The sequence below is a fragment of the Suricata suricatta genome, chromosome X (genome assembly GCF_006229205.1).
Source record: "Suricata suricatta isolate VVHF042 chromosome X, meerkat_22Aug2017_6uvM2_HiC, whole genome shotgun sequence".
Taxonomy (NCBI): Eukaryota; Metazoa; Chordata; class Mammalia; order Carnivora; family Herpestidae; genus Suricata; species Suricata suricatta.
In genome coordinates this window covers 92086403-92148193 of record NC_043717.1, presented here as the reverse complement: position 1 = coordinate 92148193, position 61791 = coordinate 92086403, and the positions used below count along the sequence as shown (strand labels likewise).

Here is a 61791-nt window from a genome sequence, read left to right as displayed (position 1 = left end):
AATGAACTGTGGGTTGAAGGGGAAGGGGGAGGGGGGAAAAGAGGTGGTGGTGATGGTGGAGGGCACTTAAGGGGAAGAGCACTGGGTGTTATATGGAAAACAATTTGACAATAAAATATTATGGGGAAAAAAAACAAAGAGGAAGGGGCACTGTTTGAGGGAAATGAGTACTATTCCAACTACTTCCCATTGTCTCTGAGCACTGACCCTTTATACGGAGGTTTCCAAATGTCTCAGTGTGATCCCAAGAAATTCCCCTTCCCTAAGGCCCTCTTGGGAAGTTTCCAATAATGGCTGACGCCAGAGATCCACCTGGACCCTCTTCTCTGTTTTGTATCACTTTTGTTTTTCTCTATGTTTGCTTTAACCTCCCCAGCATGTACACACATGCACACATACACACGTGCACACGTGCGCGTGCACACACACACACACACACACGTTTTCCATGCACTTCTCATTTAGCAACACTAACATCTATTTTACAACCTCAAGCATCACTTAGAAGACATGGTTTCCAAGAAAACATTAAGAGGAGAGGTAGAATCTCCACTCTGGAGGCCTACTGATAGGCTTTTTCACTGCCAAGCTGATTATCTGACTCATCTGACTTTTTGCTGATTGTCCCTCTCACTTGCTGAGTTTTTTGCCATTGTAAAATTATAGTTAAAGGCATGATCCATTAAGATAGTCAGCATTCTTTATTGAGTAACACTGAAATTTCTGCTTGCATTCAGCTCCAGGAAAACATTAGTCACTGTATACATGAATGCATACATTTTCCAGTGTCAGACACAAAAAAAGAAGCCATCATGTTTCCCTTAATGCCAAAGTCCTTACCATAGTCTAAATGATCCAATATGAGCTGCCCACCATCTCACTGCCCAACCCTAATTACCTCTATGGAACTCTTTTACTCCTCTGTCCACTCACTATTGATCCTCCAGAAATACGGGCCTCCTACTGCTCCCCTAAAATGCCAAGCATGCTTTCACCTCAGGGCCTTTTCACTTGCTCTCCCATTGCCAGGAACACTCTATCCCCAGATAGCCATGTCTTGCTCCCCCATTTCCTTTCAGTCTTTGCTGAAAAGTCACCATCTTTGTGAGGCCTTCCCTGACCAACCCCATGTAAAATGGACACACACACACACACACACACACACACACACACACACACACTATCCTCCCCTATCTTGCTTTGGTTTTCATCATAACACTTAAGTCATTATTCAATCATTCACTTATTTAACATTTTTTTATCAGGTGCCTATTATGTGCAAGGCACTGGAGATTCAGCAGTAAACAAAGCAGACAAACATTCCTGCCCTAATCGTCTGGTAGACTATTCACTTGAATATAAGCTTCATGATGGCAAGGGCTGTTTTGTTCATAACTGTACGCCCAGCTCCTAACAAAGGACTGAAATATAGTAGATGCCCTACAGACATTTGTTGAAAGAACAGCCTCGGCCATCAGAGCCAAAATTTTTTTCATAGTTTATTGTCAAATTGGTTTCCATATAACACCCAGTGCTCTTCCCCACAAGTGCCCTCCTCCATCACCACCACCTCCTTTCTCCCTCCCCCCTCCCCCCTCCCCCTTCAACCCTTGGTTCGTTTTCAGTATTCAATAGTCTCTCAGGTTTTGCATCCCTCTCTCTCCCCAACTCTCTTTCCCCCTTCCCCTCCCCATGGTCCTCCATTAGGTTTCTCCTGTTCTCCTGTTAGACCTATGAGTGCACACATATGGTATCTGTCAGAGCCAAATTTAATCTCTGTTAGGAGCTCCCTAGCCATCTCCCCATTAGTCTGATGTACAGCCATATTTGGAAACTACTACACAGAGCAGAGGTTCTCAACCGTGGCTACACCTAGAATCGCTTGGAAAACTTTAAAACTGATTCCCAGGCCTCAACCCCAGACATTCTGATAAGTCAGGGTTGCAGCTGGGGCCTTGGGTGTTCTAAAGGCTGCCCAGGTGATTTTAATGTGTAGCCAGCACTGTAAACCATTGAGTTCACCTACTCATGTCAGGCCATTTAGGAGCATCTGCCCCACCCGACCCCACCTTCCTGTAGATCAGAAGGGCTCAGCCTGCCTGTGCATAGAGTCAACTGGGCAACTTAGAAAACAAAGAAATGCTTGCTCCACCCTCAGGGGTTCCTGTTCAACTGGGGTGGGGCTCAAGCATGCCTACTTTTAATATTTCTCCAGATGGTTCTACTGGACTGTTAGTGCTGAGAACCATTTCTTTAGATTGTCCCTGTCCCAGATTATCCCTTTAAATATCCTCTTTTGGGGCTCCTGGGTGGCTCAGTCAGTTAAGCGTCCAGCTTTGGCTCAGATCATGATCTCACAGTTCATGGGTTCGAGCCCAGCGTCGGACTCTGTGCTGACAGCTCAGAGCCTGGAGCCTGCTTCTGATTCTGTGACTCCCTCTCTCTGACCCAGCCCTGCTCAGCTATCTCTGTCTCTCAAAAATAAATTAAAACAGGGCACCTGGGTGGCTCAGTCGGTTAAGCGTCCGACTTTGGCTCAGGTCATGATCTCCCAGTTCGTGGGTTCAAGCCCCGCGTCCGGCTCTGTGCTGACAGCTCAGAGCCTGGAGCCTGATTTTGTGTCTCCCTCTCTCTCTGACCCTCCCCTGCTCACACTGTCTCTCTCTGTCTTTCAAAAATAAATTAAAAACATTTTTAAAAAATTTAAATATCCTCTTTTGCAATGTCTTAATTCATAAATAGCCTCAAATCTTTTTAGAAGAATTAGAGTCAAGCTTCTATGATAATACCCTTCCCTCCACACCATCAACACCAAACACATTTTTGTCATCTTGCATGCGTTTATGCCTTAGTTCATTGATTTTACCACTTTCTTTTTAACTGCCACCATCACAGAGTGACTACCCTGTGGCCTGGCCACCTCCCCCAGTCTATTTCGTGCCCTTCTGAGATCATGCTGCTTCTGCATTCCGCGAAGTGATACAAGTCCACAGAGCAAAGCCAGCATCTGAGCCACTACCCCTGCCCTGCCACCTCCATGCTCCAGCAACCCACACTGTCACTTACTCGCTCCAGACCTCCCAACTGTTATGAGTTATTTAAAGGGAGATTGGAGTAGTAAAATGGTTATCCCTTTTCCCCTTTCTCCCCTTAAGATCCCCCATGATTATCTTCTCTCAGAGAAGACTCTAAACATGTTATTTATTCCAAGCTCCAGGAGGGAGAGGGCATGCATGGCTGATATTATCTGCAATTTGGGACACTTGAGCCCTTGAAATTTTCCTACAGGGGAAGCCCATTGCCTGCAGCCAATTCTGGGTGTCACAACTGGCAAGAATTATGAGAAATCATGCCTAGGAATGGCCAAAATCCCAGAGAATAATTCTTTGAGACTGCAGAGCACCAAGATTATGGTATATAAGGCCACATGGTTGTACTGTGTCCCTTGAGGGTTTCTATGTATTTCTGGGATTCACTGTCCAACAAAGGACAGAGGCTTAAGCTAGTATTTCACCTCTGTCTTGTCACTTTATCATCCTCTATCAACATGAAAGTGGTCTGGCAAGCCTTTATTCTTCAAATGATGGCATTTCAGGTACAGCAGATTTATCATTTTATAATGAAGCTCTCAATTATGTCATTCTAAATATAGAAGTTTTGATTATTCATCCCCCCCTGCAGTGAATAGTTCCTGTCTTGCAGAAGCATTACATACCACCAATATGGGGCTGAAATAACATTATTAAGTGTATCTAGATTGTGATTTGCAAGTTATAATGCAGTTCTCCGAGTTGAACCTCACAGCAAAGGGGTGACATTTACTGGAAGTAACATTTATTAGGTATCGGCTATGCACCAGGCATTCTGCTAAGTGCCTTTCTCACATTCACCCTGGGAAGCATCATATTCATTGTATTGGTGTGGAAACAGAGTCACTGAAGTGAAATAACTTACCACGCCATGTTGTCTCTGAAAGTCTTAGAGTCCTGTTATACAGAAGAGAAAATGGAAGCAAATGACCTGCCTGAGGTTGCAAAGCCAGCAAGTGGTAGAGGTAGGGCTCTAATTTCACAGTTCCTGTGGCTTTTATTCCATTCTTTCTTCCTACCAGCCAGGGGCTACATCTAGTTGCTCCTACATCTCAGAATGGGTAGTGACCAAGGACAGACTGCAGCATTGAGTGGCAAGTAGGAAAGATCCCACCTAGGTTTTTGACTGCATATCCAATCAAATCCCAAAATCACATTCTTCTGGATCTTTAGTTTGACCGGGACACCTTCCCCCAACCCCTGCATTCTGCACGTTACAGGAACTCACTGGCAGCAGCTTTGATTGCAAATAACACATTTTTGCTCTGATAAGAGCTTTTGGAGGAAGAAATGCATAAATGGCCAAACTTGTGCTCAAAATAGTAAAAAGGCCCACCGAGGAGAATTTATTAGAAATTATAGTGATGCCTGTTTATGAAAACCCATAAGAAAAAGAGGGCTTCTGGGCCAACACATGCCTATTATGGCTTATAATATTTTTGTTTTGTTTTGTTTTTACAAAATATGGTTTTATTGGGAATCTAAATCAGTTCATAGTGTGAAGTGACATTCTATTGCACTTGGAGTGCATTGTGGAAATTTCAGTTTGGCCATAAACACATCCGTTTCTTCCTAGCGACCAGTGCCAACCAAGTGAACCCCACTACACTGCTTACAAGCTGATCAAAGCAGCATCAGGGTAGAGCTGGTCTCACTATGCTGGCTCCATTTTGACATAATACCTAACTCCTACTCCCAGCACGCTACGTCACACTCACTGATTTCTCTTTACAGCAGTTTTGCTTTGAAAGGAGTAGAAATTGTCAGCCAGAGGCTTCCCTAGGGATGAGCTTTGTGTATGCTCTTATTCTAGCCAGCGCCAGTCTTGAATAATACTCAGCATCCAGTAGGGCAGTGGCCCAAAGTGTGCTCCAGTGACAGCTTGCATCAGGATCACCCAGGATGCTTATTAACAGTGTAGAATCCTGGCCCCTCCCCAGAGCGGATCAGTTAGTCTCTCTGGGAAATGGGGTCCAGGCATCTGCTTTCTTAACGAGATCCTCAAATTGCAAAAATAAAGTTTCATTTTTCCCCTTCAGTGAGATTTTCAGAATATGGCCTTGTAGCATATGCCTCCATCCTGTAACTAAAAGTCTTTGTCTTGCTTTTTCAGACTATAGGTCTCTCCATTCAAGCCTTTGTCTTTGCCTCTGCAGATGACTTTTTCCTTATTAATTTCTAGGCTGCTCTTATTTTATCTACTAGCACATTCCAGGACTGCATTATTAATTTGAAAACCTGAACTTCTCCCCGTTATTTGGGAGTAAATTTGCTATCTGCTACTTTACATTTAAGCATAGATTCTTGAGACTGCCAAGATTATATTGCTGGAGAAGATCAAAAGCTAGGTAACTGCAAAAGCTATAGAACACTGTCATTTATTGCCCTGTTGTCTGTTCATGACATGCTGTCATGATGCATCAGCAACACAGATAAATGCTCATTTCTGTCCTTAAAGATACAATAATCATTCTGTTAACATAAACTATGATGTGCTTTAAGAGCCCTTTGCACAAAACAACTGGTGCAGAAAAAATGGGTCCAAATGGAGACTCTTATTGGCCACACGAGTCCATTATAGCTCACACAACAAACAGATCACTTGGCATCAGTCAACTGAAAATTTACCCAAAGTGAGTGAGAAATGATGACCTTTTTTTAATGCACTGCTGCTTTTATCTGGACATTCGGAAATGGACGGAAGTAACCTTCTCGTGTGGAATCAGCTCCTCAGGCTGTTTTGGATAGTTACCTGATGGCATGAGGGAGACACGTACTGCTGAGTTGGCCAAAGAAGCATCAGGGTGCAGGCAATATAGCACTGGCCTGCACATCAAAGCCTGGGATCTAGTGCCAGCTTGGCCACCTTTCTACCTCACTGAAGGTGATTAAGGTCATCTCAGATCAGGCATCTGACCTTACTGAATGTCTCTGGTTCACTTCCCAGGAGTGCCAGAAGGAGCAAAGTAAGATTCTTTGTGTTATCATAATGAGCACTGAGAAATGTATAGACTTTTCGAATCACTATATTATACACCTAAACTAATATACCACTGTCTGTTACTTATACTGGAATGAAAATTCCAAACTTTAAAATAAGACTCTTTGTGAAAGTACTTTCAAACTTAAAAGCTTGGGGCGCCTGGGTGGCTCAGTCTGTTAAGCATCTGACTTCAGCTCAAATCATGATATCACAGTTTGTGAGTTCGAGCCCTGCATAAGGCTCTGTGCTGACATCTGTGCTGACAGCTTGGAACCTGGAGCCTGCTTCAGATTTTGTGTCTCCCTTTCTCTCTCCTGTTCTCCCACTTGCTCGCTCTCGCTCTCTCTCTCTCTCTCTCTCAAAAAATGAACATTAAAAAAATTAAAAACTTCAAAAGTTATTATATAAATGTTTTTTTCTGAATCCTAAATTATCAATCCCCTAGCCTGACAGCCTCAATTGGAAAGCCCAATAAATGACCAAATTTCTCTTTCAGTTTGCTGACAGATCGTGATAAGCCCAGTACTTCCAAACAGGGGTCTGAAATGATGAAGAAGGTATCGTCAGTTTTGTCCAAAGTATTTTCAAGATCCAATGCCAATGTTTCCAGATCTTCCTCACCTTCACCCCCTTGCCAGGACAGAAGCTGAGGTTGCTGCTACACCTAACATCATTAATGGTGCTGGCCTTCCTCAAAAAATAAACGGTTTTTGAAACATCACATTGTGTAGTACACACTGATTCGTACAAATACTTTAAAATTTTATAAACAAATAGGCGCAAAGAATGTACCAAAAGGCAGCTGGAGGAAAGAAGGGGTTGAAAATGCTTCTGATAGGCATTTTGGCATGAAAAGAGGGACTGTGCCTTTCATAGGGATGCATCTGCCAGGCAGTGTGGGATTCAGTCTCTGCTCTTGAAGGCCCTGAAGCCTTGCTGGCAAGGTAAGACTAACTTAAAAGTTAAAGTGTGACACACCGCTAAAAGTGAGTCATCACGTGTTTTGTGTGCTTTAGGAGTTCAAAGAAGGGAGTCATGGCTGTGAGGTGGAGCAGTCAGGGTAAGCTTCCTGGAGGAACTGGAATTGAGGCAATCCCCAAAGGACAGGTAGGATCAAGTAGGCCTGGAAAGTATCTGGAAGCCTTTAACCTCCATCCCAGAGCTGCATACAATGCCACCATACCTGAATGATCTAATTCAGTGCTTTCCAGTGTCTATTTAGTCATTAGTATTAGTGAACAACTAAATTTTTCACTTTATTTCAATTTAAATAGCCATGTGGCACTAGCGGTGCCCTTACTGGATGGTGCCCTTACTAGTTAGTACATGGCTTCATAGACAGTAACCGAATTCAGATTAGGTTGAAGAACTCCCTGAAAGTTCATTTTCTTTGTTTTTCTTTTTTTAATGTTTTTTTATTTTTGAGAGAAAGAGAGACAGAGTATGAGCCGGGGAGGGGCAGAGAGAGAGGGAGATACAGAATCTGAAGAAGGCTCCAGGCTCTCAGCACAGAGTCTGATTCAGGGCCCGAACCCACAAACCGTGAAATCATGACCAGAGCTGAAGTCAGACACCCAATCAACTGAGCCAGCCAGGCGCCCCTCTGAAAGTTCATTTTTGAAGTCTATCCTCAAATACCAGTGCAAGTACCTGACTCCTCAGAGGGGCTCTGAAGCCCTCAGGCATCGTCTTGGCTCCTTTAAGACACATGACCCACCAATGTGGCCAGAGGGAACTTTCCAGTCATATCTGTGCTCCTATACTTGCCAAAACTCAATTGACGGACAAAAGATAGGCCCCTGCTAGAACACCGAAGTCAAGGCATCACAAAGAGCAAATCAGAACCTATGCCTGCCAACTGGCCTCAAACACAGTGCTTGGCTAGAAACTGCTTCCACAAGACAGAAACACCAGTCTGGTACTGAAACAACCACTCCGGCCTCCCTCTATCCACTCAATAAACAGGAAGGTGATCACTCAGCTAGTCATTCTCATACCCTGGCTTTATCCAAAAAGGTCAGAGGAAGGTACCAACCTTATCCAAAACTCCCCAGGGAAATATTTCTGAGCAAGTGAATTTCCTTTGTGCTGTACTGATAGTCCATAAATGTGAACTGAATTTTTCAAAATAAAATGGCAGACAGTTTCTGCCCAAATACCACCGATCTCCAAATCTGGCTGCCTTTATCTGTTCAGTCACTCCTGCCTTTACATACTGAAATTCACCACATGCAGCAGCCTAAGTTTTAAAGTCATTTTTTAAAGGTTTGTAATAATGACAAATACTGATCTTACATATGGATTTAACTTGCTTTTATTAGTAAGTAATATATATCCGGTTTGGAATTTAAAAGTACACAAATGGTGTGGTGAAAAGTAAGCCTCTTCACTTCTCCTCTCCCAGATGCTACCTGGTTCTCCTCTCCAGAAGCAATCTCTTTTACCACTGGATTGAGTGTCCTTCCCTCAAAATTGAACATCTTCCCTCAAAAAGGCAGAGAACAGAGAGGAAGAGATGGAGGGAGGGGAGAATGGAAGGAGAGACAGACAATGCAAGCATGCTATTTGACAGATACCATTTCCTGTAGCCAGTGACTTGGTCAGGGTCTATGGTCGCATTTGTAGCTTCAAATAGACTCAGTCCTCGTTTTAAGCAATGATTTTTGTCAAATGAACGTCAATGGTAAATGTCAAAAAGTGAGCACCACAGTGGGAGGAAAGATGCCTACCACAGTGGTTCAAAATCTGCTGACCAAAATACATTAAGAATGCTTGAGCTAGTAGCTACAGTCCTTGGAGATGGAACCATCTAAATATAAGGAAATGGATGAAAGTACTAAAAGTAAAAATGCACCACCTCACTTGCAATGAAAGAAAATGCAAATTAGAATAACCTGAAGGTATGACAATATACCTTCCAGAGAAGAAACAAGGACTAAAATGATAAAAGCCAGTGTTGTCCAGAATGTAGGGGAAAAATTACCTTTGCACTCTACAGTGCTGATGGGTCCACAAATTTGATCTTTCTGAAAAGCAATCTAACAATCAGTAAGACAAGTGATGTTTTTTGTCTGTACTTTTGGATCTGATCATTCCATTTTGGGGAAGGTGGCCAAGGTGATTATACAAAAGGAAAAATTTAAAAAGGACGCTGTATAAAAATGTTCATAACAGTACTATTGATTATGATGAAATATTAAAACAATCCAAGTGGGGGAAACAGTACAGTGTGTTAACAAGAAAGAATACCATACAGACACTGAAAATGACAAGGATAATGATAACATAAACAAATAGAAGTGTGCATTTGAAAAAAACAAAATCAGCCTGCAAAATAAGATGTGTACTCTTCTAACAGCCATAGAGTACACTTTACAATTTGGCAGGCAGATGACATACTAATAAAAAACCCAGAGAAGTTAGAGGTTTAATTTAATAATCATGAGGGGTTTTTTTGCTATTATTAGCTACTTGCTAATAAATGCCTTTCTCTCAAAGAAACGTCATCATAATCACCATCACGTCTTAAGTCAATCATAACCCTAACCTAAGCCAAATGAAATGATATCTAATACCTCAGTTTCTTGTGAGGCATGAGAAAAAAGAAAACATCAGTTCAGACTTTTTAAAATGGCTTCTTTAAAGAGGCTAGTTCATCTCCAATTATCCCCAAAGTACTTTTCTAAACACTAATCTGGCAAAAGGTGTTCAAATTTTTGACTGAAGTTCATTGTAGAGAGTATATTGGCCTTAAATATAAAATTACCACAGCCATATATTTGTGTGATACACACATACGTTAGAATAACTTAATCAACATATGTCATACGGCTTTGCCCCTTTATAGGACACAACACATAAGTTCACTATTTTTAATGATTTGTCTAGGGACCAATGTATCTTTGATGACATATTATTGGTCATACTTAACTTATAGAATACCAAATGTTTATTGCAAATCTAATTGTAAATGATTTCCTAGTGAAAAATATGACCTGCTCTTATCTATTTTGTGACGCACTTTCCAGTAACACTTGCAGAAATCAGGAGCCACTTATTTAGTAAAGGAAAAACGCTAGGATAAATCCTGGTGCAAATAATTATACCCAAAATATGTCATGTAAGTTGACATCTTCAGATAAAAGACATCAGGAAATGTTTAACTTTATTCTTTAGTCCTGACAGCACAGCACAGAGCACTTTACACTTCACTCGAATACCACTTAGACAATAACCAGGTTATTTCTTTCAAAGAGCTTCAAAACATGTTTACAGAAGGTATGTCCTATACCAGATAAGGATGATTTCCATTTTAGGATTCCATGAGTTCATAAATTGCTGAAATAGATATTTATCAGGCACATGGCCCAAAAGGTTAGAAGAAGCGAAAAGGGACTGACAGAGTAGGGTGTTAATTAGGCCACACGAAAGAAATATTGATACAGTAAAAAAAAAAAATTCTTAATGAGCACTTCATTTAATGTGGCTATTTAGCCTTGAGATCACTGGGAATTTGTCCACCTATGAATTCCAACTTTCTTCTGTGAAATGAATTCATGAAAGGAACAAGTAAACATTCACTGTTCCCAAAGATCAACTAACTCCTATTGCTAGCAGGGTGTATCCGTGCCTCTCAGATTTCTGACTACAGGGAACATAAGTGACAAATGGCCACAGCTGTTGAGCTCTGAAATCCAGTGCTGTGGTAGCTGAAATCCATTATCCCTGCATGTTCGCCAAGGCCGAACTTTCCACAAACTGCTCTCTGCTAATGACTTAATGTGGCAGAGATATTAAGAAAGGCCATTCCTGTGAGACCCAGGACTCCTTTAAACAGGTGACTTGGGAGTCAAGGATGCTGCCAGGGAAGAACTCCAGCCTGACAAAGGATAGCAAGATCTGGCTATGACACTACTTCACAGGTGTAGAAAGTAGACAGGGAGACTTAATGATTAGAACAAGACAGTTTATTATAGCGCAGCAAACAGCAGCAGCGTGAGTGTCAGCAAAGCTTTGTCAGCTCCCATCCCAAGGCCCACACGACAATGCAATGGGCTTAGATAGGACACTATCCATGCAGTGGGCTGCATCACAGCTGAAAAACACTAGGTCAAGGGCCCAGGACTTTTTGCGCAATGAGCAAACGAGTTCCCTTCCCCTGGGAAGCAAGCAGTTCAATGGTAAGTCACATTGTCGTCACCTTGACCTGTACAAGTGCCTCAGTATTAGGGAGACCAATGAGTCTTGCTTTCAAAACCTTCACCAAAAATGTGCAAGGATGCTCACAACCCACAGTGGACTGGCTCTCCCAACAGACACACTTGTTTTGCCAAAATGGTCTTAGAATTGCACCATAGTCCAAGATCTTTCCTACCCACCATCCCTCCTTCCTTCCCTCTCTCCTCCACAGAATTTAGACCTGCATCTAGGCTGTCCAACAGTTCTCCTGGACTCCTCTGGCCCCCAGTCATTTTCCCTCAGAGGCGTTTTCCCTAGTAAATCTCTTTCTTATATGCCTAATCCCATATTGGCATCTGCTTCTAGAGAACGCAAACTAGCACAAATAGTGCCAGCGGTGGTCCAAGAAAACAGGCTATGGTAAGATGGGGTTCTGGGGCTGCATCAGTCATTGGCTGGTGAACAAAATGGGCACTGGCCTGATGTGACACAGGTGTGAGGCACAGACAGTCCCAGCACTAGATGGCAGTCCAAGTGCTAAACAGATCTCTGCTAAAACTGGGAGAACGGCCTTGCCGATGTGGTGATTCAGACGTTTGAAATATGTGAGAGGAGTAAGGCCGACAGAGACAGTGGAGATGGCTGAATACTGTTAAGGTGTACTGATGCCCTTCAGCAGGGTAATGAGAAATGGATGAGAGTTAATAAGTAGCTAAGATTAAATGTGAGAGCCAGACACTTTCTGTAGAGCTTAGAATGATGTCTTTTTCTCCCGCAAGACCAAGGGAGAACATAACGGAGTAGCAAAACTCAAGGGAGATTAAACACTCAATATTTAATATGTGGCAGGTCTGCTCTGCTTAAGTCAGGGCCACATGACTCCATGTGGTTGGAAAATCCTGGGAGCCTGAGACATGGAGTGGGAACATCTAGCCAGACACTCCTCAAGGTGTTGGCTCTGCAGACACCTTCACCCAGACTTTACCTTGCAGAGGGGACCACTCTTTCCCAACAAGAGCTAGCATTTTCCCTGCGCTGGAAGATGCTGGAGAGCATGCTCCCTCCAGGCAACTCATGTCCCCTTCCGAGGAGCTATGTCCAGCCCCTCTCCTGGTTCCTAAGCTGAAAACTAGAATTAAATCCCAGCATATCCTGGCTAGGTTAGTCCTGTGCCTAGTAAAAATAATACCAAAGAGTTGCAAGAATTAGCTAACAGGTACTGACAGGAGCCAAAGAAGCAGAGTTTGGATTTTGTGGATGCTATATTGAGAAGCAGAAAAGTAAAAAATCACTGACTTGAGAGCAGAAAGCATTTAATCCCCTGACAAGGACCCACAGGAGATACAAAATCTTGACTCAGGTATCACTTAGAGGCCTGGAAAAAGTGATGGCTACCACTGAACAAAGTCGAAACACCCTAGCTGTCCTGACAAATGGCAAAAGAGAGAGTTAAAAGGCAGAGGGAAGTGGACATGCTATAGCGGATAGATCACAAGAGGTCAAAAAACCCCATGAGAGGGTAGTGTTCCAAGGGGTGGGGGCAGGGAGGTGCAGAGAACACCTCATTTACCAAAGCCATCAGGAAGGCACTGGTAAAAGGGGCACTGGCATCACCAAGTTCAGAGGCGACCTCCTCTACAGGCCAGGGATGACAGTAAGAGACCATCCCAGAGCTGCAGCCCTCGAGTAATAGTGACCAGGTAGAGGTGCTACCTTCCAGAAGCCAGGCTGCAAATACCAAAACAAACCACAAGGCCTGAGGGACAGCCAAGAGAGCTTTACCTACAGGGAGTTGTAGAGATGGTAGATGGACTATGGACACGTCCCTAGGAATAATACAGATGGACAGCCAGCAAGGGTATCAAAATCTACAAGCTGAAAAAGACAACAGTGGTGGATCAGGAGTCTGAGGGAGGTTTCCCCAATAAAAGCTCTGAATTCCTTGCTCAGTTTCCAGACCTGGAAGACATAGCTTGTCTCTAGAAGGAAGGACAAGGATGAATATCCCTCCAGTACTTCCCTTAAAGGGACCTATGGCCACTTGCTTCAGTGTATGAACACTGGGGAAAGAATAGCCAAACATTCGAGGAATACTGGATTCAAGATCCAGTTGACATTGGTACCTAGAGACCTGAAGCATGATCACGGCCCTGTCAGACTGGGGGTTTCAGGGCTGAGTAATAACTGAAGGCCTGGCCTAAAACAAGATTCATAGGGGGCTTGCAGACCTACCTAGTGATCATTTCCCACTCCTCAAGTGTGTAATTGGAACCAAGCTGTTGCTTGAGAATAATCCCCACGTGGGTCCTTGGCCTAATAGGTAAGAGCTATCACAGTGAGGAAAGTCAAGTGGAAACCTCTGAAATTGCTCCTCTCCACCATGGACAATAATAAATTGGGATGGTTGCTTTTCTGTGCCAACTTGGCTCAGGCTATAGGGGGCTAGTCAGTCAACTAATCAAACATCAATCTAAGTGTTGCAGTGAAAGTATTTTATAGATGTGATTAACATATACAATCAGTTGGTTTTAAGTAAAGGAGATTATCCTCAAAAATCAGGGTGGGCCTTATCCAATCAGTTGAAGAACTTAATAGCAAAACTGAGATTTCCCTGAAGAAATTCTGCCTGTGGCCTGCAGTGTCAGCTCCTGCCCAAGCATTTGCAACCTGATAAATTTCAGACTTGCCTAGCCAGCCCTGACAACTGCATAATTCAATTCTTGCCACACACAAACACACACACACACACACACACACACACACACACACACTCCTCAGAGCTACCAGGGGTTTAGTTGTAGACCACAATAAAGTGAGTATCACAATAACGTAAATTATATGTATCTTTTTCCTTCCCAGTGCAAATAAAACTTATATTTACACTATACTGTAGTCTATTAAATGTGCAGTAAATAGCACTATGCATAAAAAACAAAATACATACCTTAATTTAAAAATACTTTATTGCTAAAAAAATGCTAACCATTATCTGAGCTTTCAGTGAGTCATAACCACTGGTCACAGATCACTATAACAAATGTAATAATAATGAAAAAGTTTGAAATATGGCAATTACCAAAATATGACAGACACACGAAGTAAGCAAATGCTGTGGGGGAAATGACACCAAGACTTCTGGACACAGGGTTGTCACAGACCCTTAATTTGTAAAAAAAAAAAAAAAAAACAAAAAAAAACAAAAACAAAAACAAAACAAAGTTATCTGTAAAGCACAATTAAGCGAAGTACAGTAAGACAAGGCATGCCTGTATGCTTTCTCCTTAGGACTGGGCTTACAGCAGGATACATATATCCTACTTGTTGTTTCCCTGGCAGAACCCCAACCAACACATAAAATAATACATCTCAGGGGAGACAGAGTAGATCAGTGCTACTACTAAAAACCTAAAAGATGCAGAGAATGGTAGCCCCTGTATCTTTGCACCTATAGCAAAATGGGGATTCCACAATGACCGGCTGGAGCAGAAAACATATTGAGCTTGGTGGGTCTGCTCAGTATGTGGGTACAAAATGACGATGTTTCTGCATTACAGCCACATTCAGGGGCGGAGAAAGAAAATTTTTCCAATGGACAGAACCTCAAGCAGTGCACTTGACTTGGTGTAAAAGAAGTGGCCTAAATAGAGAATATTTATTGCATATATACTGAATCCTAGGCAGTGGCCAATGGCCTGACCATCTAGTTGGGAGACTGGAAGGAAAAGGGCTGAAGATCAGAAACAAGGTGTGGTATAAATGCTGTGAACTGACATGCGGGAGTAGGCAAAGTGTGAATATTTCTGTATCACATGTTAACATCCATCAGAGCATCCATCATGGAAGAGGCACTGAACTGCCAAGCACACAAAAGGACTCAGCCAGGTGCACTGGCCTTTGTCAATGGCTACCACACAGCTGGCACAATGGATACGTAAGCAAATGGCTCCAAGGGCCAACAGAGGTACCACAGCAAGGACTCCTGCTTACCCAGGCTGATCTAATACGAACTCTGACAGGCGACTTTGGTCAAGAACTCACTATTGGTCTTGCTGAAACATTCTCAGAATGCCAAAGCAGTAGAAGACTTTTCCTACCCAACCTTCCTTCTTTCCTCCCCTCTTCTCCAGAGGTTAGACCTCTACCAGAATCTGACTGCTTTCCCAGACTCTGGCCGTCTCCTTCCCCATTTTCTTTCATGGGCATGATCCCCTAAAAAACCTCTTGCACATCTAATCTTGGACCCAAAATAACATACAAGGTAAACTAAATGCGCTCACTATTAAAAATGTATTCCTCTGTTTTACAGGGTCAGAAATTACATTTTAATAATTCAGCGGAGATATTAAGGTCCTGGGAACTAACTCCTACCAAACTCATAAGGGACTGATTGATAAAATAAAAGGGCAAGATTCTCAAGATGAGAAAAAACTGCCAAGGAGACCAGATGGATATGCAATGGAGTTGCCGGTGTTCCCATCTCAGTGAGAACAAATAATTTGAAAGGAAACTAGGCCCACAAGTAGCCTGGCATGTCTGAAATGTGGAAAAGTGGCTGGCTAGCCAAGAGTAGAAACCCAAATGTCCATTCACTGATGAATGGATAAACAAAATGTGGTATATCCATATAATCGGATACTATTTAAAAGGAACAAAGTACTGATCTATGGTACAACATAGATGAACCTCAAAATCATACTAAGCGAAAGACACTAGACACAAAAGGCCACAAATTGTACAATTCCGCTTATATGGAATGTCCAGAAAAGGTATTCCACAGAAATGGAATGCAGACTGGTAGTTGACAGGGATGAGGGGAAGGGAATGGAGAGTAACTGCCTAATGGGGGCAGGGTTTCATTCTGGAGTGATGAAAATGTTTTAGGACTAGACAGTGGGGGTGGTTTTACAAAACTGTGACTGTACCAAATGCTACTGAATTATCCCTTTAAAATGGTTAATTTCATTTTATGTGAATTTCAACTCGATATAAATTAAATATGTACATACATAAATAGGTAAATAAATAAACAGCAAGGAAAAAAATGTGTAGACACATTAACAAAAAAACCACAAAAAAAGACGTTTATAAAATTTTTTTTAAAAGGAGGATGGGGTGCAGAGGGAGCGGGCTGCTGTTAGGAATCACTACCACGTTCACATCAAGCTGTCCAAACCTGGTTAAACCACACTTCTCTGTTCTATGGCTATACCTGCCATCTGGAAAGGTCACCCAAACATCTAGCACAAAGACCAGAATCCTAGAATTGCCTGATATTTCCCCTTTCCAGGTAATTTCATCATAAACTAAGGTCATAAAATCGAGGGCCATGTTTGTGAAACTAAATTTAGGATACCTTCTCCAATAGGTACTGAAGATATTCCCAGGAACAATGGATTTCAATTTAAAATCCAGGATATTTGGCTGTTAAAACTATAGCTCTCTATGACTCTCATACTCAACGGATTAAAAGAATTCATCCTCAGAGATTTTACTTATAGTAATAGAAAGCATAACTGAATATGATTGCATTTGAAAGGCCTAATTCATTTGCAATTCTACCAGGCAGTCACAGGCTGCAGCTTCAACGATGCCTGTGGTCCCTGGGGTTAGAGGACTCCCGGTCCCGGTCCCGGGAACGCCACGCCCTTTTCTGCCTGTGGGACTTGTCTCGGCTCCTACTTCTACTTCTCCGACTCCGCCCTTCAGAACGCCCACTGTGCCGGCTGGAATGTGTGTCTGAGCTTCGACACCTATCTCTATCCCTGTTCTTTTCTTCTCTTTCTTCCCTCCTGGTTGAAGACCTATGTTCATGCTTAGGCTTCTCCTTCTTCAGCTCCCTCTCTCTGTCTTCTGCTCCACCGCGGCAGATGGTCCTGACCTCGGGAGAGCTGGTGTGGTGCCTCCGCACCTCTCTGGACTCTGACTTCTGACCCCTCTCTGAGTTCTTGCTGCTTTGCTTTTTAGAGCCAGGGTCATCCTTTTCCTTTACCACCTTGCTTCTGGGTGATGAAGAGGAGGCTGGCTGCTCTGCCTGTACCTCCCGGTCAGTCTTCTCTTTTTCTTTCTTTCTTCTCTTTTTTTCCTTTTTGTCTGGAGGAAAAAAGGGGCGCAACCAATAAGGAAAGGAAGATGGAGGAGAGGGAGGGTATGCAATAGGAAAGCATCGTTGGCAGCACTGTGAAGCAGTCATAATCTATACTTCCAGAAAAGTGTCTGTGAGAAGCCAAGTTGGATACCTGTCACCCTTGATATGTCAAGTTGCTGTATAAGGTAGTTCTCCCCCTTAATTACCTTTCTAAACACCCTAACTCCAATACAGTCACATTCTGAGGTACTGGGGAATTAGCGCTTTAACGTATGAATTTTAGGAGACAGAACTCAACCCATAACATTAGTCTTCTACTGATACTTCTCCTTTCCCAATTAAAGTAAGGTTCCCCAAACACATTTCCCCTTTACACTAAAGAACTGATTATCAACTCTCAGTGAACACTAGGAAGAATAAACACGCTACCCAGAATCTTCTCTTGGGTCTTAACGCTTTACCTTTTCTGTGTTTTTTTGCGGGTTTCTCATCTTCAGAACCCTCAGATGAACTCACTGAGGGGGTGTAAGCCCCACAGCCCTTCTCATGGAGTTGTTTGGTTATATCATCCATTTCTTCTGAGTCCTTAGGAGCCCGATAGTTAGACACATGATCCACTCGGATAGTTCTTCCTTTGATCTAAGACAGACAGGCAATGCTTCAGCAAAGATGGCCCTCCTATCAAACTATTTGAACCCAGCTGCAGAAAGCCATACTTTGAACCACATCCTTTACCTTCCTGCTAATTCTATTTCTGGGGAAATCTCTAAAGCGGACTTGTCCAACTGGTGTGATACAGCACATATACGCAGATAATAACTGGCTCACCACTCGGGACAGCCAGGTGGGGCCAGGGGCAGCTGGGGTCCCTGAGGCAGTCATACTAGGCAGCCTCAGCAGCTTACCCCAGTGTGCCACACAGTGACCTTCATGTTCTACATTTGCATTAAGTGGAAAAAGACTGGGTGGTACTGTCCAAAGCACAAGTAGCAGGGGAAACTGAGAATTCACATGCAGGATCAATCAATTACCCTTAACCTGTAACATGAATTTACAGTAAAACATACCGTGGCCTGAAAGCTAGAAACAATTCCTGAAATCAAGTGCAATGCTACAGCTGTTTTCTTGGTACAGCAATTAGGATGAGGCCAAGTCAGACCAACAGATGAGAAGGGGTAAGGAATCTTTTTTCTTAAGCCCTCATACCTTGTTCTACCCCCACCATACTGGAACAAATGGCTCGCACAGATATTTTTACTTTCAGTGACAACTCGCTGGGTGAACAACAAAAAATTAACCCCTCACTTAAAAACATTCTGGCAGATGCAGACTTATCCTAGAGGCAAAACCATCCAAAATTTGAAAAGTCTGGCTTTTGTCATTCCCACATAAGAGCATATTTTTCTTCTTGTCTTTAAGTCTCAGTAGCTTCTGTCATCTATCCTATCCCCCTTTTCAAAACATTTTTGAAAACCTCCCTTTTATGATGACTCCATTTGCCTGCTGACTCATGAAAATCAAGCCTAGAATCTTCTTCCATCCTCTCCTATAGTCTCCAGCTGCTCCATACTGGTGCAATCAGTGACAAACTCTCCAAGTCAAAAGTCACTCCCCAACCTATGACAAGGTTCATCCAACTGCTAAATAAGCACAGGAACTGGGTGGAGTACGATAAACCTGACTTGCCAAATCCCCTTCCCTCAGCCCAAGGGTGAACTGAGAAGGAATAGAGGAGAAAAAACTAAAGAATGAGTTATTTTTGTAGAATTTGTCACCAGGCTTTAACTAGAGAATTTCCAGGGCCCAGTAATGCTAAGTGACTGGAGACATATGACAGATACACAAAGCTATGTCTCAGAGCGTGAAGCCATGACAGAGCCCCAAATCCCCTGAGAGAGGATAGCATGGAAAAGCAATATTTGCTAGTCTCCCTGTTGCCCAATACATCAGAGATGAGAGTGGGGTGTGAGGATGCAAAGATGAGAAACAAGAGGCTTGGTTTAAGGGAGTGGTGCAGGGTACCTACGCTTCTGGGAAGAAGAACACAAGGAAAAGGAAAAAGTATTAGTAGGGTCATAAGCCAATGAAATTATTCCCTGGGATCATTTCCTGATCGGTGTGTCCCCACACCTCTGCAACCATCTCACACACCCAGCTGACCAGTACTTTTCTTGAACCCATGCAGTCAGGTGGGAGATCAAACCAAACCCCCACTACATACAGGAAAAGTCCAGCCAAGTCCTTCTTAGTGAACACACTCACCTTGATCCCATTAAAATTGTCAACAGCGAGAATTGTGCTCCTCTGGTCTTCATAGCAGAGGAAACAGAATCCTTTGGATTTCCCAGTCTTCTTGTCCCGCACCAGATTAATGTTAACAATCTCCCCATATCTATTTATTTTATAAAAGAGTAAGACACTATTGATTTAAAATGCAAAAACTTTCAGACTAAATGACAAAACAAAACTCAAATAATATAGTCTGTACAGGAGACATATCTAGAACAAGATGATACAGGAAGGTTAAAAACAAAAATTTGACAAGGATATAGCATGAATACTCAATTAAAACATGGGTGGTGATATTAAGACTGAAGATGAATTCAAGGCCAAAAAATATTTAAATGGGACTAAAAGAGCTCTTGTACACAGAGAAAGATCCTAATATATTACAAAGATATACCATAAAACTTTATGCATAAATTAACAAATAAAAAATTTTAATTAATAGAACTATTAGAAACACAAAGAGAAACAAATAACAAAAGTTAAGAGAGATTTTAACACACCACTCTAAGTTTATAATAATGTTGACAAAAATAAGGTCAGAGGAATTCATCTCAATATATAATTAAATAACAAATACAAATAAATATAACAATTATATCGTTAAATATTAATGTCAAACTATTGGATATATAGATACATTTAAATCTTACAAAAAGAGGGCAATTTCTTTTAAAGAGTCTAAAATTGACTATAACCTCCAAAAACCCTCAATAACCTCCAAAAACAGAACAGACTAGGTTCTCTAATCACAATGTTATATAGCTGGAAATAGTATTTTAAGTAAAAAAAAATACCCTATGGGAGCCTGGGTGGCTCAGTCAGTTAAGCATCCGACTTCGGCTCAGGTCATGATCTCTGGCATCAGGCTCTGTGCAGACAGCTCATAGCCTGGAGCCTGCTTCAGATTCTGTGTCTCCCTCTCTCTCTGTCCCTCCCCTGCTCACGCTCTGTCTCCCTCTCTCAAAAATAAACATTAAACCTATGAATGCAAACATATGGTATCTTAGCATGACACCCTCAGCAGGGGACCATGGGGAGAGGAAGGGGGAAAGAGAGCAGGGGAGAGTGAGGGACACAGATCAAGGGAGACTACTGAATACTGGAGACGAACCATGGGCTGAAGGGGGAGGGGGAGGGAGGGAGGGGGTGATGGTCATGGTGGGGGGCACTTGTGGGGAGAAGCACTGGGTGTTATATGGAAACCAATTTGACAATAAACTATTAAAAAATAAATAAACATTAAAAAAATAATAATAATAAATAAACATTAAAAAAATTGGATGTGGGGGCACCTGGGTGGCTCAGTTGCTTAAGTGTCCGACTTCAGCTCAAGTCATTATCTCGCAGTTTGAGTTTGAGCCCCACATAGGGCTTAGTGCTGACACCTCAGAGCCTGGACCCTGCTTTGGATTCTGTCTCCCTTTCTCTCTGCCCCTCCCCCACACATGCTCTGTCTCTCTCTGTCTCCGAAAAGTGAGTGTTATTCCCTACTAACTAAAACTTGAAACCTACTCTCCTAGCTAACAACTATATGAAAGAGAAAGTGAAATAAAATGAAGAAAAAGATAACTGGCAGACTACTTTAAAAAAAAAGAGAGAGAGAAAGAGAGAGAAAAGAATATAAACCAAAACTTACTGGATGGGGCAAAAACCATACTCAGAAAAATCTGTAACCTTAAGAGTTTTATTGTTAAAAAGACAGAATAAATATAAAAGAAAACAAACCTAAAGAAAGGAGATGGGGAAAAAAAGAAAGCAGATGGGAATTAATACAGATAAAAGCAAAAACTGATTAAATAGAAAATTCTACCTATTCCTGTACAAAGTTAAATTCCAGATAAGTTAAAGATTCCTAAATTTAAAAGTAAAGTCATAAAAATAAAACAGGAATTGAGCGCCTGGGAGGCTCAGTCAGTTTAGGGTCTGACTTCGGCTCAGGTCAGGATCTCACGGTTCATGAGTTTGAGTCCCACATCAGGCTCTCTGCTGTCAACGCAGAGCCCTCTTCGGATCCTGTGCCCTCACTGACCCTCCCCAGCTCCTGTTCTCTCTCTCTCTCTCAAAATAAATAAACTTATTTTAAAAACAGTTGATTGATATTTAGTAACACGATCACATACATACATCCCAGCCAGGTATCTAGTGTCTTTACCTAACAGAAAATACAGGCTACTTCAATGTTCACTTTATGCCACTTTGCTTTTACAAAAGACCTATATTAGTACCTGTTTTCACTAACTGAAAGAAATCTGAGGAGGATTTTTGCTTTTATGAAATGATAACTGATTCTCCAGTTTACACCATTTCAGCTTAGAAAGCTTTCACAGAAGCCTGCTTAAAATTCTCTCTCTCTCTTCCTCTGCCCCTCTCTCTGTTGCTCATGTGCTCTAAAATAAATAAATAAATTAATTAAATTAAAATGAAATCTGAAAAAAAAGAAAGCTTTCCCCAACACTCTACCTTCGACTAGCAGGGGAAACCTGTACCTGGGCCAATTTAATTAAGGTCAGGAACTACTAAAAACTATTTAATACTGTAGGTATTGGCCAATGCAATTACACAGAAGAAAACATGTAAAAAATGAAAAAGTAGTAACACTATCTCTGTTTGAAGATTATATAGGATAGTATGTACATCGAAAACCCAAGAGAATTAATGATAAAAACAGTATAACAATTAAGTAAGGTAATAGGATAGAAAGTTAAAAAAAATAAGTCACTCTCTTACATACAATAATCAGTTAAAAGATATGATCCAAGAGAAACCCTAATTGTAACAGCAACAAAAAAGATAAAATAATTAGAAACAAACTTAACAAGCAATGCACAAAGTCTATATAAAGAAAACTTTTTAAATCCAAAAGACACACACAGATTTGAATAAATATGGAGACATCCCTTTTTGGATAGAATGACTCAACATCATAAAGACAGCAACATCTTCCCCAAGTTAATACTTAAATTAAATCATACAAGTTTTGTTTTATTTACCTGGAGAAGTTGCTTCTAAAGTTTTCATGGACAAATGAACATGTAAGAATAGATGGAAAAACTTCAAAACAGAAAAAGGAACAGGAGGAACTCTCCCAGACACTAAACACACTGAAAAGTTCCATGATTACTTAGTGTGGTACTGGCACATGAAGAGACAGACCAACAGAAGAGAATGGAAAGCCAATAAAGAGGGGTGCCTGGGTCCCTCAATCAGTTAAGCATCTGACTCTTGATTTGGGGGTCAGGTTGGTCGGGAGATCAAGCCCTGCTCAGTGGGGAGCCTGCCTGGGATTTTCTCTCTCTCTCTGACCCTCCCCTGTTTACGTACATATTCTCTCTCTCTCTCTCTCTCTCTCTCAAAATAAATAAACCTTATAAAAAACATTTTAAAAAAGAAAGCCAATAAAGAAACTCAAGTATATATGGAAAAATTAGTAATATAGTAAGGGTGACATCTTAATTTGCTGGGGAAAATACAGACTTTTTTATAAATGTGGAGATAACTGAATAACCACTGAAAAAACATGAAACTGGATCTATATCTCACACTATCAGAATAACCCTAAATGGATCAGACTTCAATGCATAAAACTGAAACTATATAAGTACTAGAAGAGAATATAGATGTGGGATGGGGAAAAATACTAATTATGACTCAAAATACAGAAGCAATAAAAAAAAAGACAAAGTTGATCATATAAAACACTAGAGCACGAGACCATAAAGGGACAGCACAAAGGAGTTTTTTGGGTGATGGAGTTGTTCTTTATCCTAATTGTGGAGGTGACTACACAAACCTACATGCACATTAAAGCTCACAGGACTGCACACTCTCTAAAAAGTCAATTTTACCACATAATTTAAATATAGGGATGAATAAAATATTTTTAAAAATTCTGCATAGCAAAAAAAAAAATCACAACAAAGTCAAAATACAAATGACAAATTAGGAGAAAATATTTACAGTTTATACCACAGATTAAGGACCAGAAAGCAATTGTTTTCCCTAATTCTATAAAGAACCTTAGCAGGACAACTGGTGAAGCCGAATAAAGCCTATGGATTAGATAATAATATTGTATCAGTGTTAGCTTCCTGAATTGATCACCATACTGAGGTTAAACAAGAGAATGCCCTTGTTTTGGGGGAAATACACATTGACGAATTTAGGGATAAATGGGCATGTCTGTAACTGATGCTCAAATGATTCAGAAAAAAATAATAGGTAAACGCAGGGAGAAATAATGATAAAGCAAATGTGGTAAAATGTTAATATTTAAGGAAAAGGGAAATAGATATTTTTTATACTATTTAATACCTTTCTTATTTTAAGCCTGAGATTATTTCAACATAAAAAGTAAAAGAAAAAACATAGGAACTTGTTTAAACAGATTCCTATAGACCACACTGGTACAATTTGAGCATCAAGATATAATAATGATGGCAATGTAGTCTAACACATCAAGTTAAGTAAAATAAGCCCACAGTGACTCAATACATGACAAAATGTTATAACAAAGAGTTAATATCCATTAAGAGCTTTTGTAAAATCACTAATAAAATGAGGAACACACCAACAGAAGAAAAACAAGCAAGGGATATAAATAGACACTTAAAAACATAACAATGGAGTATAAATCTATGAAAAGTTCAACCTCACTGATGATTAAATAAAGGCAAAATAAAACAATAATGAGAAGCCATACAACAAATATTTTTTTAATTACCACAGGTGATTAGGATTCAGAAAAATGGGCATTCTAGTGAGAGTAGAAATTGGTACAACCTTTTCAGAGAGCAATTTGATTATATTTATAAAACATCTTAAAAATGCTAACGTATTGATTCAGTAATTCACTAATGAAGCTATCAGGAATCCATACAAAAATGTATATACTACCATGTATACTGCAATACAATTTATAACCACAAAATATTAGAAATAATGCCCAACATTAAAAAAAAGATAAAGAAATACACCAATATGTTAAGGTTTTCCGTAAAGTACATCCTATTTTCTTCTTTATGCTTTTCCTTTTTGCTAAATGTTCTATAATGATTATACATTATCTTGAGAATCAGAAACCAAAACATTTTTTGAAAACCACTGTTATCAATGGCAATGTCAATCTTAACAGTCAGCAACGTGTGTAGACAGAATAGAGAACTGGAATAAAAAACACAGTAGCTGACCACTCAATGCAAATAAGATAAGAACAGCCCCTAAGTGGAAGGCTGAACCAGGCAGAGGTATCATAAGGGGTGGAAAGTATAGGCTGCACCTGCTGCGAACTTCCAGCTGCCCAGAAGTTGGAGAAGGCAGCCTCTGTCCCTCTCAGAGCACTCTGCCAGTGGGGGCTGCTCTCTACCATGGCCTTCTTCTCATGTGTACTGCCCAATTTCATTCCCACGGGCCTCTGTCCCAACTATGGGATGGTCCAACCATCCACTGCCATGGCAATGTCTCTGCAATGATGTGCTGGCTGTGTTTGCTTGCCCAAACCCTTTTGCCACTGTCCTCTGCCTATACACGCAACTTCTCCGCAACAGTCCTGTGTCCTCAGGGCCCCTCTAGTCCTATGGGATGTCTAACCACTCTGTGTCACTCTGGGTTGTGCCCAGTCCCTCTCCTACCAGCTGTCACTACCAAGGTGAGCTGCCAAATCACTCTCCCACCCCAGGACTGCTGCTTTCATCTCATACAAGACTGAAGAACATAAGTTTCACATATTCATTCTTGTTCTTCACCAGGCTATAATTCTCAGCTTCTGGATAAAGAGACTAGCTCTGGTCACTAACCTTATGGTCATCTAGAAACAAAAAAAAAAAAAAACAAAAACCCTGCTGCTTAAACCTTTTGCTTTTTCCCCATTCCTCCATGCTTTTCCCTAATCCTACAACAGCACACAGGTGTGCACAAGAAGGGCCCTGTGATCATGGGTTACCCTTAGTTTGTAGGAGCCCAAGGAGCTCAACATAGTGGCTTCTTGTGAGTTCCAGTCTGGTCAGGTGTAGGCCGAGGCTGAACAAGCCTCAGTGAAAGAGCAAGAAAATAGACCAGAATCCCCAAGACAGCCTCCTAAATTATACAACTTCTTAGATTTTCCATATTGGGAGAGTTCTATAACCATGTCCTGAGGCTGATCTAGATTAGAGCAGAAGGTCCAGGCCTCCCCAAGCAGAGAGGCCAATCAGCCTAGAATTAAAATAAATGGATTTTATGATGCCACAAAATGCATTATAGTAGCGCACTCTGATGACCCAGAAGGCAGGAAACGAAAAAGGACTTACTGTGAGAACACACAAATGATGTCCCCTTCAGTCAGTTCATAAGGAAGCCCTCCTAGAAGAAAAAACCCACATTTCAGTTCCACAAACATTTACCAGGTGTATATTACATACCATGCACTGTGCCCAGCACTGGGGGTGCAAAGAAGAGTAAGTCACAGGGCCTACCGTCAAAGAACTCAGTCTGGGGCACCTAAGTGGCTCAGTCAGTTAGGCATCCAACTGCAGCTCAGGTCATGATCTCAGTTAGTGAGTTTGACCCTTGCATCAGGCTTTTTGCTGTCAGCACAGAGCCCACTTCAGATCCTGTCTCCCTCTCCCTCTCCCTCGAAAATAAATAAGCCTTAAAAAAACAGAACTCACAGTATGATGACACAACAGAAGTGTACATACGGTACAGCAGTAGGGCAGGAAAGGGAGTGATTAGCTTTGAGTGAAAAGTTCCATGTCAGCACTAATCAAACAAGTACTCCTCACACCCAAAAGCTTATGTACAAAGCAGAGAGTTTCCAACATAAAACTCTGCTTCCACAAACATATCTTGAACTCACCTGTTCTTTTACCCACAGATTAACAACTAAGACCCAAAATCAGTTTAAGTTAGAAAATTTTAACCCCACCTCACATAGACTAAGGATTATTAAGACAACTGTTGAGCATTCCATAGGAAAGAAATTCCTCTGCAAATCCTTCCTTCCTCATCTGTAAAATGGGAATATTAGTACTTACCTCACAGAACGGTTTTAAGAATTAAATAAAACAATAGATATAAAGTGCTTAGCACAGTATCTGGTGAAATAACCTCTCTGACCAAACTGTCAAATTACTGGGTGTGACACAAAGTGAACAGAGAGATGATAATATGGGCATCAACGGAAAGCGGGAGCTAATTAGATGAGGAACTGAGGGAAGGGGATAGATGGGCTAGCAGTAATACAGGATAGTGGCTAAGAACATGAGTACCAGAATCCCATAGTTCTGGTTGCTCCACAGACTACCTATGTGACCTTAAGTCCATTAACTGCTCTGCCCCTCAATTTCCTCAGCAGTATAATGGGAGGGTGAACACGGTATAGTAACAGCCATCACTGACAAACCACGGGGCAAGACGCTCACCACAGTGAATGGCAAAGGGTAACTATCGTAGGCACTGATTTAGCAGGGAGAGCAACTAGAAATGGGGGGGGAAAGAGATACGAAAAAAGGACTTAAGGGCAGACAGCAGAGGGAAATAAGTGTGATGAATGCGAGGAGGAATGAAAGGCGGGAATGCTGAAATATTAGGAAGCAGGACAGAATGACGAGCAGTGCGAAGAGAAAGATGTGGACCTCACCCAGGAAGATCCAGGCGCTGTCCTTGTACTCGGAGTGCCAGGACACCTTATCTGCCACCCCAAGCTGGACTTCACGCTCATTCAGCTCGTTGATCAGCTTCACTTTAGTTAAAGGGCTGCAGAGACAGGCGAACGTTAAGTGCGGCCTCGCCAGAGGCACGGGAGAGCAAAACTAGGGGGCTAGTTTTTCAGTCTCCGCGCCTCTCCAGCCCCTCGGCCCGGCAGACGCTCTACCACCCCAGCCCTGGTGGGCCACCTCCCGCGGTCGGCCCCTACTTTCCACAGGTAAGCTGAGGCCTTACTTCATCTCCGCGGGTCCGCGCTCAGCAGCTAGTAACGGACTTCCGGGCGAGCCTGCATCGCGCACGCGCAGCTCTGACGCAGCACGCCCATTGGTTCCGCGGAGCTCTCACCGCGCCGGAAGAGTTGGACAGCGCCACGGAGTGGCGCTTGCGCACTAGCGCGGAAAAGGACGTACCTTGCTCCGCCGGTTTCGCGGTACCGGAGAATTTTTGTCTAGCCCCTCGCTTCCTCCCTCTGTGAAATGGGACGTGAATGTGAGCCGGATTTATTGCAGGGCTCTCAGCTCCTGGACGACGCCTCACACTGATTAGGCTAGCTATAAATGCTGAATAAAGACTGGAAAAGGTGCCTGTTACGGCGACTTTAGTCGCAGCCTTTGCTCTCAGTGCAAATCCCCACACGGGCTTCTACTCCCAGCCAGTCGCTCTCACACACACACCCCCATCAAAGCATCCCTGTCCAGGAATTACAGCAGAAAAGTGAAGAAGATAAGTGAGAGGGTAAATCTTTTTTTCTTCCTCAAATCCAAATGCATAGGCAACTGACCAGTGTGCCTCTATAAGTGGAATTGAATGCCCAGATTTGTGTGAGAGCTGCTATCCTCACCCTTTCTCATAGTCTCGCTCCTACTTGAGTAGGCGGCAGAAGTCGTTAAAAAGCTAGTGATGAGCAGATGCTAGGTTGTGTGCTAATCAATTTACATGTATTGGCCCTCCATTCTCACTACTCCATAAAGTCTATAGATAAAATTACCCTACTCATTTTATAAAGAAACTGAGGTTCAAAGGAGTTAATTTGTTAATTCAAAGGAGGTACTCTGCCTCTACTTATCAGGTTTGGTTGAACTAATCCATTCTTACTGAGCATCTATGTTTGTCCTATACAGCAAATCTGTAGACAGGAATGTTAAGTTTATGTTCTCTGCCCTTGGGAGCTAATATCATTGAGGAGACAAAGTATATTTGGTTGGTAGACTTCACTACAGAATAACCAGGAACTCATAGAAGAGATGGTGGTAGACAGTACATGATTTAAGCCATATTGAAGTTTTGAATCCACCTTGCATGTGTCCACATCAATGACTGCAAGAACATGCATGGTTTAGAAGTGGCGTTCCAGAGTTGTGTAGTTCTCTGCATAGGCCTAGCTCAGAGCCCCAGAAATTAGGCACTTCATAAAAGTGCTTTGATGATGATGATGATGATGATGATGATGATGACAATTATACCCTTAATGACTCACCACGTACCCAATGTCCTGCCAAAAAGCAGAAGGGAGACTATCCACCAATGACAGTTTCTCTTCATTCCCACTCCAACCCAGCTATTCAGTAACTTTGTAAGATCCTGGAAAATACAGGTTCTTCCTTTCTAAGCCCTCAGCACCTCAAACCTCAGACACTTTTCTGCACATATAGCAAGAACAAATATAACTACTGGTTAATGAAATTGAAAACACACAGAGATATGGTTACCTTTAGGGAAACAGATGAGGATCGGAAGAGAGAGGCTTTTATTTTTCCCTATGTTTCTTTCTATACTATTAGAATTTTCTTCCCTTTATCCAGAGATCGCTTTTTTAATTGCCATGTTATCTTGGCAGAGAGATCATGAACTTTATTTTCTCACTTTTGTCTTTTGTCCATTCATTCAACAAATATTTATTCAGCAACTATTATATGCTAGACACCCTTCGAGGTACTAGGGTTATAACAGTAAACAGGGCAAGGATAGTTCCTGTCTTCATGGAGTTTACATTCTTGTTGGGGAAGAAGGAAAACAGACATGTAAACATACATCCAATGTTGTTTATGAAGGGTAAGGAGACAGAGAGTTACAAAGTGTTGCTATTTTAAAAGGGTGATGGGTCAAAGAAGGCCTCCCTGATAAAATGGCATGGAGGCAGAGACCTGCGAGAAGATGAGGAGCAAGCCATGGAATATCTGGGAGAAGAGTGTTCAGGCAGAGTGAACATTAAGTGCAAAGATCCTGAGACAGGAATGTGTCTGAGAAACACTAAGGAGGCCAGAGTGGCTGGAGAGGAGCAGGAAAGAAAGAGAATGACAGATTTTTGTTTATTTAACAAAATCTGATTTAGTGCCCACCATGTACCAGACACTTTTTTAGGTACTTTACATACATTAACTCATTTACTTTTCACTATGATCCTATGTGGTAGACACTATTATCCCCATTTTGCAGATGAGGAAACTGGGGCACAGAGAGGTTAAGTCACTTGCTCTATGTCACACAACTGGCCAGTGGTCGAGCCAGGATTTGAATCCAGGTAGTATGGCTCCAACATCTGCACCTTTAGCCAACGTGCATAGGATAAGTGGGGGGGGGGGGAACAGATCAGGCAGGGGCATGTTGGGTAGCAACTTTAGATTTGACATGAGAATCCAACAAAGGATTTTAATATTGCTTACATTTTAGCAAGATCACCTTGGCTGCAAACTGTGGGGTTGAGGACAGTACGCAAGGTAGAGTCAGGGAGACTAGGAAGCTTTGCAATAATTCAGGCAGGAGATGACAGTGGTTTGCCTCAGAGAGATAGCAAAGGACAGGATGTCCCATGCTGGTATTTTTTAAAGAAAAAATACTTTTAAAAAGTAAAGAACACACATGACACCAACATAAAGGTGTATTCTATGTTTATGAGTACTCAGGTGCTGGGGTAGATGCTGGGGGTACTACAATAAACAAAACCACAAGACCCAGTCCCTGCTCCTGAATAGCTCACTGTGTTGCCAGATAGTTACATATAGGAATAAATGTAATACAAAGGGATGAGGGTCAAAATGAAGGTAAGAATGAAATATTATTGGAACCAGTTGAGGAATCAATTAATTCTGACTACTGGGGGTCAAAGGGAGCTGGGATTGGAAAGAAGATTGTCAAGGAAAGCTACGGTGAGGCAGAGGAAGTTGAGCTGCACCTTGAAGGCAGTCACCATGAAGATGGAAGACAGGATGGGTGCCATGCAGAGAGAGCATTTCAAGCAGAAGAATCACTAGAGGCAAATGCATCAAAGTGTGAAAAGCGTATGGTGTGACCAGGGGACAGGATGGGGCAGGGAATCCCATGAAGATGAAAGGGTTCAGGCCATTTTATGAAAGGCCTTGCAGATGCAGCAAGGAAGTTCAGATTTCAGCCTGCAGGCAATGAGAAATGATCAGATGGCTTAATCAGTCAGTCATTCAACTAATAAACAAGCCAGCCACTAGTTGAGGACCTGTAATATGCAAACAGTGTGATGAGAATACAAAAGTTAGCATGCTCAGTCTACAGAGAAGATATATATTTGGGGGGAAAGTAAAATACAAGTACTGTCCCTTGACCCTGGGAATAAAATGTCAATTTTATTTCAGATCACCTTGTAACAAATATGGAGGATTGATTAAAGGCATGGAAGTCTTGATGCTGGCGGACCAGTTGGCTGTGATGGGAAGAACCAAAGTCAACAGATTTCAGTGGCAAAACATGTTGACTAAAGTATATATGGGCAGTGAGTAAACATCTGAGGATGGCACTTAGGTTTCCGGTTGAGAGCTAGGTGGGTAGTGACTAGTCTCTACAGTAAGAAGGGCATGGAGGAAGGCTGGTTTGGAGAAAATTGATGAATTCAGCTGGTGAACTGTTGAATCTAAAGTACCCAAGGAGCCAACAAAGGAGACCAAGGAGGAGGAGGATGGATGAAGATGAAGCAGCAAGATTCAAGAAGAGAGTGAAAGGTGATCAATGTTGTCAAACACCGCAGGAAAGTTCTCTTCGCAGAAGGACCTTTAAGCTTTCAGTGTTTTTCCCCATTTATTTCCAATTGGTCCAAAGCATGTCACTATCAAGAAAGTTGACTTGAGAGGACCCAAAAATCCAACGACATGCCATCCTGTACTTACTTGCTCCCACACTGGAGACCTAGGGACAGTGCTGCCAGATGGAAGCAAAACAGAAGCCTGAGAGGGTGGATAAGGGCCACACTTCCCTTGAGTTGAAGAAAGCTGTTAAATATATCTGTTTAAAGGGTCTTTTCCTTAATTATAGGTTGCTTGGAGGAATAGAGAATAAGAAATGATGTGTTGTGTTAACAGGAGATCTTACCATCTCTTCCAAGGACATTAACCTGAATCCATACATGGGCTCCAGAGAGGGCCCTCCATACACAGGCCCTGCATTTGCTTGCATGATGTGTATGTAACATGACCATGTGCATTTTTAAGGAGCAGGTCCATAGCTTCCAACAGATTCCAAAATGGTTCCACGGTTCATTAAACAACAGCTAAGGACCACTACATTAGAGCATCTAAGGATTATCTATGAACACCATCATCCACAGATAATTCAGAGCAGTTTACAGGCTTAGAAAGCTGTTGCAGAGAACTGGCATGAGTTATGTGAGTCAGATATTGACAGATTAGAAGCACAATCACACCCGCACTGGCATCCCCCCAGGATCAGCACAGCTGCTCACTCTCAGCAGTCTGACTCTCGGGTATAATCTTGAGGAGCTAGATAGAGAATCCCTCACTCTTGAGGAAGCGGAGGACAAATCACTTCCAGGGGTGAGTATTCCTTCTAGAAGATGCGCAACAGATGTCCTTTTATCACCTGCTTGTTCTTGTTCAACCTTTCTCCAGTGCCCAGGCCAAAGCAGACTTCCAAACCTCAAACAGCACTGATTTGAGAAGTGGCTAAGGTTTCTGATGAGCTGACTTCAAAAGCAGAATCTATACTGTTTTCCAGAGCAGCTGCACCAGTTTACATTGCCACCAACAGTGTAGGAGGGTGCCCATTTCTCCACATCCTCGCCAGCATCTATAGTCTCCTGATTTGTTCATTTTAGTCAGGGTTGAAGGGGGAGGGGGAGGGGGAAGGGTGGTGGTGGTAATGGAGGAGGGCACTTGTGGGGAAGAGCACTGGGTGTTATATGGAAACCAATTTTACAATAAACTATTAAAAAAAATAAAACAGTAAGAGAGGGGGGAAAAAGCAGAATCCAGTTTCAGGGGAGAAATGGAGAGAGCGAAGAAGAAATTTCTGGCCATTAGATACCTCTGATCCTAGTAGAGCACACCTGTGATCACAAATCACATTTACTCTAAATTCATGATGTTCAGTTCCTGTCAGCATACAAGCCTCAGGAGCACGCATGCGGAATTGAATTGAATGGGATCATCAGACCAGGTTGGATGAGTGAAGGTGGGCCAAGTGAACGGGCTGAATGGAAAAGGAGTTTTGAGGGATGACAGGAGCCTTCCTAGAGTAGAAGGTCCTAAAAGGTCATCACAGTTGCACCTAAGCAGGTCAATCTCCAAGCCAATGACTACAGGCCCTACCCCCAGTCTCCAAAATATTCCTTGCAGTACCAGCCTTTACCCTCTTGTCAGTCATTCTCGTTATTTCTGGGGTGTTCTGTTGCCAAGCCATATCATAAAATGACATATTGAGACCAAGGGGAAGAAGCCAGTTAGCAGGAGAGTCAGTTGAAACACTGGTCTAGAGAGTAGGAGAAAGTCTTCAGATTCTGTCATGGGGCAGAGAAGCCAGACAACTGAGACACATCATTGTAAGGACTAGAACAGATGGGTGATCAGAAAGACAAACTGAGAAGCAAGCAAAGCCCTCAGAGATGAAACACATGGCAGGCCTGCTTTGGGTCAAGGCCCAGTGCCACTGCATGGAGGAGGGCTGCATTCTTCTTGTGCACCATGGATGCTGGCACCCATCATGAGACTGGACACAAGTTTTCAAAGCCATAGGATGATGCCACACAGCTTTCACTGCCTCTGGTCAGCAATTTACATTTCTATAACAACACTACGGTTCTGGAGAGACCAGGTAGCATCATTATATGAATACAGGCTCTGAGACTTGGCAGACCTGGGTTCAAATCCCAGTTCTACCATCTGCTGGCTGTGGAACTCTGAGCAGTTAGCCTGAAGTAACTTCTGTATGCATTGGTGATAATATCACCTCACAGGCATATTGTGAGGATTAAATGAGATCATGCATTGTCAAGTGTGTGTGATAAGAAAGACTTGCAATGAAAAAAGAAATGTTAACTGAATGTATATTTTCTCCCCTCACCCTACCTCCATTGCACAAGCTATGGGAATTAAGCAAAAGTATTTGTGCCTTTTTACCCAACTCCTAATCTGCAGGGCAGGGAAGGATTTCCATGCACTAGTCCCAACAATATAAATACAGAAAACGAGCATGAAAGTTCTGAGCCCTGGGTGGCAAATCAAAACATCTCTGTATTCAACGGGCTCCTGGGGCCTGCATGAAGGCATTGCTAAGATGCAACAGAGTCAAAGCAACCTGCAAGTGCCTAGAAGGATTATTTCTTCCTTTTAAAGACCCTTCCTATTTATATGGAAAACAGGAGCAAAGCCTTTCCAAGGATTGTTTCTCCCTGCAGAGTGTCTGCCCTCTGCTGGGCATCATGGCCATTGGCATTTGGCATCTCAGGCCACCAAGCTGCTCTTTCCTGGATAAGGAGAAACTTTTGTAGTATTACAACCAAATGTCTCTTAGGTAGCAGGAACTACCAAGTAGCAATATAAACAGATCCCAGTTGTTAAATTGTCTCCTCATATCAACCGTTTAGTTCAATGTACTAGTTTCCTACTGTTGCTGTAACAAATTCCCACAAACCTAGTGCTTAAAATACCACCAATGTACTACCTTACAGTTCTCAAGGTCAGAAGTCTGAAAGCAGTTTGACATCAAAGTGTCATGAGCAGGCCTGGTTCCTTCTGGAGAGAATCTGTCTCCTTGCCTTTTCTAACTTCTGGAGGCCTCTTGCAATTTTTGGCTCGTGACCCCTTCCTTGCATCCCTCCAACCTGTGCTTCCCTCATCACACCTCCTAATACTGCTCGCTGACCTCCTGCCTCCCTCTTACAAGGACCCTTGGGATTATATCATTGGGCTCACTCACAATACCCAGGATAATCACCCCATCTCAAGATTTTTACTTAATCCCACCGGCAAAGTCCCTTTCACCACATAAGGCAAGGTATTCACAGGTTCCAGGGATTTGAAAGTGGACATCTTTGGAAGCCATTACTCAGCCTGTCACACCCAGGCTTCTGCAACATGGAGTAGCAAAAAAAGCCATTGGACGAGGTAAGATTGGATGCCAATCCCTGCTGTCACTGCTTTCTAGCTGGGTAACCTTGGACAGGCCTCTTTGCCTCTCCAAGCCTCAGCTTCTTCACTTTTTTTTTTTTAGCCTCCTCACTTTTAAGGTGGGGAGAATAATAAGACCTATCTCAGAAGGTATTACTTGAATGTCTGAAAAAAATCTGAGCATAGTAACGATCACAGATGAGGCACTCCATCAACATGCTGGAAAGGGATGTTAACACGGGGAAAGATAGGACAAGCAGCTAGAAGGCTATAATATTAGTGCAAATGAAAGATAAGAAAGTGCTAAAAGAGAGGCACTAGCAATAATGGAAAGCAGGAGTGGGGAGATAAGTGGAGAGGTATACATGAGTGCAGAGTCATATATTTCCTTGGACTCAGAGTAAAAAAAAAAATCCTCATTGTCCACAATTACTGGGGTTTAGTGACCCAAAAAGGGGGGCAGTCTTCTATTTGAGCTCAGGCACCTGTGAAAAAAAAACCCAAAGTATAAAGGTGTCAGCTTGAAGGTCGAGATAATAGGATGTGCAAAGGCACAGAGGCACAAACTGGCAAAAAAAAAAGGGGGGGGAACAACATGTAGTCTCTGTGGTCGATAAGAGACTGGACAAATTCTTGGTGGCTGTTCCACACAAGCTTCTGGCCTGACAATTTCCAACACCTGCTGCTTATGAGCTATGCGGCCTTGGACAAATAAGTCATCTTCTGCATGCCTTGGTTTGCCCATCTGTGAAATTGGAGAATAAATAGGACTTACCTTATAGAATTTTTGTGATGCTTAAAGGAGAATATGTTGTACATTTAGCACGGTACTCAGAATTTAAAGGTCCCTTAAATGTTAGCTGGTATCACTGCTACAAGGCAGTTCAGAAGTCCCAGAAGTCTAGGGCTGTTTCATCAAAGTGCCTCCCACTGCAAGAAGTGACTAAAGCCTCAAATACTGATTTGCTCACCCCATTTTGCCCTGCCATTTCTTGCCACACACACACACACACACACACACACATCCTTTCTACAACTGTAGCACAGGCAGGTAACAAAGTATGAGCAAAAGCAAGTGAATAACTATGTACATGTGTGCACACAGGCATATGTCTGTGGTCTGCAAAGGGCCTTTGCAAAGTGGTGCCTGAGCTGGAATGGGGAGGAGGTTGTTATTGGGAAGGTTTTATTCTTTTTAAAGTTTATTTATTTATTTTTTGACAGAGAGAGAGAGAGAGAGAGAGAGAGAGAGAGAGAGAGAGAGAATGCCAAACAGGCTCCAGACTGTCAGCACAGAGCCCGATGTGGGGCTCAAACTCACGAACTGTGAGATCATGACCTGAGCTGAAGTCAGACACTTAACTGACTGAGTCTCCCACGTGCCCCTTTCTTTTGAAATTACATGAATACATCCTCACTGTGAAAATACCTAACAAGTCAGAAGTATTCCAAGTACATTGTGACAGTCAGTTTCCATCCCCGCTTCTCACTCCCCTCCTCAAAGGTATTCACTCTCTGTTAACATGCATTTATACACACATAAAGCTGGAATTTGGGATTTTATTTTCACAAGTGGGTCCAGACTCTACATATTGATGTGTGACTTGATTTATCAATCAACAATATGCCTTGGAGGGCTGTGTCAGGACACATAAATCTATCCCATTCTTTTCACACCACTGCATAATATTTAATAGCAATGGATTTACAGTCTAGTCATTCGCAGAGGGATATTAAATGTCACTGCTGCTTTTGTTCTCTGGCAAGACACAGCTAAACCATACAGGTAGATGGCTGGTCAAGGCACTACAAGTAGTTAGGTGTGACTTGTCTTGGATATCTTCCTAGAGCTCCTCTCCCAGGGGCCTGGCTCCAAAGGTGGGCTTTTTTTTTTAATTTTATTTATTTTTTTATTTTTGAGAGACAGAGACAGTACAAGCACGGGAGGGTCAGAGAGAGAGGGAGATACAGAATCAGAAGCAGGCTCCAGGCTCTGAGCTAGCTGTCAGCATAGAGCCCGACGCGGGGCTCAAACCCACGAACCGCGAGATCATGACCTGAGCCGAAGCTGGACGCCCAACCAACTGAGCCACCCAGGCGCCCCCAACGGTGGGCTCTTTTGAAGCCTGGCTTCTCCTCCACGCTCATTCCAGTTGAAACCTCTGGTCCTTGGTCCCATGCCCTCAGGGTAGATAAAGCACTCCGTTGCATCCTTAGCCCACTACAACCAGCATTTAATGCTTTGGTTACGGGATAGTTTGACCTGAGAATAAGCCCTCTCATCCTTTACCTTCCTCCCCTTTGTCAACCCCAACTTGTTTACCTGTTCAATGCTCCACTCTGGAGACTCCAAGAACCCTCACCCTTAGGACCATAAGGACTAACCACTGACCTTCCAGGAAGGAACCACATTCTCTGTGGTCTTGACTTCACGGCATGGGCACAGCCAAAGGACACACAGCTGAGTCTGTGTGGTAGTGTGGGAAAAGGGACACAAAAGGCCAAGGAGGACACAGAGGTGGGGATAGCTAAGAAGGGAGGGAGCTGAGGCATAGAAGACTCCCAGAGGCCCATCAAAAATAGGTTGCATAGGGACTGAAAGACAACTCAATGGAAATAACGATGTTTTGCAGATGTTTTGCATCATTGCAGGAATTGTTTCTAAGGTGAGCATTCAGGCTCTGCTTGTATACTTCCAATGACAGGGAGCCCACTCTTTTCCAAAGCTTCCTAGATTATTTAAATCAGCTTGTGGGTGCCTGAGGGGTAAGGCAGAAAACAAGAGAGTGTTGATGGGTAAGAGAAATAAATGTCTAGGACATGAGCAAAGGAAGATTACACTGAGGAGCATCTTTGGGGGATGGAGGGAGGAGACACGGGCAGCAGAGCACACTAGTATGGTAGGCAGAAAACTGTCCCCCTCCAGAGATATGCATGTCCTAATACCCAGAACCTATGAATATTTTATACAGCAAAAGGCGCTTTGCAAATGTGATTAAGGATCATGACATGGGAGGATATCAGGGATTATCCAGGTAGACTCAATATAATCACAAGAGTCCTTGAAAGAGGGAAGCAGGAGAGTCAGAGACAGGGAAGATGTGACTATAGAAGCAGAGGTTGGAATGACGTGTCATGAGCCAAGGAATGCAGGCAGCCTCTAAAAGCTGTAAAAGGCAAAGAAATTATTGTCCCCTAGTGCCTCCCAAAGAAACCCAGCCCTGCTAATGCCTTGATTTGGGGCCCTGTGAAACCCGTTTCAGACTTCTGACCTCAAGAAGGGTAAGATAATACATTTATGTTGTTGAAGCCACTAATTTTGTGGCAGTTTGTTACAGCAGCAAAAGTAAAACCAACATAACCAGGCACCCGAGAGTGGTTGGGGAGAAAGGACACCTTTAATGTGCATACAGATCATGTGAGATCTTGTTCCAATGCAGACTGTTTCAGTAGGTCTTGGGCAGGGCCCAACATTCTGCTTTTCTACTAAGCTCATGGGTCCTACCAATGCTTCTGATCTGATACATACTTTGATTAACAAGAGACTAGAAGACACTCGATAAAAATACCTGTGTAACATTTTATAGTTATGAAGCCTTCTAATACCCATCATACCTCATTCTGTTATCCCCACAACCCTGTGGCATAGGAATTATTGACACACGAAAAAGCCACAGCTGAGTCAGAGAGGTGAATTCATTTGTCCAGGCAAAATCACAGAGACAGTATTGGGCTAGCCCTCAGGAGTCCTAACTCCAGAGCCTGTGTTTATGCCAATGAACAGCGGTTCTCGCCCCTCGCTGAGCATTAGAATCACATGAGGAGCCTTCAAAACTCTGGATGCATTGGTCACACCCCAAACTAATGGTATCAGAATCTCTTGGAGTGTGATCCAAAACATCAGTATTTTTGGAATCACCAAGTAACTCCACAGCACGGCTGAGGTTAAGAATCACTTTTTAAAAACCCATTTCATTAGAGCACTTGTTCTCAAATGGGGTCCCCGAATCAGCATCAGCGGGGAACTTATTAGAAATGCAGATTATCTGGCCCACCCCAGACATAAATAATCTAAAAACTCAGGTGAGGCTCAAGAATCTGTGTGTTAACAAGCTTTCCAAGGGGTTCTGATGCACTCTCAAGTTTGAGCATGGGCTTCAAAAGGACCATCTTGACTCCTGGAGTCAAGAGCTAGGGAAACAAGAGCACACCTTAGATCCAGGCATAAAATCAAGCCAGGTACTAAGCAACCTGAAGTCAGCTTCCTAAGGGAGGTACCAAAGCATAAGAACTGTTCTCAGACTGGAATCTGGAGTACCAAGTCCCCATGCCACAGCCGTTGTGATCATTTGTAGGAGGGACCTCTGTCAGCGGCCCTCTCCGACTGTCAAAACATCCTGGAATATAATATTTGCCTCCAGCTCTGCGCCTTGCTCTCCACTCCCTCACTTAAAATACTAACCTTGCCCATTTGTGCTCTCACCTGAACTGAGTAAATAAGCTGCAAACCACTCTTCTCCCCACCCCTCTCTTCTTGGTATCCGAGAATAGCAGGCAAAAGGTTAGTTCTAATGTACCCGAACAAATGGATATACAACTTAAAATAGGAGTGACCTACACAGCTGCCCTGCCTGAGCCCATCTCACCTGCCTCGGCAACACTGCACCCCTTCAGCCTAACACATCCGCCATGGAAATGGAAAATTCCACAACCAAGTATTACAGCAGACACTTGACAGAATGCAGCTTGCCTCCTCTTCTCCTGTCCCAGAGAGACCTCGGAGACCTCGGGGCTATGGGATCAAGAAAGGCAAGGCTGGCAACCACGACTTCTGACCAGAGACATGTTTTCAGTGAGTATACCCAATAGACAGCAGCTTTAGGCAGGGAGTGGGTTCTGGGTGAAGCTGAATTAACAACTGTTAACAATTATCTGCTTTCACGTTCCTGCCTTTCTGAATCAGCCAAGATCTGAGGGATGAAAAAGAGGGGGATGGTACCCCCTATTTGAGAGAATTAGAATCTGAGGTGTTAGGAAGCAACGGATAAAGAGCTTAAATGTGTGATAGCTCCCTTGAAAAGTATGCTGGGCCCTGAAATAGCCCGCCCATCCTCACTTCCCACTTAAACTGATTATGATCATCTTGCTTGATTGAAAGCAGTAATAGTAGTAACTGAGGGTTTGTTATTAAGCAAATGCTTAATTAAGCTGAGATCAGTTGTTAAGCTAGTACTTGAGGCTCAGGAAAAGAAGTGGGAGTTTAATATTAAGCTATGGAGGAAGAAAAAGTGTGATTAAAGTCAATTATATCTTCTGCCAGACAGGAGATCAAATGAATGCCCCAGGTTCTCCAAAGAAAGTCCTTGAAGCATCAATGGAGGAAGAGAGGCTGGTGAGACAGTATGCACCAGGTACTTGGGAATTGTCTAGTAACTTGATAGTTTGAGGGGGAGGGACTAGTGGCGCGGCCAGGAGGAAGGCTACACAGGGATTGCTGCCTTCAGAGAGCTAGAGAGGCAAGAGACTGAGGACTGAAAGAGAAAGGGTGAGTGAATCCTAGTGATCAGCAGGATCTCAAAGATGGCAAGCAGCCAGCCTGGATTGCCAATGATGGCCAGATCTCTGCTGCAGCTCTGAACTCAGCCCTCTCTCCCCCAGCCCATGAGAATTTCATCTGGAGAGCCAAAATGCCCTGGTAAGTGGAAATCCTGCCACTTCAAGACATGGAGTCATCTTTCTCATTTGGAGTGACCCTTGCTGTCCTGGCCTCCCTCATTATTGCTGTCAATGCACTAGTGGCCGTGGCTGTGCTGTTGCTGATCCACAAGAATGATGGTGTCGGTCTCTGCTTCACCTTGAATCTGGCTGTGGCCGACACCTTGCTTGGCGTGGCCATCTCTGGCCTAGTCACAGACCAGCTCTCCAGCCCACCTCGGCCCACACAGAAGACCCTGTGCAGCCTTCGGATGGCATTTGTTACTTCTTCCGCAGCTGCCTCTGTTCTCACAGTCATGCTGATTGCCTTTGACAGGTACCTTGCCATCAAGCAGCCCCTCCGCTACTTCCAGATAATGAATGGGCTCATGGCTGGGTCCTGCATTGCCGGGCTGTGGTTCGTGTCTTACCTCATTGGTTTCCTCCCACTTGGAATCCCCATATTCCAGCAGACTACCTACCAGGGTCCCTGCAGCTTCTTCGCTGTGTTTCATCCACGCTTTGTGCTGACGCTCTCCTGCGTTGGCTTCTTCCCAGCCCTGCTCCTCTTTGTTTTCTTCTACTGTGACATGCTCAAGATTGCCTCCACGCACAGCCAGCAGATCCGAAAGATGGAACAAGCAGGAGCCATGGCCGGAGCATACCGGCCTCCTCGGACACCCGGTGACTTCAAGGCTGTCCGCACCGTGGCTGTTCTCATTGGGAGCTTCACTCTGTCCTGGACCCCATTCCTTATCACTGGCATTGTGCAGGTGGCCTGCCAGAAGTGCTCTCTCTACCTGGTGCTGGAACGGTACCTGTGGCTGCTCGGTGTGGGCAACTCCCTGCTCAACCCACTCATCTATGCCTATTGGCAGAAGGAGGTGCGGCAGCAGCTCTACCAGATGGCCCTGGGAGTGAAGAAGGGGCTCGCCTCATTCCTCCTCCTCCTCTCAGCCAGGGATGGTAGCCCAGAGGGGCCCAGGGAAAGTTCCTGTGCTATCACCACTATCTCCCACTCACAGCTTGATGGTGAAGACGGTAAGGGTTGAGAAGTTTCAAAGTGTCTTCTCCCTCCCCTCTTTGGGCCCCAACTAGGAAATCAGAGCTAGGGGAAAAGAGTACTTGCTTCAAGCAGCTGACTACCCCACCCCCAGCCCAGACTGAGAGGAACTGAGGTAGGGTGCTGACTTTCTTCTGTAACCAATTTCCTCATTTGAGAATCTCCATTACTCCCTATCCTTCTCTTGCAATGAATCTGTCTCTCCTGTACAGGTAGGTAGAAAGAAATGTACTACTGAAATAATGCTAAAAAATCAAATCCTATTCTTGAATACACTAGAGTAGCAGTATCCAACAGAAACATAATGCAGGTCACACATAACTTTAAATTTTCTAGTGACCACCTTATTAAAAAGGTTAAAAAAGGCAAAATTGCTGTTAATGTTTCATTTAACCCAATATATCCAAAACATAATTTCAATATGTAATCAATATAAAAATTACTGCACTATTTTCCATGCTAAATATTTTGCATCTGGTGTGGGTTCTACCTTTCAGAACCTCTCAATCCAAACTAGCCATATTTCACATGCTCAACAGCCACATATGGCTAGTAGCTACCATACTGGACAGCACAGGACTAGAGAAATGAGGTTGTTCCTTTCAACTGTTTACTACGGTAATGGCTTCAGTAAAGTGAGGAGTCCTGTCCTCCCTGATGTAAATCAGACGTTTTAAGTAGTGAGTTTGCCTGAAATGTAGGAACCGGAATTAGATTCTACAGCTCCTCTTCTCTCACATTTCATGGAGTTCAAAACACTGTTTCTTTGGAAATAGCTGATCTTGTGGTTATTTCTGCTACTACCCCTCCCATTCTACCACTAACTCTGTGGTGCCCCTTCCCCTCAGTTGGCTTATGTTACTTGTAGCTACTTGCTGATGAGAATACTGAACCACAAATTCCGAGACCCTAGAAGCAAAGGAAGTGGGGGAAAAGGGATTAGGTACCAAGAAAGGTGCTGCCAAGCTCTTAAACACTCTTAAATCTATGTTTTCCTAAGAAACTCAGTCACATCAGGGGATGCCTCCAACATGTCCCAGGAGACCAGCTGAGGAACAGGAAGCCCATCCTGCTTTCTGTGCCTGCAAAAAAATGGCTATTGGCAGCCAGGAATTATGGCCAGGCTCCATCTGGGCAACTCTGGCAGCAGAAATTCAAGAACAGACTGGGGAAGAAACCTAGGAATTATGCTTAGTCTTCCTGAGCTTTCCAATAACCCTTTCCTCAATCTCCTCGTTTTCACAGTGGATTCCTAGAAATTTGTCTCTTGAGGTCCTAAACTAGATTATCTCCCTAAAAAGCTGCTGAGTGGACATGGAAGGTTAACCCCTTGATATTTCTAAAATGATGGCCTGAGGATGCATTTGAGTCCAATGTGTAAAGGCTAATTCCAAGAGGCCCATGAACTTTTTCATTGACACCTGAAACCAAAATGTTCAGAACCAGGATGGAATCTGGTTGTCCTCCTCTCCGCAGGATACCACACCATGGTATTTTGCACTTGGGTTTTAATTCCCCTAGATTAACTCCCAGCTTGTTTTCCTCAGTTGTTTGGAGGTTAATGATCATCCCTTTTCACTTCTATACACTTAAAAATTCCCTTCTCCCTATTTTTACCCTCTACCTTCGGCACAAATGGCCTGTTTCTCGCTGATTTATTCTAATACACACCAACCCTCCTTTGGCAGACTTTCTGTACAGTTGCTCTGTTTATCACACTGGCCCAGAGGAGGACCATGCTTGCCTTCCCCAGAGCAGGCTTTATGTTCCTACAACTGAAGAACTTTTTGGCCCTCAAGTGGATGATGGAACCTAATGTTCCTTGAAGTGCTGAGCACCCAGCAAGAACCACTTTTCCAGCAATAAGGCACCCTCTTAGATTGGGTTATGAGTTACTGGGAGCTATGTAAAACACAAACAGTAATGGGGTTTTGGGACAAAATGGGAATCAGGCTCAAATCAATGCCCTCCTTACTGGTGGTTCAAAGCTTAACATCCTCGCCTTGTTGCAAAGGACTTATCTTGCTAAGGTAACACAGCAAAGTGGAATGAAAATTATAGGAGAAAGGAACTGAGGGGAAGCTAAGTGAATGCTGTGGTGTCAGGCTCAGTCTAAGAAGCCCTGATATCCCTGGGAGGCAGTATATTCAGTGGAAATCACAGGCTTTGAAGTCCGATAGACTAGTGTTCAAATTATCATTCAGTTGTTTAACTGTCAAAGCTACAGTTTCCTCATTTGTACAACTGGAGTAATAATGCCTACATTATATTGTTATCAAAAGGATTAGCTCAGATAATGTACAGGAAAATGTCTAGTAAATTTGAGCACATGGTAAGTGCTCAAATAATGTTCTCTTCCTCATACTTAAAAATCCTAAAGAATAAAATATCTAGCTGACCAATTTAAGGGAGTCTGTCATATCTGTAGATATTATGGCCTCCAGGACAAGGACAGTTAGGCTCCAAACTGTAAATTCCTCAACCCCTGAATGTTTTTGAAAATGAGTAGTGACAGATGATTCAGGTTGAAAGAGACAAATAGCAAATCTCAGGATCAAGAGACAGCAGATACAAACAAGGCCCTGTTATCCTACGCTTAGGTTTAAGAGTAACCACACTTGTGATTAATAAGCTACCAAGGGTAGAGATACAGAATGCTATGCAAAAGCCTAATGGATTTCTTTGACGCAGGCTCTGGCACAGATATGGGAATGCACTGGAGAGGAAACATTTAGATTTCATTCATGCATCCAATGCTGTCTCCTGATGGACCTGCAGAGAAGCCAGATCCTGTTCAGCAATTTGATCAAAATACCCAAAAGAAATTAACATTGTATGGGACAGAATGTAGGTCAATCAGTCCCATTTATAATTTCCATAAAGAGCTTGTGAATTTGTGATAAAAACTGTGACATGACTGTTCTACTAATTCTTTGGGTAGCTAACATGCATAGCACACCTGTTTCCAAGAAGACTACTCTCAAGAACATAAGAACACACAGCCCTCTGTATAGGGGCATCGTGAGTGGTGTCACAAGTGTTAGAGGCAGGTTGCCCTTCTCTACCAAATTCTCCTGCTTGTCTAATAAGTCCAACTCTGAGAGTTGGCCAGCCAGAGTTAACCTTGGGATACCTTCTCCCCATATGGAAAAGTATTTAGTGATTCAAATGGAAAATGAACTCGTGACTTTGATGTCATTCACACTTGCTCAGTCATTGGTCAAATTGAATAGAGATGAATGAAAACAGCAGGCACAAGAGATACTTCAAGGACACACATAGTACATGAGGAAACATGGTGTTGATAGCTGGGCAACAAGAGCAGCAATGGACCCAAGGCCAGACTATAACTCCTTGGCTGCCATCAGCCACTCATTTATTTTGTGACTCCTTCAGTACCTCCCATCCTTCAAACTACTGACTGGTCTGGAATCTTCTCCTTTTAATTAACAAATCATCATTTGTTATTTCAGCAGTCATATAAACTTGATAATGCTACTTACAAGTGTCAACTGTTCTTCATTCATTTGTTCATCTGTCTACCTACTCCACAAACATTTTTTGAGAGCTAGGTTCTGAAATTGCCCCAGGTTTGCTGGGATTCCTTTCAGAGATCTATAATGATGTATATGTGAGGTTCTTTTCAGAGTATAAAAATAATTTTTGTTCATTTCATAAAAATTTTTAAATACATAAAATCATAAATGTACCCATAATTGTACTACCCAGAGATGATATTATTCTCCATCTGTTTTCTTCACTTTATATTGTGCATATTTTCCTATGTCATTAAATTTTCTTCAAAAACATGACTTGTGGGGCACCTGGGTGGCTCAGTCAGTTAAGCGTCCGGCTTTGGCTCAGGTCATGATCTCACAGTTTGTGTGTTCAAGTCCCACATCGGGCTCTGAGCTGACGGCTAGCTCAGAGCCTGGAGCCTGCTTCAGATTCTGTATCTCCCTCTCTCTCTGACCCTCCCCTGCTCGCGCTGTCTCTCTCTGTCTCTCAAAAAAAAATCATTAAAAACATTAAAAAAAACATGACTTGTAATGGTTGCATGTTATTCTATCATGAGTATATAATATTTTAACCATTTCACTGTAGTCAGTACATTTGTTATTTCCAATGTCTCACTGTTATAATACCACTATAAATATCTTTGTGTATAAATCTTTGACACATCTGAGGCACCTGGGTGGCTCAGTCAGTTGAGTATCTGACTCTTGATTTTGGCCCAGGTCAGGATCATGGTTTGTGAGATTGAGCCCCATGTCAGGTTCTGAGCTGACAACATGGAACCTGCTTGGGATTCCCTCCCTCTCTCTCTCTCTCTCTCTCTCTCTCTCTCTCTCTCTCTCTCCCTCCCTCCCTCCCTCCCTCCCTCCCTCTCCCTCTCCCTCTCTCTCTCTGCCCCTCCCTTGCTCTATCTCTCTCTCAAAATAATAAACATTTTAAAAAATAAATCTTTGACACATCTGTTTAATTCCTTACGTTAAATTCTACAAAGAAGCATTGCTAGGTGAAGCATTAAACATTTATAAGAATTTTGATTCATATTTTTGCTGACATTTCTCAAAGTGTAACATTTCCCTAGGGTATTTGCTAAAAAAAAGAATGAGCCATAAATCAACAGACCACACTGATACGAAGATCTCAAAGCAATGAAAGTACATGGCTTCCTGAAAGTATAAACGATACTAAGGGGTTTACCAGTTGTTTTCTTACAGAAGAAAGCCTACTCGTATGTCCTACTGCTAGAGTTAATCTATAAATTTAGAAATCTGAACTAACGGCACACAGCAGATCAAGAACACCTCTCACAGTACAAGTGCATCATCAATATGGTACCCTCTAATACCCAGCTATCAATTTCAGTGTTTTAACTTCAGATTTTCTGAGGTAATTGCTTTGTGCAACACCATAAAGTGCTAAGTAGGCATGAGAATATGAAAGCATAATCACATGGAGCCAAAAGACCAGTCCTGATGCAGTTGAAGCCTTGAAGCAATAGTTTTGCAGTGTTGCTGAAAGGGAAAGATGTGTTCCACTTAATGGATCAACCGTGTAGGGTAAAGTACATGAGAGCCTAACATGCTACTACCCCGCCATATGTTCACTGGATTTACAAGCTGTTGAGACCATTATCAGCCACTGGGCTCAAAAAGCCCTCTCATGAGGAGTCCTAGAAACCACCAATGCAGCTGCTAAGGGTCTCAGAGTCTGTTTTAATGCAGTTTCTGCTTCTTTAAAATGCCTTCTACACATGGGGCAGGCAGGATCCATTTGCTCCAGCACACTGGAAGCGACTAAAGTCCTGTATGACCAAGAGCCTGAGGAGGGGCCCTTTATTTGTTTAGCTTTGGTTTTATTTTTTATTTTTTTAATGTTGGTTTATTTTTGAGAGAGAGACAGAGACAGAGCACAAGCAGGGGATGGGCAGAGAGAGAGGGTGACACAGAATCTGAAGCAGGCTCCAGGCTCCAAGCTGTCAGCACAGAACCTGATGCAGGCTTCGAACTGAGAGCCTGTGAGATCATGACCTGAGCCAAAGTCAGACGCTCAACCGATTGAGCCATGCAGACGTCCCTAGGTTTGGTTTTATTTGGTGCATGTTGCCCAAAAATCCCATGATTGAATATCTTCTATTTAATAAATCAGTATCAGTTGTCTCAGTTGTGTTGACATTAAGGCTCTAAAAAGCTGATAAACATTGAGGTAACAGTCATTGGCCAAGTAAAATGCCATGCAATCTTGCAAAACTATTCATTGTGCTTTTACCATTTGTAATATTTTTGCAGATTTGCCCACTGAGCCATTTAACAAATACTAAAGCACTTCCTATAGACAAGCAAACTGGTGCCCTGTCATCTCAGAAGTGGCTCCCAGAAATGATAGCTGAGTGACTATGAGGTTATTTCAAATGTGGAAAAGATTCATAATCCAAAATTAAAACTACCACTTTAAGATTACCAGGTCCCTTAGTAATCTTATACAATGATGCATTAAATTGTTTTCCTTATTTACTAAATAAATGAGAAGTAAAAGGATGCACAGAGTGTTTATAGTGAGTTAGGCACAGCCCAGAATACAACTGAATTCTGATGCTGAAAAAGTGAATAGAGAGAAGAAACATCCTTTAGTGAAATCTCAGGAATTCATACAAAATAGCCACTCTTAGAAGTTAAAAAAAAAACAATGAAGATCAAGAAAATGTGCTTTTAGAGGAAAATAATGAATTCCTATTTTTGTGTCTATATAGAGCCTCTAATAAGCCATTGGCTAGAAGGTCCTCAGTCTGAGGGGATGCTGGAGAGAAATTTTTTATTCTTTATGCAGGAGTTCTGGGTGTGAAGAGACAGTTTATTCAAACCTCAGTAATAAAAGCACGTACTATGGGACTATCTGGTGATGTGCTTAAGGCTTACCTGCAAATATTCTGATTAATTTAGAGAACATATAACCTTTTACCACAATGCCTGGATAAGAGTGGTTTGTTAAATATTGGTTGTCATTAAAACCCTAACTCCTATCACAAATTATCAAAAATAAAACAAATAATTAGAAAGTAAAAAAAAAGAAGATATTTGTTTTTTAATTGGCAATTTTATAGAGCACCTTGGGTGGCTCAGTTGGTTGGCTGTCTAACTCTTGATTTCATCTCAGGTCAGATCTCACAGTTCCCAACAGTTCAAACCCTGTGTCAGGCTCCACACTGAGAGCACAGAGCCTGCCTGGGATTCCCTCTCTCCCTCTCTCTCTGCCCCTCCCCTGCTCACGCATTCTCCCTCTTTCTCAAAATAAATAAATAAATAATTTTAAAGTATTAGCTATTATCATCTGAGTTGCCTCAGACATGGAGGAATCTTAAGTGCATTTTACTAAGTGAAAAAGCTAATCTGAAAAAGCTACATCCCAACCATAGGACATTCTGGAAGAGGTAAAACCATAGAGACAATGAAAGGATCAGTGAAGGGATGTATAACTTGGTTAACAGAGCCCATACTGAGCGTGGAACCTGCTTAAGATTTTCTCTCTCTCCTGCACTGCCCCACCATTCATGCTCACACATTCTCTCTTTTAAAAAAATGAGCAGTGGATTACAGGGGCTAGAGGGGAGAGAAAGATGAATAGGCAGAACACAGAGATTTTATCGGTAGTGAAACAATTCTGTACGATACTATAATGGTGGATACATGTCATTATAAGTTTCTCTAACCCACAGAATGCATAACACAAAGAGTGAATCCTAATGCAGATGATAGATTTGGGGTAATAATAACGTGCCATTGTAGATTTATTAACTGTAACAAATGAATCGCCCCGGTGATGTATTTTGAAGTGGAGGAAGCTAAGTGTACGTAGGGGTAGGGGAACATGGGATATCTCTGTACCTTGAACACAACTTTGCTGTGAACCTGAGACTTCTAAAAATAAAGTTTATTGAAATGCACACTGGTGCAGCCACTCTTGAAAACAGTGTAGATGTTCAATAAATAATTAAACATAGAACTACCTTACAACCCAACAATAGCACTACTAGGAATTTATCCAAGGGATATAGGAGTGCTGATTCACAGGGGCACATGTACCTCAATGTTTATTGCAGCACTTTCAACAATAACCAAATTATGGAGAGAGCCAAATGTCCATCAACTGATGTATGGACAAAGAAGATGTGGTTTATATACACGATGGAATACTACTTGGCAATGAGAAGGAATGAAATCCTGGTTATTTACAGCAATGTAGATGGAACTCAAGGGTATTAATTAAGTGAAATACGTCAGTCAGAGAAGGACAGATATCATATGTTTTAACTTATATGCGGATCTTGAGAAACTTAACAGAAGAGCATGGGGGAAGGGAAGGGGAAAAATATTTACAAACAAGAGAGGGAGGGAGGCAAACTATAAGAGACTCTTAAATACAGAGAACAAACTGAGGGTTGATGGGGTGGGGAAAATGGATGATGGACACTGAGGAGGGCACTTGTTGGGATGAGGACTGGGTGTTGTATGTAAGCGAAGAACTATGGGAATCTACCCCCAAAACCAAGGGCACACTGTACACATATGTTAGCCAACTTGACAATAAATTATATTTGAAAAATAAAAATAAAGTTTCTTAAAATTAATTTTAAAAAATAGTACTTTAAACAGTCAGTTAAGAAGGCACTGTGGAGTGGCAGAATGAGACAGAGAAGAAATCTGAGAAGTATGTGCTAGCCTCAAACCTGCCACAATCCAGTTATGTGATTTAGGACAATTTTTTTTTCATTTTTGTGAGCCATATTTTATCTACCTGTATATAAAAAATGGATTTCTGTGGATGTTAACCTTTTTTGGAGTGTTCTCCCCCCAGGCTGCCCTCCACAACAGGGCTGTCTTCCTAAAGAATAGAAGCTGGTTATATTATTCCCCTGTTTTAAACTTCCTTTCCTTGTCCCTTCCTCCAGGATAAAAAAGTCCAACTCTTTATTAGGGCCTATAAAGATCCCTCACAATTTGACCCTTCTGGTCACACTATTCTTGTTTCCTTTCATTTTAGCCACAGTTCTGTACAAGTACTTCCCAAAGTACAGACCACCTATATCGAGTACCTGTGATGAAAGCAAATGCCTTTACCCCAATTAAGGTTAGGATCTCAGGCAATGGGATGTAAGAATCTACATTTTCACAAGTTCTCCAGGCAATTCTGCCTCACGTAGTATTTGAAAGCCCCTGCCCTACATCCTCCTACACTGTTGGTGGGAATGTAAACTGGTGCAGCCACTCTGGAAAATAGTGTGGAGGTTCCTCAAAAAATTAAAAATAGAACACCCCTATGACCCAGCAACAGTATTACTAGGAATTTACCCAAGGGATACAGGAGTACTGATGCATAGGGGCACATGTACCCCAATGTTCATAGCGGCACTGTCAACAACAGCCAAATCATGGAAAGAGCCTAAATGTCCATCAACTGACGAATGGATCAAGAAGATGTGGTATATACATATACAATGGAGGACCAGGGGGAAGGGAAGGGGGAAAGAGAGTTGGGGAGAGAGAGGGATGCAAAATCTGAGAAACTATTGAATACTGAAAACAAACCGAGGGTTGAAGGGGAAGGGGGAGGGGGAAGGGAGGTGGTGGTAATGGAGGAGGGCACTTGTGGGAAAAAGCACTGGGTGTTATATGGAAACCACTTTGACAATAAACTATTTAAAAAAAGATGTGGTTTTTCTATACAACATGACAATGAGAAAGAATAAAATCTGGCCATTCATGGCAACTTGGATGGAACTCGAGGGTGTCATGCTAAGTGAAATAAGTCAGGCAGAGAAGGACAGATACCGTATGTTTTCACTTATAAATGGAACAGGAGAAACTTAACAGAGGACCATGGGGGAGGAGATGGGGGAAAATAGTTGGGGAGAGGGAAAGAGGTAAACCATGAGAGACTCTTGAATACTGAGAACAGAGGGCTGATAGGGGTAGGGGAGAGTGGACAGGGGAGGTGATAGGCATGGAGGAGGGCACCTCTTGGGATGAGTACTGGGTATTATATGGAAACCAACTTGACAATAAACTATAAAAGAAAAAAAAAAAGAAAACCCCTGCCCTACATTTTAGCCACATTGAACTTTCCCCCACTCCCCTGCCTGGAATGTACTTCGCTGCTTATCCATATGGTAACATCTATTTGCCTCAAATGTCACCTGTGCTATGAAGCCTTTGGCCAATCCTTAGGTAACTGGCTGTTCCATTCTCTGTGCTTCTAGCACTTTGTTCACATTTCGCAAAGTACTTAGTACCTACTGTAATTATCTACTTACATGTCTGTTTCTCCTCCTATGTTGGAAGCTTGGAAATATAGACTATGACTTATTTTTATACTCCCAACATGTAGAACATTATATACATACAATAAATGTTTGCTGAATAAATGAATGAATGGATAAAGATGAAGAGCTATTCATCCCACAAATACTTGAGTGCCTACAATGTGCTAGGCACTGTTCTAGTACAAAAAAGTCACCAGGACTTTTTGCCTGTAAGACAATTAGAACCCTGGACATGGTATTCTATTTTAAGCCTCTTTTAACATCTTATCTGTAGAAACTGCCAAATGAGCCACTTGTTTATTTATTCATGCTTAGGAAAGAACAATTTGCCTGATGTTTAAAAGTGAGTAACACAACAGCTCAGACCCTGGAGCCTGTTTCAGAATCTGTGTCTCCCTTTCTCTCTGTCCTGTCCTCTGCTCGCACTCTGTCTCTTTCTCTCAAAAATAAACATTTAAAATTTTTTTAAATGAGTAGCGTTATGACACCAAGTGGCAGTGGAAAAACACAATGCACTTAGTCTATTTTCATAAATGTGCTTGAAGAGTCTAGACTCAATTTCATAGTAACCCTCTCGTTATCATTTTCTGGAGAATGTAACTTAAAGAGCTGACAAAGGAGAAAGTAGTAAATGAAGACAAAGCCAAAGTGATTCTGCCAATAAATACTTTAATGAGAACCAAGGTCTATAACATACATAGCAGTAACTGCCCTGGCCTATGCCTTCTGCTCTAGCCTAAGTTTGGGCTAACCAATTACATTTAACCCACATTTGAAAAGAAGGTCATTTTGATGTCATCTATCAGTATCCATCTTCATAGAAGATACCAATCTGGGGCCAGAGTCTTAATGTTAACACTTCCTCTCAGGGAAAAGTTAACATGGTAACACAAACACATGAACAATTTTGAAGCATCCTGTAGTTCTTCCATCAGGAGGTCCTTGGGAGACCTATGGTTCATTAAACAACTTTGTCAAAATACAATAGAACACGGAAAAAGGGGAAAAAGTAGAAACACTGGCAGGGCTTGGCTCACGTATAATTCAGTTCTTAGATCTGAAGCCTCTTGAGCTGCTCATATGTAATAAAAAACTGAGGAGTAAGTCATGGAAGATCACTGGGTTGATACTGAACTTAGCTCTAAAATTGTATATTGGGTTCTCTTACACTGAGATATTTGGTCTCTCTCTTCTGAGTTGTACTTGCTTAAGACTTTTTAAAAGCAATACCTGGCAAATGAAGCATGCATTGAGCGCCTACCACATACCCATTATGATTTGGCATTTAGCAATAAAAGGAGATTAGAATTCTAACATAGTTATAGTCTTTAGCGGCCAACAGGCCACATATACACACTCTCTCACACACACCCACACACCCAAGAACATTAATGTCAACATATAATTAAGTGCTAAGAGTAACTATTATAGACTTCAGGTGATCAGATCCCCAGGAGGGAGAGGCATACTCTCCCTCATCCTATAGATTCCACAAGGGCAAGGAATTACTTTTCAACCTTGTAATGCTCACCACTATACACACAAACTATACACAATATTCAATTCTCCCTGCACAAAGGAGGCACTCAAACATAGCTAAAGAAAGGAGAGCCATCCATGAGGAAAGAGACCTACTTGGTCTGGATTCCTTCACCCTATGAGTGTCTTCTGTCTTATTATCTCCTCAGTTATTCTGGTCCTATAGTTAGGAGTAGGAAATCTGGGCCACCTCTGCATGTACTTTCCTGTGGACAAATTCCAACAGGGTTTTAAAAACTTCACAATCCCTTCCAGATTTGGTTGTACTTGTTTTAAAGAGAAAACTTTGGCACATCTTTTCTGCTGCCTTTAGTTTGTACTAGACTCCAACTAAAAGCCTTTTCTCTACTTAGTTCCATCCTCAATGGTCACCATTAGAATGTTTCAGTTTCTCACTTGCCCAAAGGTGTCAATAACCAGATTTTCCTTCCCATAGTCTAGAATTACCTGGGAGCTTAAAGCATCTGCTTTCATTCTCATATTCTAAAAGGATACAATGATGTTCCAGGGTCCAAGTCGAAGCCAGTTTGGCCAAAATCCTTTATAGAGTGCAAAAAATCCCTCATGTTTCCACATCTGAGGGAAAGATATAATCAAAAGTCGAGTGAATTCCCCTTTATTTCATCTGACAATTACTTTTATTTTAGTACTTCTCTTCCACGTCCCTCCCCAACAACTTACGGCTCCATGAATGCTGTTTTTCCGAAGACATACATTTTGAATTCATATATAGTTAAATCTACCCACTCATTCAACAAATATTTAAGCACCTTGCATATGCAAGGTACTCTTCTTGATTCTGCTATGATAATAATAATAAACAAGAGAGAGAAAGTGTCTGTGGTAGCCAGTCTCCAAGATGACCCCAATGAAAGCCACCACTAGTTATTCATACCCTTGTGTAACTCCTCTCACAGCACAGCAAGAGAGGTCTATGTCACCAAGAAAATACAGCAGTAGTCTGTCACCTCCATTATGTTATAAAAGATGTTTTAGATCTAAAAGGCTTCTGCTTCTGTCTCCTTCTCTCTTGACTTGTTCACTATAGAGAAAGCTAGCTGTCACGTCATGAGGAGAGGCCCAGAAGGTGAGAAACTAAGGCTTCCAGCCAACAGCGAGAGGAACAGAGGTTTAACAGCTCATAACTAATAATTCCTGCTAATAGCCACATGAGTGATCTTTGAAGCAGATATCCCAGCTCCAGTCTAGCCTTCAGATGGCTGTCACTCTAGCTGATATCTGACTACAACCTTACAAGAGAATCTAAGCTGATATCACTAAGCTAAGCTGCTTCTGAATTCCAAACCCACAGAAAGTGCGTGATCATAAATGTTTGCTCTTTTAAAGAACTGAGTTTTGGAGCAATTTCTTATAAAGGAAGAGATAACTTAAACAGTCCCTGCCCTCATGGAGTGCATTCTGTAACATAGCTGACAAATACACAGATTGATCTATATTATATTCAGAAATGATAAGTGCTAATAGGAAAACTAAAGTAGAGCAGGGAATAAGGAGTTGGGCAAGTCAGTATCCTCCTCTGAGTCTGTTTCATCATATCAACTTCTGTGTAATGCCATGGACTACCTCATGTAAATGCGTTTAGGATTACATGAGGAACAGTACGTGAACTCCTTTGAGTTTAGGTTTCCTGTTTTATACAGTTGGGGTCCTCAACACACCAACTGAGTAGTTATTAGAATTAAATGACAAATTATGCATACCAAAGGTCATAATCTGGTGGTGTGTGTTAAATTCATCCAGCAGAAACAGTCCCTATTTATTGTACTGCTTTAAAATATCTATTAAGTAACTCCTGTGTGTTAGGCACTGGGTTACACATTGCGATGTTATTTTGTCCTTTCCCTGGTGAAGTAAAACCCGCCACTATACTAAAATAATGGATATATTTGGAAAAGACATTAATATGAGAATCCGGACTGGTAAGTATCCCCTATCCCATCTTGTAGATTAAGAATACACAAGATAATTATCCTTACTAACCATTTTTTGAACAAATAGTAACAGTATAAGGGTACTTTTTACAGAAACATAGTAGTAATATGTTTTCCCCCAATGGATTACCAGCAAACGCTGAAGGTCTCAGACGAAAACTGATGTTGGAAAATTGTGAAATTCAGCTATATGCCGATAACCTAGAATCATAGACTGCTAAAGTGATAAGGGAGCTGAGAGATACAATCCAATATAAAAAATATAATTTATACATTAAATTATAAATAGTGTCCCTTTCCTGCTTCAAGCTCTCTAACGGCTTCCCAGTGGATTTCACTCTAAATACAAATTTTCTGTGATGATCCATAGGATCCTACATGCTTTAGCCCCTGCCAGTCTCTCCAATTTCACTTCCTACTACTTTTTCCTTCATTTACCACACTCGGCCACACCAGCCTTCTTTTTAACCTTTGAACATATCCAAGTTCATTCCCAACTCAGGGCCTTTGTACCTGTTCCCTCTTTTTGAAATGTTTTTTCTCCCAGATCTTCATCACCTTCTTCTCATCATTCAGAGCTCGGCTCAAATGTCACCTACTCACAGCCTTGTCCTGGCTATCCTAGCTTAAGTAGCTCCCTACCATCATTGCCAAGTCACTATTTCATGCTCTGTTATGTCTTAATAGCATTTAATTCTATCTGAAATTATATTGTTTATTATTTGTGTGTTTATTGTCTGTCTCCCTCAACTAGAATGTACTCTCCAGGAGAACAGGAACTACATTTGTCTTGTTCACCACTATATCCCTACCACCTAACACTGTCTGGTAAAGGAGGGTTTCCAATAAATACCTAAATGAATATTTGTTGAGTACATGAACATACAAACATATGGGTAGGGTAAGGGTCTCTAATATTCCCATGAGCCATATGAATCTTTAAAAAGCTCCAAAACAGTGACTAACTCCTATAGAACATTAGGACTGGGAGGCCCAGCGCCTGGCTTAAGACAGTTCTGTGAAAACAAACACAAGAACCTCTACAGATAGAGACAACACACCACTTCATAAAGTTGTGCATTCATTCAATAAATAATCAGCTGTGGATAAAGTGATAAGATGCACATGGCCGCACCTTCATGGGACTTATAGTCTACTGGGGCAGATGGGTATTAAAAGCAATTACAATAAAATATAACAAATGAGAATAAACGTGATACAGCCACACAATGGAATATTACCCAGCCATAAAAAAAAACACTGATACACACGATGACATGAATGAACCTTGAAACATTGTGGTAAGTGAAAGCCAGTCAAAAAGATCACATACTGTATGATTCCATTTACATGAGATATCTAGAATATGCAAATCTAAAGAGATAGAAAATAGATTAGTGGTTTCTTAGGACTGGGAAGGAGAGAACAGGGGGCTGATAACTAAAGAGTACAAGGTTTCTTTTTGAATTAATGAAAATGTTCTAAAATCAACTGTGGTGATGATGGTTGCACGAATCTGTGAATATACCAAAAGCCACTTTGAATAGGTGAATTTTACAATATGTAAATTAGTCCTCAAAAGTGATGTTTTTAAATAACATAATAAATGTTGACAGAATAAGTACAAGAAACTGTGTATACATAACCTAGTTCAACAGTCAAGGAAGGCCTTTAGTAAAAAGTAATGAGGTCAGAAGAATGAATAGGAGCTAGCCAAGTGAAAAGGATTTTTAGGGTAGGGTAAAGGCATCTAATAAAGTATATGGCATGGAGGAAAATTTGGGAATGAAGGAAAGTCTACCAGTGGAAACTATATAGTACATACGGAATGTAGAATAAAGGTAGCAGTGATAAGGCTGTAGAAATAAAAAGCGACCAAATCGTATAGAGCCTTGGGTCAACAAGAGGCCATTTAAGGGTTTTAAGACAGAGATGACAAGGATAAGATTTGCAGCTGTTGGTTTCTATGGCAGAGAAGAATGTAGAACTCCATTCACTAGTGCTCTGTGACTCACACTAATGAAGTACTAAAGCATGATACTATTATATAAAATGACAATATAGAGCAGGCAGCATAAAGAACTTTAACAGCAAATAAATGAATAAGTGAGTGGATATAAATAAAGGTTACTGCCAACATGAAAACATGTTTCTGACAATACAACACAGCATGGTGGTTATAAGTATAAACTTTCAAATCAAACAGACTCTGGTTTAAGTCCCAGACCTGTCACTTATTAGGTGTGTAATCTTGGGTATTTAGCCATTCCCACCTAAGTTTCCTTGTTCATAAAATGGGAAATATATCTACTCCATAGGGTTGCCGTGAGTTAAAAGATAGACTATAATGTGTGGCACATAGTAAGCATTCACTAAATGCTAGCTCTTACTCTATTATAGTATATTCTATCTCCTCCTGGCCAACCTTTTGGAAAGAGTATTTTACACTTGTCTATTTACCCTTGATACCTATGTATTTATCTGTCTCTAACTATTAGAATTAAAGTGTCATGAAGGCCAAAACTTTTCTGTTCACCAAACTAGAACAGCACCTGGCACATAAGACTTAAACTTTTGTACTGAATGATTAAACACACTCCTCATGCACAGCAATCTAGCTTTTGCAAACATCAGTCCAGCAAACCTCCTCTAGAAAATATCAAATCCAATTGATAGTTTGTAGTCCTTATATTGGACCTCTCTATTCCAGTTGGCATTAAATAAGTACTTATCTCTTCTTGAAACTCATTACTCCCTTGGATTCCATGGCTCTTCTAAGTTTCCTCATATCTTTAGACTGTTATCTTTTGGAGTCTTTCCTAGGTTTCCCACCTGCCAAGACCTAAGCAATTGGGTATTGTTCAGAGTTATTTCCTTGGCCCTACCTTTCTCTCTATACCACCGATTGTCAAGTGGAAGGGTAAGCATGTCAGAAATAGCCAGGAGGGCCTTTACCACCCTACTCCCCAGAGTCTGAGAATCACTTCCTCTGTGAATCACTATTAATGGAAGGAATTCATAATACTCTAGTGTGCTAAAATGGCAAAAATGATGTGAACTCCTCCACCTTCTCTCCTTGGTTTCCCCCTCCACAGTTATATAGCACCTGCACACTACTGATTACCGAGGCTACTATCTATACCCCTAAACTCTCCCCGGAGTTAAGACTAAGATATCCAAATATATCCACTGCATGTTCCTCATGCACTTCAAACTAAGTATCCAAAACTGTCTCCCAAACAACCTGCTTTTCCTGTAATGCCTATGTCAGTGAGTATCACCACACAGTCACCAAAACAAAGAACTGGGAAGTAATCTCTGACACTTCCTTTCTCCTACACCTCTCCATACGGTCAAGCAAATCCTATTGACCTTATCAACTAAATTATTCTCAACTCTATCCTACCTTCTGCATCCCCACTATAGTGCTCAAATTCAGGCTTCATTGCCTCAGCTTAAATTACTAACAGCCTTCTAATCAGCTTCCCTATCTCTAGGTCAGTGTTTATCAAAGTGTAGTATCCGGATTACAAGCATCACTATTGCCTGAGAACTGGTTAGAAACGCAGATTCTCAAGTCCCTGTTCAAGACCTGCTGAATCAGAATCTGGTGAGGGGCCCTAGCCATCTGCATTTTGATAAGCCCTCCAGCTGATTCTGATGCATGTTAATGTCTTAAGAACTACTGCTCCAGGATTATCCCCTTAGACTAATGGCTTTTCAACCTTAGGTGAACACTGCAATCACCTGAGGACTTTTAAAAATACTCTCTACCTGGGTCCTACCCCCAGAAGTTCTGAGTTCATTGGTCTACGGTAGACACAGGAGCTGTGAAAGTTCCCCCAGGTGGTTCCAATGCACCTGAGAACCACTGTCTTACAAAGCCAAAGTGATATGTCTAAAATAAAAATCTGAAAAATAAAATAAAATACAAATCTGACCGGATTAAGATCTTTCAATAGCTCCCATCCAGTAAAACAAAACAAAATAAAACAAATGCATAGCATTCAATATCCTTTATAACTTACTTAACCCTTAGCAATCAACATAAGAAAGGCACTACAGTGTAGAGGTTAAGAATGTTAGTTTGAAGCCTAATGGTCTGAGCTGAAACCCCACTAGCTGCGAAATCTTGGGCAGGGTAATCTCTAGTGCTTTAGTATCTACCTCATAGGGGTAATGATGAGGATTAAGTGAATTAATACATATAAGTCTCAGTAGGACAGTTTCTGATACACAATAAAGCATTCAACAGATGTGAGTTATTATTCAAGATGTCACCATCTACAGGGAGCCTATCCTAAACTTCCAAATTAGACTAAAATTTCCTTCCATAGGTTCCTGAGTTTATCACTTACCAGGCTGTGCCAATTATCTGTTTATACACCTGCAGCACAGCACAATATCTCTGTATCTACTAAAATGGTGCCTATTAGATAATAAATGGTTATTAAACTAAACTGACAGCAGCACAGAGAAACCATATGGAAATGTCATATTTTGGCCCCAAATTTGCTTTTTGTAAATTTGATTATAAAGTGATTATACAACACATTTATGATATTCAGCTTCCTACAGACATAGCATCACAGAAACTTTCAAAGGCAAAGTGTGCACAACAGCACAACACGGAACTGAAATTGACTACCGGATTTTCTATTACAGGGTCTCGGTCTTGGCTGAAGCAGGTAAATGTGGGATATGTTACGTTCCTTATATCTATCAATAGTTCTTCATAATGCTATCAATAAAAGTATCATGCAGTCTCAAGCATTCAAACTGGAATGATAATATTAAGGAATATTGTGTATCAGCAGATTGCCAAGGAGACAGCTTTTATACCTGGCACTTATTCAGAGAGGCTATTAAAAATATACATAATGATTCTTCCATCTTCAAGATGATACATAGCAACCAAGAATAAGGACTGAAAGAATGTCTGAGATATCTAAAAAAATTTAAAATGCAAACCAAACTAACAGTGTGCATACCTTTAAAATACCATCCAAAGTACCCTTGTAAAGGTCTACATGTCCCACGATTGCCCTCTGGTTCATCATGCGAGTTCGAACCACATCAACTGGATTGGAAGCCAGAGCACCAGCCAAGCCACATGTAAAGCTGGAACTAAAAATGAAAACTTTAAGATAAACTGCTTCACTTCCAATGCTGACTAAACAGAAATTAGGCCAAACATAAATCCACACATGTACAATGAGTCAGACTCATCAGATAAAACCTGGCACTTGCCCTTTCATTACAATCTAAAGAAAAAGGAAATGTGTCCTAAAGAAATATCCAAAACTTATCCCTGTGGGGCGCCTGGCTGGCTCAGTCAGTACAGCATGTGACTCTTGATCTCAGGGTTCTAAGTTTGAGCCCCATATTGAGTGCAGAGATTACTTAAAAATAAAATCCTTTAAAAAATATTACCCCCTTCACTTTTCAATCCAAAACTCAGCCTTTAGATAGGGAGCAGTTTATAAGTCTAGCAAGATTCCTAAGCACAAAATAACATACATCCTCTATTAGATATATAAAGTTTTCATACCACCGCATCATATACAAAATGTATTTGATTGGTAAAGTATCATAAAAGTTGCAAGATGAAGAGAATGTAGGATTAGCAAGTCTTCAGCCCAAACTGTGGTTTTGTTTCACAGGCCATATAAATTTTCACTCTTTTTTGATTCTCATTGAGAAAAGTTTGCTTTCTGATCCAAACTTAACCAAAGCAATTAACAGATAAGATTACATACATATAAAGGCTGTGTATGAACAATTGCAAACCCTAGACATCTAATCGGCTGCTGTATTAGACACTGCTACCAAGTACTAAAGTACCCATAGCATCCAGGATCTCTGTACAAGTATTAGAAGGCTCAAAGTTCTGGTGATAAGAGAGACAAGGGGTATATAGACCATCTGTACCCACTATCGATTCTATATGAAGACTTCAGTGAAGGATGCTTTTTGTGCTCAAAATAAGGGAAATATGGACTAAGCACAACCTATTACACTTACACAAAGTGAGTTAAAATTGTGTCTCCCATCACCCCTGACAATATCAAGTGCTTCTTTGTAATATCATAGACTGGTAACTCCACGCCCACAACGATGGCAGCCCGCTGAGCAGTTGGGACGACACCCTGTAAAATATAAGTGATATTATGCACCAAAGAAATACACAGGTTAGTGACATAAGTTTTTAAAAAGTGAACAAAGGGCATCTGGGTGGTCAATCAGTTAAGTGTCCAACTCTCAATTTCAGCTCAGGTCATGATCTCATGAATCAGATTGTGAGATGGAACCCCACATTTGGGGTGCTGACAGTGCAGAGCCTGCTTGGGATTTCCTCCCTCTATGCCCCTCCCATATGCACGTTCTCTCTCTCAAAATAAACAAACATTAAAATATGAGAGAGGGGCACCTGGATGGCTCGTTCATTAAGCATCTGACTTCAGCTCAGGTTATGATCTCACGGTTCATGAGTTAGAGCCCCACATCAGGTGAGCTCGTGCCCCGCTTCAGGGGAGCATGAGTCCCGTTTGAGGTGAGCCCTGTTTCTTTCTTTCTCTCTCTCTCTCTCTCTCTCTCTCTCTCTCTCTCTCTCTCTCTCTCTCTCTCTGCCCCTCGCTCACTTGAGCCCTTTCTCAAAAAAATAGGATTTAAAAGACAAAAATAAAACTGAACAAAACAGGTTGGGAGTTACAAAGTGACATAAAAATCCAAGTCTGTGAGCACCTGGGTGGCTCAGTTGGTTAAGTGTCTGACTTCAGCCCAGGTCATGATCTCACTGTTCCTGAGTTTGAGCCCCGCATTGGGCTCTCTGCTGTCAGTGCAGAGCCCGCTTTGGATCCTGTCTCCCTCCCTCTCTGCACCTCCGCAGCTCTCATATGCTTGCACTCGCTCTCTCTCTCAAAAATAAATAAACATTAAAAAAATAAAATTGAGGCTCTGGTAGCTAAGTCAGTTGAGCATCCAACTTCAGCTCAGGTCACGGTTTTGCAGTTCGTGAGTTTGAGCCCCACATTGGCCTCGCA

The 61791-nt window shown here is 41.9% G+C and overlaps 3 protein-coding genes across 6 annotated transcripts in view; 1 reads left to right on the top strand and 2 right to left on the bottom strand.

Moving 5' to 3' along the window:
* Positions 1–16304: 16304 nt before the first annotated feature.
* RBMX2 (RNA binding motif protein X-linked 2) lies at positions 16305–34609 on the bottom strand. Its single transcript, XM_029929702.1, has 8 exons — positions 34531–34609; positions 27718–27867; positions 27542–27647; positions 27240–27355; positions 25909–25960; positions 19598–19727; positions 17797–17974; positions 16305–17340 (listed from the first exon to the last, which is right to left on the bottom strand). The coding sequence occupies exons 1-8, from the start codon at positions 34607–34609 to the stop codon at positions 16832–16834; spliced, it is 1320 nt and encodes a 439-aa protein (XP_029785562.1). The 3' UTR covers positions 16305–16831.
* A 5788-nt stretch (positions 34610–40397) lies between these two features.
* GPR119 (G protein-coupled receptor 119) lies at positions 40398–41420 on the top strand. Its single transcript, XM_029929522.1, has one exon. It carries the CDS (start codon positions 40398–40400, stop codon positions 41418–41420), a length of 1023 nt encoding a protein of 340 aa, XP_029785382.1.
* Positions 41421–51905: 10485 nt separating this feature from the next.
* Positions 51906–61791, bottom strand: part of SLC25A14 (solute carrier family 25 member 14) — a 32750-nt gene continuing 22864 nt past the window's right edge. For all 4 annotated transcript variants that reach the window (XM_029930019.1, XM_029930020.1, XM_029930021.1 and 1 more), the window contains 4 exons: positions 60773–60897; positions 59740–59875; positions 53292–53372; positions 51906–52350 (listed from right to left, as the gene is read on the bottom strand). In XM_029930019.1, coding sequence (XP_029785879.1) covers positions 52309–52350; positions 53292–53372; positions 59740–59875; positions 60773–60897 — 384 coding nt within the window. In that variant the 3' untranslated portion in view covers positions 51906–52308. The remainder of the gene's footprint in view (positions 52351–53291; positions 53373–59739; positions 59876–60772; positions 60898–61791) is intronic.

Bases quoted from the DNA above. Each gene is read 5' to 3' on its own strand.
- GPR119 (XM_029929522.1), top strand. From the start codon at position 40,398: ATGGAGTCATCTTTCTCATTTGGAGTGACCCTTGCTGTCCTGGCCTCC.
- RBMX2 (XM_029929702.1), bottom strand. From the start codon at position 34,609: ATGGCTTCCAAAGATGTCCACTTTCAAATCCCTGGAACCTGTGAATAC. The intron at 27,868-34,530 runs GTGGGATTAAGT...GTCTTTATTCAG, and splicing joins TGGTGAAAGGGACTTTGCCG to CATTTATAGCTAGCCTAATC. The intron at 17,341-17,796 runs GTAAAGCGTTAA...TTTTTCCTCCAG, and splicing joins CGCAAAAAAACACAGAAAAG to ACAAAAAGGAAAAAAAGAGA.